This window comes from Cricetulus griseus, chromosome 7 (genome assembly GCF_003668045.3).
Source record: "Cricetulus griseus strain 17A/GY chromosome 7, alternate assembly CriGri-PICRH-1.0, whole genome shotgun sequence".
Lineage (NCBI taxonomy): Eukaryota > Metazoa > Chordata > Mammalia > Rodentia > Cricetidae > Cricetulus > Cricetulus griseus.
The window spans coordinates 77,074,693-77,142,119 of NC_048600.1; the positions used below are offsets into that span (position 1 = coordinate 77,074,693).

Below are 67,427 nucleotides of genomic sequence, written 5' to 3' on the forward strand. Positions count from 1 at the left end.
TGGGGAAGAATTCACTGCTGCCAGGTGAACCTCACCCATCTTCACCAAGCAGGGATTTTTCATTTTATCTAGGTTTGAACTGGGGAAATGACGTCTATCTAGAGAGTTTTACTTATAGTGTCTATAATTCCCAAATGATAAACTGGTTTTGTAATTATTTAGCTATGGGTCAAAGGACCCAAAAGCAGTTCTTACTATGTACCAGGTACCAGGTAGGAGGAGAGATGAAGGGAGGAAGAAAGGCACCTTTCCAGCTGCACCTGTATGCTAGTGAAGAAAATAACTCAATGGACTATGTAGAGACCAAGTCCTTAGTAAGTAAAATCCCCGCCATGAGGAAGGGGCTCCTTTCCTTGGGGGAGGTATTTGTTTCCCTCCCCCTTCTCTAGAACACGATCCATGAAGTCCTGGAATACTTTCACTGTAGAAGCCACAATCCGGGGCATCTACAATCTACTCTCTGGACTACATCTGTGTTCACTCCCACTGGCTGGAATTTTTTTATGGGAGTTCGGACAAAGGCCATTTTGTGGCTACTCCCTCTGCCCCCTGCCCAGAACTGGCTCTACCGGAATGCACTAATTGCTTCTGAACAAAAGGATGCCTTATGTCTCCCTCTGCCCCATGGCTGTGCATTGATTCTTTATGGCACAGGGATCAAAACTAACAGTGTTTCCTCTCACAGCAGTGGCAGAACACAGTGGCCTCCTGCACCCCTGAGGAAGTGCTTCTGAGGCTGGGGCATGTAAGAGGTGGCAGGTTTCATGTACCTAGCAGCCAGTGAGAAGGCACCTTCACAAGGGTTCTTTTTGCCTGGTTGGGAGCCTGCCACTGAGAATGGGTTGGTGGGTCCCACTCCAGAGTGGGGAATCACTCAGCACCATTCAGAAACACGCAATCCAGCAGCTGGGTGTAAAGCCACGGCAGCTCTTTAAAAGTCGTTATGAATAATGAGTGCAGGCCATGGTGAGTAGGCGGGTTGAATATTCAATAACAATGCCTGAAATAGTAAGTCTATAAACCCATTAAAAAGTATGATTGGGTACTGTCCATCAGTAAGCATGGAGGGCAGTCCCTGAAGATGAAGAAGCCGGAAGTGAAGACAATCCAGACAGGAAGAGGTCCCAGGGCAATGAGCCCTGCTGCTGCAGTGGTGGCAGGAGGCCTCAGCCAAGTGTTCAGATGAGCTCTGAGGCCCCGATGGCATTCCCGATTACTTAGAAGTCTGCACATAGGCTTTCTCCAACCTCAGGTTCTGCTAAATATCAGATGCAATGATGAAATGAGACAAGACACAACGGGAGCTTGTGCTCCAAGTAAAGTACCCCTGGGGGCACAGACGCCCCGCCCCCCCCGCCCGCCCGCCAGCCATCAGAAGATGCCTCCTCACCAAGAGCAGGATGCCAAGAAGACACGGGCATCCAAAACGCTGCAGAGGGAACCTTGCAGTGGAGGAAGTACAGGATCCTCAGACAACCCAGAAACCACAAGTGCAGAGAAAACACGCTTCCTTCTCTGTGCAAACATGGAAAACAGAAAATGCTTTGAAAATAAAGATCATTAATGCATTGTGATGAGTTATGAGGGGTCATCACAAAACAAGAAGAGCTGGCATAAAAGAGAATCAGGTAGGACATCCCTAAATTTGAAATAGGATGATCTAACTAAAAGTAAAAATTACATCCATCAGCCAGATGCAGTGGTGCACACCTTTAATCTCAAGAGACAGAGGCAGGGCTAGCTACATAGAGAGAGCCTGCCTCCCTCCTCCCAGTGAAACCAACGAGTCAGTTAATTTAAACTCTGATTTTTTTTAAAGTTTTAAAAAATTAAATCTGAGGATGAAAACATAGAAGCTTTGCTCTTGTCACCAATTCATTTATACAGTTCAGTGGCATCAAACCACACTTTGTGTCATTACCATCCATGCATAAAACTGTCTCCATCCAAAACCATCCATTAACTAATTTCCCTTCCCTTCTCCTGGCAACCACTATTCTGTTTCCTACCTTTCCAAACCTGACTACTGTACACCCCCAACTTCCCTGCAATCAGGATCACTCAGGGTTTGCACGTTTCTTATTGACTTTTTATTTTACTAAGTAGAATGTCCTCCAGTTGAGTCACATTGGCACTTACGGCAGTTTCTTTTTAATGCTGAGTAATAAATATTCCATTGTGTGCTTCTAGGAACTTAGTCCACATTCCATGTTTGTATGGGTTTGTTAGGTAATTCCAAAGTTCAAAATTGATCTTATCTTTCAACCGGACAGTTAAGTAAATTACACAACCAATAAAAAGGATGAGATGGGCTTTATATATACGGATAAGAACAAGCTTGTCAGTCTATGTGGGAATAGAAGCAAGGTATATGGTATACTAATATTTTGTAAAATGTGTAAACAAAGGCTTATCAATGTTTAGCTGTTATCTAGAAGGAGTGAAAGAACCAGTAAGATGTTCTTCAGCTAGCTCTGCCACTAGGTAGGGAAACAAGAGGTTTTGGATTTAGTGTTATTTGTACCCATATCAGTATAAGAGTCATTTTAGAACATTAAAAAGGAAAACACTTTTTCTTTCTTTCTTTCTTTCTTTTTTTTTTTCGGGAGGCTGAAGGCAGAGGAAGGATGGGAAGGAAGGACCGTGAAAGAACGCATGCACCACCTGAATTCCTGCAAGGAGAATAGAGTCATACTCTGCGACTTTAATTTACTATACACAAAAATTTCACAAGTCATATAACTGTGAAAGTGTCCCACAGCAGCCCGCTCAAGGCGTGACTGTGCTTGGTATGGTTTCATCTTCACTTGGTTTTAACTCATTTCCTTGGTGTTATTTCAAAGTGAGTGGATATTTCACCCGCCACCATTTTCAGCTGTGTGTAGTGTTTGTATGCTGGTCTCGTTTATGTGTGTGCATTGGGTGAATCTTTAGTTTTAGAATAAATCCTAGAAGCGTACCCTAGGTGCTCTAGTTTGCTTCCTATTGCTGTGGTAAATAATACCACAGCCAAAGTAATTCAGGAGGAAAGTGTTTATTTCAGCTTACAGTCCTTCATGAAGGGAAGTTGGAGCAGGAACTCAAGGCAGGAACCTGGAAGCAGGAACTGAAGCAGAAGCAGGGTGGTACTACAGCTCACTGCCTAGCTCTCCATGGCTTGCTCAGCCTGCAGCAAAGGCCTTTTTCTATTGAGAAAACAGTGCAAGAGGCCAAAGAAACACGAATTCAGGTCTTAGCACAATCACAAACTTAAGCTCTGGACAGTTAATTAGCTTTTAAAAATCTCAGTTTTCTCACCCGTAAAGTGGGGTTAAATTATAGTATGTTTTGAATAGGATGGTTGAGTTTCAATGACACAATACAAGTGAACCACACTTGACGGCGAGCAGGGGTGGTAGCAAAGTGACCCTCAACATACACATGCTCTTTGTCTAGGACAAACTCAAAACTGTATAGATGTGGAAAATGTCACAATATCTATGCAAGCAAAATAATTTGGGAAATGGGTGAAAACATGAAGTAGCAAACACTCATGGAGAGACCTCTGCATGCTGATTTCTGTTTGTGATAGTAGATTGAGAGATATACCAATCTATAGGTATAATAGTAAGTTATTAGGAATTGGTTTAATACTATGTCCATTTAGCAGAGTCATAGTAGTACATTCTCTCCTAGGGACCTGTCTGGCCACAGGTTCTTGACCAGATGGTGGTGCCAAGTTTCATTTTGTGAAGCTGGACTTAAATCCAACCAGAAAGTGATTGTTGATGCCCATGGAATTCATGCCACCATTGCACCAGTAGGCATGCTATGCCAGGCCATTCACTGTTGCGTCTTGCAAGGGTTCACAGTTGGGTAAGGTTGACGATTACTTTTCTCCTCCAATGATGAAGTGTCCAGGTTAGTACCAGCTTGATTCCCCATGTTCCATGACTCAAGTATTTCCCATATTTTTTTTGGGTGTGAAAGCTGAGATGATCGTGTAGCTTTTTATATTTGTTTTATTAATGTGTGGGTTTTTATGAACACAAGTTATATAGTATTTATTGATAATTGAGAAAATGAGAATAAACATCAGGTTAAAAAAACTATATCACATTCTGTAAAACTGCAAACAATAGGAATACAATGATAGGTATATGAAAACTATAATCAATAAGAGTTGAATATTCTGTTTCATAAAATATAATGTGTGGGTTTTTTAAAAAAATGTTGAGCCTTCCTTGAATATCTGTAATAAATCCTTGATCACTAAAGGATTAAAGATGTATAACTTTTCAATATGCTGTTGGATGTGTTTTTTAGTTTTTGTTGAGGTATTTTGTGTCCATATTTACTAAGACTATTCATCTGTAGTTTTGTTATGGTACGCACACACATTTTGCACACTTGAATGTTTGCACATACATATTTTTACACACACATGATTTACCAGTAATCCAAAGCTGCTTCATCTCACCTGAAATGGATTCAATTTAAGTAACATAAATGAGCCCTTGGGACCCATGAATAGGATCGGTGAAAGTTGGATCTACCTCCTCAAATACTAGAATTCAGATTTCCAAGTTTCACTGAACCTATGCACATCCTCCTGCATGCTTGAAATATCTCTAGGTTCCTTGTAATGCCAAATACAGAGCAAAAATAATGTAATTAATTATGATGGTGCATTTCTTAGGGTCCTGTGGCTTCTTTTTAAACTTTTACTTATTCATTTAAAAGTTTATCTTTGTGTGTACTTGCCTGAGTTTATGTCCACCTCACATATGAACTTGCGGAAGCTCTTGAGTTCAGTTCTCAGCATCCACATTAGGTGACTTATAACCTTCTATAACTCCAGCTCCAGGGATCCAGTGTCCTCTTCTGGACTCCAAAGGCACCTGAGCTTACATGTTCATATAACACAGACAGACACTCATACACACACACACACACACACACACACACACACGCACGCACGCACGCACACGCACACACACAGAGACAGAGAGAGAGAGAGAGAGAGAGAGAGAGAGAGAGAGAGAGAATAATATAGATCTTTTTTCATTCATTTATTTAGCTCATAAATAAAGTCATGCACAATTAGGATACAGAATACAGTATGTTCACAATGGCATGGCTAAATTAAACCAATTAACATGTTATATCACACATATTCATCATTTTTGTTTTGAGAACACTTAAAGTATACTATCTCACAACTTTTAAAATATAACATATTGTTATCAACCATGTTTATCATGCTCTCAGTAGACCTCAAGACTTCACAGAGTCCATGCTTCTTGTCCAACTGCAGTTTTATATCCTTAAACCAATCGTTTCCCCATTGTTAAAAGACCCACATTGAAGCCTAATAGCCACAATTCTGCTCTCTGTTCCCATAAGTTCATCATTTCTAGGTTACACATAAAATTGAAATTGTGTGACATTTGTCTTCCAATGTGTCACTTATTTTTTTTGGTGAGCATATAACTTTACTACTTACTAAAGATGAAATCAAATTTGCATGCACAGGTGAGCACTCACTGAAACACCTTGGATTCATCACATATTTGAGTTTCAATTATATATATATATATATATATATATATATATATATAGAGAGAGAGAGAGAGAGAGCAATAATGGCAATATGTTATGCATCAATAGCAGCAACAGATTTTCCAGGTTCTGCAGTCATTTGAACAAAATTGTAGAGACATCCAACACACTCCATTTTAAAAAAACAAAAAACAAACAACCACCACCAACAACAACAACAAAAAATAAAAAACAAAATCCCAGAAAATAGCACAGTTCTGTTACTCTTGTGGTACTTGGCACCATTTTTTTTAAATTAGTTTCTCAGTCATCATCTGGGAGGAAACCATTCTGAGCAACATCATTAAAAACAGCTCTGATAAAGCACGGTCACTACTATGTATCATAAAGCAGGTCCACATATGAGTGAGTACATATCATGTTTGTCATTTTGTGATTGGGTTACCTCACTCAGAATGGTTTCTTCGAGTTCCACCCATTTTCCTGCAAATTTCAAGATTCCATTGTTTTTTTTCTGCTGAGTAGTACTCCATTGTGTAAATGTACCACAATTTCTCTATCCATTCTTCGGTTGAGGGGCATCTAGGCTACTTCCAGTTTCTGGCTATTACAAATAATGCTGCTATGAACATGGTTGAACATATGTCCTTGTTATATGAATGTGCTTCTTTTGGGTATATGCCTAGGAGTGGAATTGCTGCATCTTGTGGTAGACTCATTCCCATTTTCTTGAGGAGTTGCCATACTGATTTCCAAAGTGGCTGTACAAGTTGGCACTCCCACCAACAGTGGAGGAGTGTTCCTCTTTCTCTGCATCCTCTCCAGCATAAACTGTCATTGGTATTTTTTATTTTGGCCATTCTGACAGGAGTAAGATGGTATTTCAGAGTTGTTAGAATAATATAGATCTTAAAAAGATAAATAAGCACATTCATTTCATTAGTATATAATTCCCTTTCATCGTTAATAAATGGTAAAATGGCAGATATATGCATATATATTACATACCAAAGTTGTTTTAAAATAAATTTATGACTATCATATACCTATTTCACATATTCATTCAAGGTCACATAATTTCTCAGGCAAAGAGAGGTTGTGAGTGAAAAAGTTTGAGACGTGCTGCTTACGGAATATGAGCAAGAAAAAGTCTGTGCCTGCTGAGTACAAGGGCAAAGTTTATTCAAATATTTTCAGTATTGGTTGACTACACCGATGTGGAACTCTTGGAGGCAGAGGGTTGACTCTATATTATTGTGACACCCTGTAAGGATGACAACCGAAGTCCACAGCAGTACTCTGATCCTTCCCTGCAGGGCTGTGCTAAAAGTGTGGTCTCATTTCCCTCAGTGGTGTTGCTGTTTCCCAGTAAAATTTCTGAAGAATGTTTTGGGCAGGTACCAGCTGCATCATGTCAATCCTGCAGAACAGTGCTGGGATGTCTGGTGTTTCTCAAACTCAGCGCTCCCGCAGCTCATCTGGACCTGCTGCCAACTCCTGAGTCTGTAAGGCTGTGTATCTTAGGAACTGCCAGGGCTGCTGAGCTATGAACCACACTTAGAGTAGCAAGAGGTATCCTTGGGACTGAGTGTGAGTCCAGTTTTGAAGACAGAGCAGGGGAACAGTTCGAAAAGCCAGGGTGTAAGCAGGTACCCCAAGAGGTTTCTACCACATCCGGGGAACCTCTGTTCTATTGCTTATGGCAAGATTAGAAGTCTTGAATTTCCTAGTGCTTTGATTACTGAATTACCCGTGAACAAAAGTCTCTAATCATAAAGAAAGGCAGCCATGGTAAAACAACAGTTCTTCAGAAGTCATGGGAAGAGCACACATATGCCTGTGCACTGTGCAAGGAAAGCACATGCTAAGTCATGTGCGTGTGATGCTGCCATGACCTCAGCATCACTCATCGTGTGCAGTTTCTATCTACTCATACCCATTTGGAGTCAGACATGCCAGTTCTCAGCAATGCAGCTGGCCAAGGTTTCCTCTAGCAGGGTTCGCTTCTGCTTTTGATGGCCTATTTTGGTCACTGAAGGCCCCTCCCTGACCTCCAGCCTATGACTTTCTGATCTCACATCATTGCATTAGCTTCAGTGTCTGCTTTCTAGCAGCTGTCCATCTTTACAGCACACCCAGGCCTGTTTCGTGTGAAGAGTTCCAGCCTGGACCCGTGTTTCTGTCACCAATCACACCAGTGATGGGATCAGTGAAAACAGCAGTGCAGTTGATCCTGAGGAGATCTTTTTCCCTGTGGCTTCAGAGACGGGGCAGGTTCATTTATAGATGCCAGGAACCTTGAGAATGGGTAGGGAGGAACATGTGTCTTGGGGCCTCCTCCTCCTTTCTCTCCTGTCTTCCCTTTTTTTCCAGACCGATTTTAGTAGGTGCCACTGCTTTTCTCCTGCAACAGAGCAGTGTCCCTTTTGCCTCAGATGTGATGAGTGTTGGGGAACTGCTGTTTCACCTAGCATCTGGACAGTGTTGTGATCCTTATCTAAAGGCAGGGCTTGGGCATGTCTGTTTGCTCACACTATCCCTATCCTTTGTAGAGAGATGCAGCCTCTTCTTTTGATTTCTTTGTTGCTGTGATGTCTAAAAGCAACCAGGGAAAGAAAGGGCTTATTTCATCTGACACTTCCACATCAGAGTCCATCACTGACAAAAGTCAGGGCAGAAACTCAAACAGGAGCCTGGAGGCAGGCGCTGAAGCAGAGACCATGGTGGAATGTTGCCTGCTGACTTACTCCCTATACATGGCTAAGTTTCTGTTTTTATCCAGTCCAGACCCATGTGCCCAGACTAGAGGGCACCACCCACGGTGGGCTGGGCCTTCAATTAAGAAAAGGCTGCCACCATCACCTGGCAGAAAAATGAGGGGTTTTGTTTGCTTGTTTGGTTTGGTTTGGTTTTTTGAGATAGAGTTTCTCTGTGTTGCCCTAGTTATTATGTTGGAACTCTTGCTGTAGACCAGACTGGCCTCGAACTCAGAGATCTGCCTGCCTGTGTCTCCCAAGGGCTTGGATTAAAGGCATGTGTCACCACTGCCCGGCAGAAAAATGAGTTTTAATAGGCAATACTGACATCATTCTTTGAATCAATATTCTTGTTCTGTTTTTCCCAGTGTATCTCAATTTCATATTTAGTCTTGAAAAATCTCCCATTGATCACCCTATTACATGTCTCTTCTGAATAAAACGTGAACATAAATGAAAAATTAAAAAGTTACTCTGTATATGGAATTTTAAATAAGAGCTTTTAAACAACGCCTGTTTAATAATTTACAATTTAAATGTCTTGGAGCTGGAGAGATGGCATAGCTCCGTGGTTAAGAGCACTTGCTGTTCTTGCAGAGGATCCAGAATCAGTTCCTAGCACCACATAGTGGCTCACAACCATCCATAACTCTAGTTGTAGGGGATCTAATAACCTCTTCTGATCTCCTTGGATACCAGGCATACAAGTGTACACACACAAACATTCAGGCAAACACCCACACACATAAAAGTTAAATTCAAATATTCAGTCTAAACATACATGCATAATTTTAAAGCACACTTAAACATAATAAAATAATTGTAAGAAAATGAGAAAATTTAAAATGAACATATTGCTTTATTAAAGTCCCTAGGCAAAATATTATTATTTGCATACTTTTTAATCAGATGGCTTAGACATTAATACATTTACTTACTGAACCATTTTTGCACATACCTGTAAACTACGGGTGATAGTCAGAGCCAGGTTTCAGTGTCAGTTCCATAAACTGCCTTCTGTTTTACAGAGGTGGGTTCTGAGAAACCGTGTTCAGAAGGTCAGTAAATGGGACTGAAATAGTACTCTTTATTCTTGACTTTCCATGAGCTATGAATTAAAATAACAAGATACCTTGCCATGAGACATTCTATAGACAGCTCTCTATCTTGTGTTCAATTTTTAGAAAACCAACCAGAAGACATTTGACCGGCCAGGACAGATGCATTTCCTTTGCAATTCTGGCTTGGATACTCCAAAAAGAGTACAGTCATGGAAAAAAAATGATGATTGTTGCTTCGTGAATATACTTTAGACAGACACAGAGTAATTAAACATTCATTGACTGCAAGGGCATGGTGGTAACCGAAATCTCCTATTAGCTATCTTGAAAAGTTCTAATACTTGTTCCCCAGTTGTGCTACTCAACATTAGCATATATTCCTCTGTGCAACTGCATCTCTCTGAGCAGCCACTGCCCTCTCTACCTCCCCTTTCTACGCCCTTCCCAGGCTCTGGCAACGACTATTCTCTTGAGTTCTTTAAAAATCAATATTAGCTTCCCCATATAAATGAGAATATGCAGTATTTATTTTTATCTTATTTTTTGAGATGGGGGTCTCTGGTCTTGGCTGACCTAGAACTTGCAATGTAGACCAGGCTGGCCTCAAACTCGCAGAGATCTGCCTGTCTCTGCCACTTAAGTGCTGGGATTAAAGGCCTGCACCATCATACCTAGCCTGAAACAGTTCTTCCTATGAAATCTTCCAGTTTTATCCACCTTGCTGCATAGTACAAAGTGTTTTGTCCTTATTAATGGTTGAGTAATATTCCATTATGTATTTGCCCCTGCTTTCTTTATCCATTTATTCACTGACATTGTCAGTAGTTCCAGATATCTGACATGTTGATTTCACATCCTTTGTCCTTGTATCCAGCAATGGGTTTGGTCAATCATATGGTAGTTCTATTTCGTGTTCCAAGGAACCTCCATAATATTTTCTTAATGGGGGTACAAACCTACATCCCTATTGACAGTATATGAGAGGCCCCCTTACTTCATGTTCTCCTGGGTGTACATATGCAAGGAATCAAGAATTACATTCCTATTGCTATTTCTGAGCTGCATGGCAGGAAGTGTGTGTAAACTAGAAGAGGTCAGCCACATGAGTCACAGTACGCCATGACCTAAATTAGACCCTGGGCCAGCCTGCCTTAAGTTGCGAGGTGGGAGAGGAAAACACTTTTTTAAAGTCACTTAAAAATAGTTGTCACCTTTCAGAAGCCCTTGTCTTTTTCTGTAAGAGCTGATGATGTCATCTGGCACTGCTGGAATAGCCCTGTGTAATTAGACTCTGACTTGTGGTGGTTCTGCTGAAAGACCATGTGGAGCGTCTGCTCCACTGCATGCTGTTGTGAGCCCTGGGAGACTGGGAGGAAACAGCTGATGCGAGTGGCTTTGCAAGTTCATAGATGTCCCCTCTAGTTCCATAGGAGCTGTGCTACACTGGGTGGGGAAAAAGAGAGCTGTGATCTCACCCGTGTCCTTCTGTTCTGTGCACGACCTGTGAGGCTGATGTCCATATGCTGACTTCATAGGAGATTTAAGCCTTGGAGAGGCCAGTGACTTCAGTGTGTTATAGGTAAGGGTTCAAGCCTAGGCTAGCTGCCAGCATCTACTTCTCTGCTGTATTACCTACTTCACCAAGTGCTGGGACCACACACTAGCCCAGAAGCAACTGAGGAAGGGTTTGAGAGTACACTCCATCATAGCTCTGATGGCAGGAGTGAGAAACATCTGGTCACATCTGTCCACAGTCAGGAAGCAGAGAGGGGTGAATGCTGGTACCCTACTTGTTTTCTTCTCCCCTTTTTCCTTTTTTATTCAGTCTGAGACCCTATTCAATGGGAAGGTTTTGCAGAAACACTTGGGATCTTGTCAAGCATTTTAGAGACATGTGAGGTGGGGGAGGGGAAGCAGGTTTGATTTCAGATAGGCATCCATGTCTAGTTTGAACGCTCTGGAAATGCCTTCACAGGCACTCCTATAGATATGTCTCCTAGGTGAGTCAAGATCCAATCAAGTGGACAGTGATGACTAAATGACTAACCATCACAATGACTAAGTCTGTAATCCTCCCAGCATTCCACAAAGGCTACCATAGATAGAAAAATACATGGGTCATTCCCTTGGCCGGAGCTCCCTCATGATGATGATGATAGGGGCTGGGGAAGCTGTTGTTATAGATAAATAACCACAGTCTCCGGGGCATGTGGTAGATGCATATTAGAATAGGTCCCTCTCAGTTCTTAGTGTTTCATGACACAGAAGGAAAAGGAAGGATTCTGGAAGAGCACAGGGCATGATGGTGACATGGCTGCTGAAGGGTTGAGGGCTCCACAAATTACCTGTGACCACCCACGGCCCTGTGCATGTGCCCATCCAATGTTGTCTTGCAAGAACAACCACAGTGTAATGTGGGCCTATGCAGGCCAGATGCCCTCCAGGGGAGGGACAATAGGCCAGCTCTTTGTATTCTTAGCAAGGGAACGACAACTATTTTCAGTGCACACGTGATGTCAATGGGCAGGTGAAAGAAGTATGTTTGTGACAGCTCTGAGTAAAGCCTCTCATCCCTGAGAGCAGGGAGATGACAGCAGAGTGCCCACATAGCCCAGTGTTGTTCATTGTGCTTGCTACATTTTTAACCAGATGCTGATCCAAAGGTTGTCTAGATGAGATAAGAAGAAATGATATAGTATACAGTTTGTAACTTTCACTTTGTACTCAGGAAAATAACTTGTAGGGAAGTAGAGAGCATATAGGCATATATTTCTATATATAAGTAAAAATATGTGTACATATATGAGCATAGTGCAAATACATCCACATAAATATAGAGAAGAAAATACATAGGTTATTATGCTATTTAGCATTCCATCACTGTGACAAAAATACTTAAGATAAGCAAGCTAAAAGAAAGATGTGTTTTTACTGTTGGTTTGAGAGGCTTCCTCAGTCCATGGTTGCTTGTCTCTGTTGTTGGGCCTCTGGCAGCACAATGCATCATGCTAGGAGCATTTGGTGGAGAAGGCCTGTCTGCTGTCTGGTAGCCAGAAAGCAAAGTCAGGAACAGGAAATATCTGGGATTCCAGTACTTCCTTCTCAGGGTACATCTTCATACTAGGCCGGCCTCCTAAAGGTTTTGTTACATCTCAGTGAGCTGAGGATGACCCCCTTCTTACAGAGATCTTTGGGAGACACTTCCACACTGCAGCCACAGTGTATCCATTCGCAACACATATGTGTAAACGAGCTCCAAAGACTGAGGTAACTGAGAGGATACTAGGGTATTTGGGGAGAAGATGAAGTGAACTTTCTGGGTGTTTTTGTTTTGTTTTGTTTTGTTTGTTTGTTTGTTTGTTTGTTTTGTCTGGAAATAGCTTTCTAAACATAGCCTCCAGTCAATGGTGGGTGAAACACCTACAGCTAGGATCTGATCAGGCAGAGAGTGGGTAAGAGCTCCAGGATGTGAAGTGTTTGCTAAAAATTAAGGCTTTGATGAAAATGCTCAGGCTAGGCTGCTAGTGTAGTGAAGAGAGACTGCCCCAGTTGTGTGGGTGAATTGAGTCAAGCCAATCTGTGGTCTTGTTTCCTCACCTTATACAGGAAAGTGAACTGGGGACCTGTGGAGCTCCTCATAGCCTTCACTTCATGTGATTCCACCCTCCTCAATTATCTGAAACTTATTTCTAGGGGCGTGTGCTCTATGGGAATCTTGAATCATTATCCTGGAGAGCTGAAGAGATCAAAAATTAAATTAAACCCATAAATAAGAATGAATAAAAAATCAGAAAACTCCATTTGCAAACGAATTCCTGGTAATTCTTTTCAATGGAGGTTAAGCATACACAAAAAATCACCCATCTCAAAGGAAACACAGGTGTGCTTTGTTGTCTTTGCAGAATCAAGTTAAGTGTAAGCAAAGTCCATCTGAACAAAATGTTCAGACCTGATAACATTGCTCAAATCCAAGAAAACATTTCCTACATCCCTATGGATTGGCAGCCAGCTTCCTGAATCTGGGGAGGACAGTGGATGTGCAGGGAGAGAGCTCTCTGGGAAATTCGGATGACTCATACACTGCACTTCGGAAATCAGCAGAGCAGAATGCCCGCATATTGTGACTCCCATGAGATAATTACTGGCTTGGGAGAAACACTTGGGACCTCAACGAGCCTTGAAGAGACCTGGGAGGTGGGGTGAGGGGGATAATGTTGATTCCAGGCAAATGAGCATCATAGTTGTTGACATTTGCTTGAGTCTATAAAATATTGACTTCAGTTTTAGTATAGAGGGGGGTATGATGCTGGTACTTTCTCTTCCCCAGCCTCCCCAATCTAAGTACCTGGAGGTTGTTCCACCTGGTCCTGTGATGCAATGCTCTTAGGGTCTAGCCTGTTCACACTCCAAGCCTTAACTTGGCTGCTGCAAGGGTTTGTGGGAGACAAAAGGGACCACAGCTGCCACTTCTGGGACATAGGGAACATACCAGTTCTCTCCCTCTCAGTGTCTTCACTGCTAATGTGAGAGCTCATTCTGTAGTCATCATCCAGTGTAACTGAATTCTCACTTGCCTCCACGTTGCCTCTATTCAAACTGTTATGGTCTACTTTGTAATTTTCAGACCCGTTTTCTAAAGAATTAAGCAATGACTAGCCAGATAATTGTGTCCATCAAGCAAGCGCTTCCAGCTATTTTAGGATTCATGAAAATGAAGGACAGCCCAATGACCTCGAGGAATGAAAGTCATGGAAAGGAAGGAGAGTTGGACCTAAGCACTCTGGATATGGGAGGGTACCTGGACAGTGGCAAGACTTTTAGGGCGTTGCAAAGTAGGTGCCTAGTGACAAGGTTATCTCGTGACTCCGATGGAACTTGTCTATGAATCTCTATGAGAGTTTTGCAACATCAAATGTAATGACTCAACCAGTCTCTCTGACTCACGTTCAATCCTCCCAAGAAAGGATCTGCCCATATTTGTTTTTGTGCTGGGCAACCTCCATGTGCTGGCCAGCCTGCCTTTGAACTACCCTGAGCCAGGTGCTCGACAATAGTGTGACTCAAGAGTGCTGGAAGTGGGCATTTGAAGCATGGACTTCAGGTTGGGCTTCCCAGAGCATATCCCATGGAGTCCTGTGAAAGTGATTCTTGTGGTGGGGAAAATGAAGAAATGAGGAAGTGGGCTCAGAGGGGAAGTTAGGAGAAGCAGGAGGTGACTTTGGATCCTTTCCAGGAAGAACTCTAGAAACACTGCCTGTCACATTCCTGAGTGGTGTCCATTCCTGAGCGGCGGAACTGGAGTATTTATGCCCTGAACTTGGTCATCTTTGGTCAAGGGTTGGCCTGAAGCACAAACTCCCAGGTGCTTTTAGCTTCCCTTGTGTCAGCAGAATAGGTTTTGGCATTTTAAGACCATCTTTCTTTCTGCTGACTCAGTGGCCAAATGTCAAGAGTGACACAGCTTTGGGAGCCTATGCTCTGGAAAAAGGCCCTCAGATCCCAGGGGAAGGGGGGCTGTGGAGCAATGACTGTGTTGATTACAGCCACCTGGAGACAGCTGGAATGGCTTCCTCCACCAAGAGCCACAGGCACGGCTGACACCTAAGCTAAGTAGTGCTCTCTATGTAACCTGACTAAGACAACAGCAAGCTTGGGTGACGCTTCAGTGCAGGCCGTAGAGAGTTTGGTCTGTTGGCGTTACCTTCATCTCACAGTCTGCAACTCAGAAAGGGCTGGCTGAAGCAAACGTAAGCCATCAAAGGCCACCACAAATCAGACTCAAGCTAGCATAAGCCAGTCCCTGGCTGTTCCCACTTTATAAACAATAGATAAATGATCTTAACAATGACATCAAGAGTCAGCTAACTTTCTCACTAAATCTCTGAGAATGGTCACGTCTAATGTTCCGTAAAAAAAAAAAAAAAAAAAGAAAAAGAAGAATGTGTCATACTCATCAATAACTGACTCCACTTTTGTTTCCAGGAACTCCTATCAACTTAAAAGACCTACAAGGTTTTGCCGCATAACCTGTAAATGAACAGTTTAGGACTCCTGGCCAGGGGTGATTTTCCACTTGTGAACTCCTGAGAGACTGAGTTGCATTCAGACATCTGTGTTCTCACAAGAGCCTACACTGTGCAGGTTTGCCTATTACTCACCATTGGGGAATCTCTAGGAACAGAGAAGGGATCCGCTCCCAGTGATGCAAAATTTGGTGCCTGTTGTAGAGGGGGCATGAATACACATGTACATTTATTATACACTAAAATTCTATGAATGATCCTATAGTATATAGTTTGTAAATAATAAAACATATCAATATCCCATATTATACATTCCATGTAGTGAATTGATTTGTGCAGACTACTCTTATTAGTTCTTGCTTATGTCACTGGTCAATGTGTAGTTGCAATTATGAACCAAAAAACTCCAACCATGAATGAACTGTTATACTCATTCATGGTAACAAGACAAAATGAAGGTGCATTTTGCAATGAATGGGTTTGAGTTGAAGTAGACATGTGATGAGATGCATGCTGGTATGGTATGAGTGTCTTCTTTACAGAATTAGATAACTCAAACATGGGAACTAACTCAATGGCTAAAGATATGAACTTAGGTTAATGTGTGTTCTCTCATTCTCTCTGTTTCTCTGTCTCTCTCTAACATCAGCAAGCAGGATAGAGTCTCTCTGTAGTCCAGCATGGCCTCAAACTTGTGATCCTCTTGTCTCAGAGTCTAAGCACTGGAATTACAGGTGTGAGCTCCTATGCTTTTCTGGTGGAGAAAAGTTTGATGTGCTTCCTAGTATAAATACTGCTGCCACAGTCAGTTCTGAGCTGCTAATGAAAACCACTGGATTCAGCATTGGGAGTATTAAGAAGGATACCATTGATGAAATGTCCATCATGAGGACTCAACAGATCGATGTCAGTTCAAGGATCAAATGAAATAATTAGGAAGAGAGGCATTTCAAGTATTCAACACCACTGATTCAATATAATTGATTAAATAATAAATTCATTTAGTTTGTCTTTGATAACAATTGCACTTCATAATCAACTTAGAAAATTCTACGGATTTAACAGGACCCTCTTTCAGCCATTCCAGGCCAGCTCCAGCACCCCATGCCTGGCTTTCATTGCCTCACATACTGCTGAGGGCTAAAAAATTGTTCAGTGATGTGGTCTGATGCTCTGTCTCCATCTTGCCAAATTTCCAGCATCCTCCCACCAGTAGCAAACACAGACACTAATTTTTCTAACTACTGAAGATCTTGTTGGCACATGTGGATGAGACACAGTGTATCTCTGATACCTTAGAACAACTGTCCCTCTGCTTGGAGACACATGTCCATTTACAGTTTCTACAGAAGCCTAGACAACAGATCACCCAGTGACCTTAGAACCATGATGTCACATAGCTGACATATCCTTCATCCGGTGTTTTATTTTTGATATATACTACAAAATCCAATCCAATCCTATCCATAATCAACATTTATCCCTTTATGACTTTTCACAACATTAAAATAAATCATTTCTCTTCCCCTCCCTAGGTATGTCCCTCTATCTCCTTCAGACTGTCAGGATTTCAGCTATAAGGCTTGAGATGAGTCATTTTTGGTTATTGTCACTGGTGAGTAATTTATGATATAGCACTATCAGCTATTATCAGGACTTTCAAAGATGAGATCTCAGGGCAGTCCTTGATCATACAAGCAAGTCTTCAGGCACAAAGACAGATTAATCACATTGCCATCTCAACTTCCGAGGCAATTGCTGATTGCTTCCTCATGCATCTTGCTTGATAACTTCAAATCTGGATTTCTTTTCCCCGGAGTTATATTTCTCCATGGAAAGAAGAGAAGCAAGCCCCACTGCAAGCTCTCCAGAAGTCTGTGCCATTCTCCTGGAGTTGCTCTTCATGGGCATTTGAAATTCTGGCTGTTTTTTAGTTCAGACTGTCAACAAAGCATTTTGTCAATTCTCTTCCCTTTGAGGGTGATAGCATGCCAGTAGCCATTAGCTCACCTGGGGGTTTTATCCCATAATATAGTATCAATAAATACCAAAAGAGATGATGGTCCCTCTTCTCCAAGTATTGTGCCCATTCATTGAATAGAAGTATGTTAGATGTCCACCATAAGGCAAACAGGAAGATGCTGAGGATAGCAGAAACATGTGTGGGGGTGCTGAAGATAACAGGAACAAGCATGGGGGTGCCGAGGATAACAAGAAGGATGTTTGAGTGGAGTGTGCAATATCAGATACAGAGGAAATATCACAGGTTTGGAGTTACATGGTCCTAGGTTATATCTCAGCTCAGCCATCTAATGTGATTTTGATCAAGTTACTTGACCTGTAAATCCATGTTATGGTTTACCATGAGAACTACAGGTGAGATGGTATGTGTGGAGGTGGAGCAATACGCATGACCTCCTAGTGGTTCTTGTGACTAAGGCTGAAACAACATTGTCTCTGTCTTCACAGGACCCAGTCTAATGGGAAAGGGAAAATGTGAACACAAATGACCAGCGGATAATGACAGGCACTGTGCGAGCTCACTACTTTCCACCTGATTGGAAGCAAAGCTGTGAGAGCACACCATCCCAAGTTCTTCCATCTGCCTGAAAGGGGCTTAGACGATACATTATCTTGACTGCATTTGCAGACTTACTACACTCACTAGAACTACCCCAATAGGGTGTGGCTTACAATGTCATGCTATGAGAAAGTCCACCCAATTGAAAAAGCTGACTGCCGTACACACCCTTACAAATAGCCTAGTAACATAAGCAAACACAGCAGTGACTGCTGATGTCGCCTTAGCACTATTGTAAATGATAAAAATTCCCAATGGATGCATCATACATCTAGTCAAGCTTCCTGCCAAATCCTCCACAAAGACCTTATCTGTGATCATTAGTATTCCAATCTGCATCTTACATCGATTTTGATCTCCTATGCAATTTCTAGATTGAATTTACTATTTGCAAAAATGTGTAGTTTTCTAATTCAGAAGCCATGGGAAATAAAGCCCCAGATGTTGATGGTATAGATTTGAATAAAATTCTTCAAATTTGTTTCTAAGAAATTTACTTATGGGAACAGAGGCAGTGAGTACATTTTTGAGAACTCATAATATTCTAAAATACAGATGACAAATATTTCCTTTGTCTCTTCCTCCATGTGGACGTTTCCAAGCCCCCTCTGTATAGAGAAACAAAATATGGAGCTTAGAGGCATTGGATGGCATAGGAAGCCAGACTTAGCTGGCTACATAGACAGTGTTTTCTATTTTCTCTGCTTAAACATTCCCTCTTCTCTCCAAAATACCCCATTACCTTTGCAGTTTTTCATTTTTTCTTCATTTTCCATGAACTGCACCACACACACATACACACTTAGCCCACATACCTAATGGTATAGCTATCCTCAAATCTCATATGAGAATGACAGTTATTTCTACATTGCTGTGGGAAAATTCAATGATTGGCTGAACATATTTTTGTTCTCTTTTTGACTGAAACATGTTCTTAGTTCTACACTGTGTTCAGAGTTGTAGTTCTGAACCATAGACTTGTTTCAGCAGGCTGAAAAGGGTTTCCCACAGTGCATTCCATGGAACACCAATGTCTCTGGAGATGTTAACAAGCATTCTAAATACTTAAATCTTCAGAGTTAGAGTGCTATGGGGAAATACACTGGCCTATTAAAGATTCTAAGAACACTGCCATTAAAGAAACCTGTTTAACTCTCCCTGTGCTAGAAACACACATATCTGTTAAGGTAGAGGACTCTTACTGATTGACTGGTTGGTTGGTTGGTTGGTTGGTTGATATTGGTTGATTTTGTGGTGCCAGGGAAAATGTGTTTCATCAACATGAATTATTTTTTCCTTCTGTTGAAGAAGTAAAGGAAGGGATTCTGATCCTATTCCAGCCTCTTAGGGCTTCCCTTCATGATAGAGAAAATGCTGCCACAGGCTCCCTGCTCACATCTTCATCCACACTCACGCTTAACAAATATTCCACTGTTATGAACACTGGCCCTGTTCTCCTTCCTTTTCCCCAGAGTTATATTTCTCCATGGGAAAAAAGATAAGCAAGCCTCACAGCAAGCTCTCCAGAAGTCTGTGCCATTCTCTTGGAGTTGCTCTATACAGGTGTCTGAACTTCCAAATGTTTTAGGCAAGACTATCAACAGAGTATCTGGTCAATTCTCTTCCCTTTGGGGTAATAACATGCCACTTGCCCTGTGCTCTAGCTCACCTGGGAGTGATCTGGGGTTTATCCCATAATATAGTGCTAGCAAGTGCCAAAGGAGATGCTGGTCCCTCTCCTCCATTTATTGTGTCCATTCATTGAGTAGACATATGCTTGATGTCCACCATTAGCCAAGCATGGGGATGCTGAGGGTAATAGGAACAAGCATGGGGTTGCTGAGGATAACATGAAGGATGTTTGAGTGAAGTGTACAGCATCAGATACAGAGGAAATATCACAGGTTTGGATTTACATGATCCTAGGTTACATTCCAACTCAGTCATCTAATGTGATTTTTGGTCAAGTTACTTGACCTGTAAATGCATGTTATGAGTTTTCGTGGGAAGTAGAGGTGAGATGGTGTACATGGAACTGGAGCAATACATGTTTTCTGTTCTTCCTCTATCACCAAGGAGGAACAGAAGTTCATCCACTAACTTACTAAAATCTGGTAGATCTTTAACTCTCACAACATAGCAGTGGACCACCTTCAGTCATCTAAACCCATGCACTTTCACTTATATCCAACTTTGTGCTAAGAGCAGACATGACTCTGGGGAAGTCCAATCCTATATCCTTGGGGAGGTTTGTTTAAACTCTTTTGGACCAGCCATTGGGCCTCTGTATAAGCTTCCCATTATTGAAACCAATAACCCACGCCAAAGAGGGGAGTATTTAATTTTGGCTCGTAATTGCATTAGTTGCCTCTTGCTTTTGACCCAGGGAGGGGCAAGATAGCATGGTAAGAGTAAGTGGAAGAGCAATTCTGCTCATTTTGTGGTTGATGAGAGACAAAGGCAGCAAGAAGAGGCCAGAGTCCCAGCATCCTCTTCATTGGTAGCACTCAGTGATCAAACTTCCTCTTGCAAGGTCTAACAGGTTAGATATTCCATCACATCTCAGGAGTAAGATAGGCTGGACCCACCTTTTGATACATGTGCCATCAAAAGACACTTTAGATCAAGGTACAGTACCTGCTCTATGGGCTCACCCCTTCTCATTTTGAGGACTTGGTTACCAAGACTGCCCTATTGAAGGGGATTATCCTAACTAAAGTTGCCCCCAAAACCTTTTCCCAGGGAACCTTTGCCCAAGAATCAGCCTGAACTGATCTCATTAGTCTCAGGTAAGCTAATTCAACAGACTTGCAGCCCTTACTGAGTGTTGGCACATGCCATCCTTCCCCTAAAGGATGTGACTAGAATCAGAGGATTCACTAGTGTGAAGGGCATGACAAAATCTACATGTTGACTCTGGATTTCCAATTTATCATCGTTTTAAGTTTATTCATTCACTCAGAGAGTAGAGATGAAGATCACTGACGTCAGAGCCAGTCCTGGTTCTTTCGGTCTGGATAGTCTTGTCCAAGTCACCACCCTCCAAGCCTTCATTGTACCATCTGGAAAATGAACATAGTAGAATCATCCATTAAGAGCACTACAAAGAGTGGGTGTGGTGGTGCAAGACCAGGCCATGTGGGGAGACCCTGTCTCCAAAAGATCTATATCATTGCCAACCCCCAGGCAGGAGACATGGTGGCTTCAATGCTGATGACAGTCCAGGATACTGACAGATACGGATACATTTAGGCAGCACTGGCAGGAGTCAGAGATGGAAGGATTCATGCATGACGGAGGGAAGGGAATTAATGAACTCACGTGGTTTTCTTTGAGCAGTGGGCTCCGTTTCCAAGGGGGGGGGGTGCAGCTTGAAGCAAGGACAGGCTGGTGCTTCCCTTTGCAGGGAAAGTATCATTAACTCTGAGGCACATAGACTGCTAACAGGTAAATTCCTATAGAGTTGGAGAGCCAAGTCTTCACCCAAGAAATCTATAGCCAGACCTATGATGAAGACTATTAGAGAAAGACAAGGATAGCTGGGGAGAATGTGGGGGAAAGGAGGAACCTTGGTGTGGGGTGGGCAGAAATATAATTTAGTATAACCACCATGGAAAACTGAATGGTGGCTGCTTAGAAACTAAAGTTAGAATAACCATATATAATCCCAAATCTCACTCACGTATACACTCAAAGGATCTGAAATCAGGGTGTCATGGAACCATTTGTACTTCATATTTATTGCAGCTCTAAACACAATAGCCAAGTTGTTAAAGCAACCCAAGTGATTGTCCCATCTGCTTGCTGCTGCAATAACACACTGTGAGGAGAGGGCTTATCCTATCTTATCCTTTCAGGTGGCAGTCCATCACTGAAGGAAGTTGGGGCAGGAACTCAGAGGCAGGAACTGATGCAGAGGTCATAGAAGAATGCTCCTCATTGGCTTGCCTCCATGTCTTGCTCTGCCACTTTTTTATACAACCCAGCACCACCCATGTTGGGTAGAGCCCCCCCCCCATCAATAATGAATCAAGAAAATGCCCCACACAGACATTCCCATAAGAAGGCAGTTCCTCAATTGAAGTTCCCTCTTCCTAGGTGATATTCATTTGTGCCAAGTTGACAAAAAGTAACCAGTGTGGTGTCTGTCACCGAGGGAATGGACACAAAACGGGTGGTCCAGTTACACAACTGGAATGCCATTCCACAACATACACATATTTCAAAACATGTTGTAGACCATAAATGCATAAAACTGTTTTCAATTAAATGTTGTTTTAGAAGAGAAATTGAAAACCAAACCCAAAGCCTCAAATATTTTCTTTACCAAATTTCTGCCAAAGTTTCCACTCTGAGGGCCTCTGCCACTATTAGAATACCCCTCCCCACTCAATTTTTATTTTCTCCTACTGCAAAAAGACTTGATTGGTGCTGTTCTCAATGCACCCCAAACAACACTTTCCCCAGGAGCAGAAACAGCTGGGCTCACCTGAGAACTTCCTGGGATCGTAGATCCTACATACGTCACTTGTCTTCTCCAGGTCCTAAAACATCTCTAATAAATGGTGGCTGTACTGGTGAACACGCACAGTCTGTGACTTTATCTTGGCTGGGAGCAAGAAAGCAGAGGACAGAAAACTTTACTGCTTTGTTCTGAAAATTGGGTCCTTGCCACATGAAAGAAGATGGGAAGTGGATATGGTTTGTCTGGCTAGGGAGCTTACAGCCTAAGATAGTCATTATACAGGGCTGTAGAGGCAGTAGATTATCCTTTACAGAGCATTGTGCTAGATGAGACACCAGGCCAGAGACTCGGACACAGGAACTAACAACAGGAACTAACCCCTGAGTTAGAGGGGTTGTCATGACATTAGGCAGGAATCCATGGTGAGATCAGGAACAGATGTCCCTTAGTAAGATGTAACAGGGAAGGGAAGGTCAATACCTTGGAGAAGCAGATGAAGAAGCAGGTTTAATGGGAATGGATGGCACCGGCTAACAGTGAAAGGAAGGTCCCTAGGGACAGAGAAGAGGGAGTGGCAAGACAGCAGAGGGGTTACTTCAGGCATCTCGATGTTGGGAGCACTGTGCTTCCAAGTAAACGTTGGTGAGAAAATCTTTTTTTTGTGGAAAGATCATGGACAAGGGAAGTGGGCATGCTAAGATTTGGAGGTAATTTTGCTCAGTAGAAGCTAAATGTTGTTCTCACAGAGAGGTGTGTAACAGGAGTTTTGGAGGGTTCTTAGCAAGGCATACAGAGCTAAGCTGAGATTTCCAAAGAGTAGCCCAAGTGAGAGAACAGCCCATGCCCACAGAGAGACACTTCTGTTTGGGAAAGCAAGGAGGAGGCATGAGTGAGCCTCTAGGGTAGCTGGCGTAGGAGGAGCCACTCAGGACCTCAGCAGACAAAGCTGCCCCTGGTTTCTGATGAGGAAGTGCAGCTAGGAGGCTTCTGGATAAAGACTGTTGACTGTGTGATAGGAAGCCCCAGAGTGACAAGAAAGGAAGTCTGGTGACAGTAGGGCAGAGGAAGGAAGTTATATAGTTGGCTTCAAGCTGCGTGCTTTTCAAGCAAAGTAGTGAAGTTGTCTCAGTCAATTGCCTCTCTGTGTCCAAACCTCTGGTAAGTCTTCTCCACTATGCATCACACTCATGCTTCCAGATCACAAATATTGGCCTCCTTTGTGGCAAGCAGGATAAGGTTCGAGGATGATCAATACTTTTTACTTCTAGCAAACATTTGACAATTGTGCAAAGGGTATCTATCTGACTTAGGGATTTTTGTTTTTGTTTTTGTTTTGTTTTTTGGTTTTTTCAAGACAGGGTTTCTCTGTGTAGCTTTGGAGCCTATCCTGGCACTCGCTCTGTAGACCAGGCTGGCTTTGAACTCACAGAGATCCACCTGCCTCTGCCTCCCGAGTGCTGGGATTAAAGGCATGCACCACCAACGCCCGGCTCTGATTTAGGTTTTTAAAAATCTTTTTTTTCTTCTTGTGAATAGGGTTGACCAATTTAACCCAGGAAGTTTTTGTTTGTTTATTTTGTTTTGTTTTTCAAGACAGGGTTTCTCTGTGTAGCTTTGGAGCTTGTCCTGGAACTACCTCTTGTAGACCAGGCTGATCTTGAACTCACAGAGATCTGCCTGCCTCTGCCTCCTGAGTGCTGGGATTAAAGGCATGCACCACCACTGCCCAGCCTTAACCCAGGAAGTTTATGACATTCGTATACATATTCCTGAGACCTACTGGAGAAGGTGCAATACCAAGCGTAAACACTGTCCCATCTTCAATAGATCTCAGTTAAATCTGGTTTGGAAATCTCTGGCTTTCTGGCCTCAAGAATCAACATACGTGCCGGGCATTGGTGGAGATTGCCTTTAACCCAGCACTTGGGAGGCAGAGGCAAGTGGATCTCTGTGAGTTCGAGACCAGCCTGGTCTACAAGAGCTAGTTCCAGGACAGCCTCCAAAAGCCACAGAGAAAACCCTGTCTCAAAAAACAAACAAACAAACAAACAAACAAACAAAATCAACATACTTGTCTGTGGCAGCTTGGCAGCAGCTTGGCCCATCCTCAGTCCTGAGAATCAGGGATGCTGACTACATCTTGAGAGAAACAGAATGAAGATGGTAGATTCAAGAAAGGCGTCTGGAGTTACCTGTAGGGAGGGAGAACTGGGAAAAGAGGAGGCTAGTCTTGCAGTTCTGAGTGGGATACAGAACCAGGAGGGGGGCTCCATGTGGTTAAGCACTGGACCTTCAGTTGTTCTTTGTACCCCCCCCATACACACACGCTTGAGGAGAACATTCTGGGCTCAAATCCATTGTCAGAAAGCTGGAGTCACTTAATGTGCACCCTGCTGGTGTCATTCAGGTTCTTAGGAGCTCATTTGGCCTGAGCCTCTGATACAACCAAGTTTCTGATCGGACAAAGCTGAGGATCCCCTGGCCCCCCGGAATGCCTAGTGTCATGTCATAAGGTCTCTTGGGTGAGCTGCCTCATCCTGGGAGTGTGCACAAGAAACACCAAGAGTGATTAATCAGGGTCTCTGTTTTCTTTCATGTTAACAGTTACTAGTGTGAGTTATTGGGGCTGGCACAGCTGGGATGCCACCTCAGGGAGTATTAAACCCGCTAGGTCTGCATTTTATGGCTAGTTCTGCCAGTGGGAGTGACTGCTAGGCCAATGAACATCTACAGCCTCAGTCCCCCCACTTGTTAAAAGGAACTCTATTAGGGCTTGGAAGGAGGTGGCAGCGATGGCCATGCAAGTAAAACACGTGGCTGGTGCCTGTAGAAATACTGTGTTTACTGAAAACTTAACAGAGGGAAGACCCCCAAAGGCAGCTGGTGTGCTTTGGTGTGGACCCTGAGTTACAGCTTCTCCTGGACCCTCCAGTCTCTCTGCACCACTAACCCAGCACGGTTACTATGCGCGTGAGCGTCCATAGCAACCGCTTAGGGCGGGGCTTCCCTGCTGGTGCCCAATCCGCTCCCTGCGGTGGAACCCTGGCTGCCGTTGAGTGGTCCACGGTTTGATGTCACAGGGGGCAGTGCAAGCCGACCTTTAGGGTGGCTGAAGGTGGAAGGCGCGCACAGGTGAGTGGTCTAGGAAGAGTTCACTGGGCAGCAGGGCTGTGGCACCTGCCTAGAGTCCTAGTTGTCTCACCCTTCGTCCCCAGGCATCCCTGGCCCCCTGCTACGCCCAGAGGGGTATCCATTCTGTTTCTCACCTGCTTCTACAGGGTGTAGCTTGTGTCCTCAACCTATTTCTTTCTCCTGGTGCTTTATCAGTCCAGGCTTCCAAGAGACCCAGGGAGGACATGTATCTGAAACTCAAACCAAAGCTGGTGTCTTTGGCACTCCTTGTCTCGAGGCCACTTTCGGGTTAAATCTTTCCTACATTTTGGTGGTTAAAACCAAGCCCCCTCAATACCATTCCTGGTGCTTATGGTGTAATAAGCAAACACTTGAGAAACGGGACATTCTTGGCTTGGTTATTGCTGACAGGAAGCTGTTTTATTGACAGGCAAAGTATTTGAGGAATCTTGTCAAATAGTATATTCCTTTTGTAAATAAAACACTTCACACAATAATTCAATAAACAGCATCGGTATGCCACGTCACACCGCCCATCCCTTAAACTGTTATAAGCACAATCCCTTCCTTCCCCAGGACACTCGCCTACCAGAATTTAGTGTTTCCTTATACTCGGAATATTTTATATTTTTATCATAATGTGTCTATGTAGATGCCAACACGTGGTGTTGCTTCAAGTTTATGTATTGATATGTAACAGACACTCTGTATCAAGTGTGCTATGAATGTACCTCACATCACCTACACATTTTCCTGCTCACTGGCTTTCAGTGCACCCTTAAAAATACTTGAGAGGGATTCTTGGACATTCTATTTGTTTCTGTATATGGGTGTCTCTGGCATACAATAAAAGTAACTGGGGATGTTGGTTCTAGATCCTACTACTGACAAGAATTATTTTGCATTTTTTGTTTGCTTGCAGATAATTAAGGCTTTCTTCTATTTTTTCTTCTTTTTAATTTAAATTAGAAACAAGTTTGTTTTCCATGTCAAACCCAGTTCCCTCTCCCTCCCCTTCTCTTTTGCCCTGCACCAACCCCCAACCCATCCCCCTTCTGCTCCCCAGGGAGGGTGAGGCCTTCCATGGGGGAATCTTAAAAGTCTGTCATATCATTTGGAGCAGGGCCTAGGCCTTCCCTAGTGTGTCTAGGCTGAGAGACTATTCAACTTTCTTCTATTTTTATTTAAAATTGAAGTTGTAATGTTTCATATGGAAATACAAGGCATTGCTTCTAATTTTGGTGTTTAAAAGGTGAAAGATTTATAGGATCTGAAGAGAAGCCCTCATTGATTGTGGTATTATGTATTTCTGGTCCTATGTGACACTGTGTTAGCTCCTATTGGATCTGAGGGTCTGTGTGGGAAGCTTTCAAGCCCATGCCTGCTGCTGATCGGAGGCCGGGTTTGGAGCAAAGCAAAACAGTCCCTGCATGTAGACCTTCTGGAGAAGATGCTCTATAGGCTTATGTTTTAAATATTTATGATCCTGAAGTCTTGACTAAAATGTGCTGATAAAACACATCCATTCAAGTCAAGCACGTCTTCTAAATTGTAAAAGGATATTTCCAGTACTTATATTCTCTGTGGGGTTGTGTCTATCTTTAGCAAATTGCTATTTATAGACGACCACTATAACATTTTCAGTATGTCAGTATCTGTTGATCACACAGTAAATGAATAAAGTCCAACATGGTTTGATATTGTAGCACATCTCATTTCCTCAAATGCTCTTTGGTAGTGACAAAATAGAATTATTTCTCTATTTATTTAAGCACTGGCTGTCCTGGAACTTGATATGTAGACCAGGCTGGTCTCGAATTCATAGAGATCCACCTGCCTCTGATTCCTGGGTGCTGAAATTAAAAACATATCCAGCATATCTGGCCAAAATTTAATTTAAAAGGAAAAAAACCAATTGTATGGTCTAGGGATAATTTCCATAGCTACTTTCAGCCATTTTCCCAAAGAACTCCTCATTGAATATCCTTGCAGATATGAGATAAGTACAGTGTTAACAATCTTAGTAAGTGTTGTATATACATAGAGAATGACCGAGATAGAATTTGGAGAGCTAATACCACAAAAGACACAATCAGCAAATTCATTCAGAGTCTTTTTAAAGCTCAGGGGCTACTTCTTCCTTAAAAGTTTGATAGAGGCAGGGCATGGCTGTCTCCATACTTCTAGCACTCAAGAGTATGAGGCAGGAGAATCATGAGTTTCAGACCAGACTTTGTTTTTTAAAAATCTCAAATTAAAGTTTGGTACATGCCATGAATCTTCTTGTGTCTGTGACCTAATACCTGGCTAGAGGCAACTCAAGGGGGGAAAAGTTGATTTGGGCTGCACTTTGAGGAGAAGTTACCCATCATGGCAGGAAGAAATAGCAGCAGAGCCAGCTGGTCACATTGCACTTGTATGCATTTCAGGAAGCAATGCCCACTGGAAATGGAGTGGGGTCAACTCTCCAGTGACTCACTTCCTTAAGAAGGGCCCACCACCTTAAATGTTTCACCATCTTCCAAAACAGCGCCGCCAGCTGTGAACTAAGGGTCAAACGGGAGCCTCCAGGGGACATTTCAATCCAAACTATAACAGATTTCAGCAGTGACACTGTCTGGGACTGAAATTTTCTTTGTAAATTATACATTTCATTTGATTACCGTAGGGCTTTGTGGGTTGTCAGTCTCTTCTTCAGTCAGTTTTGGTAATTTGTGTCTTTCAAAAACTTTGCTTGGGCTGAAGAGGTGGCTTAGTGGAGTAAGTACCTCGCATGAGGATCCGAGTTTGGATCCCTAGAACCCACACAAAGGCCGAGCATTTGTAGTGGTTCTTACAGTACTGGGGGAGTGGGGGTGTGGAGACAGAGGATCCTGGCTAGCTGGCTATCTAGATTAGCTGGTATTGGAGAATATATCTTTCTTATGATTTAACTGACAGAAAGGTGTTAGATATCCATTTGTAGTTGTGTATTTGCCTGTGCCTTAATCTTAACAATCTTGTTATGAATTTATGTCAATGATCACATAGACATTTAAGATTGCTATATTTCTTAAAATGTTATTTTCATGTCTTATTATTATATGTGCTGGTGGGCATGCACAGAGGTCAGAAGACAAGCCCTAGGAGTAAGTTCTCTCCTTTGATATTTATATGAATCCCAGAAATGGACCTCAGGTCTCCAGGCTTGGGCAGCAAGGCAGCACTACCCACTGAGCCATCTTGCCTGCCTTGACATCTCTCTTTGAAAGACCCTTTTATTCATTGTTACATTTTGTCTTGAGGTTTACTTGGCTTGATAGTAATACAGCATACTCAATTTTTTATGTTGTATGTTTTCCTATACTTTTATTTTCAAATTATATACTTTACATTTAAAATGTTTTTCTAGATAATATACAATTAATATTACTGTTTAAAATCATTCAGTTGATGTGTCTGTCATCTTCACAATTTTGCTTCTCATCATCCTATTTTTATCCCTCTTTTAAATCATGTCTTTGCTTTCCCTTCTCCTCCTTCCCCTCCTTCTTCATTTTGACTTATTAGGTGGAACTCTTTTTTAAATTATTTTCTTTTAGAGATTACTTCAGGACATCGATTTTTAAAATGTCTTAGTGTTTGATCCAGATCTCTTTTTACAAAGTCCAGACATGGATGACTTCAGATATGCAGATGGGCACACCATTCATATTCAAATATTATTGGATAAAATTATGGTGTGAATCAAAATAAAATGTATTGATAAGAGTGTTGCTGTGTTATCATTGTGACATGTTTCTTTAATTCCTAGTTTGCTGTTTCGTTCGCTCTGTTGTAATGCCACATGTGACATCACACCTGGAAACTTCATGGTACTTATGAGATCATAGGGCTAAAGAAGATGACTGTCCCTGAGGATTTGCTACAAAAATAATGTTGGTGTTTTTGGGGCTGAAAAGCACTTAGGCACGCCTGTTGGTCCTTAGTTACCTTTTGAGAATGACAGTTCTGAAGTGTGCAGTGCATATGTTAATATATCACAGGCTATGTTTAAATTCTATCATTCATTTCAACCATACAATCCTTAAAATAGGATACTTCCCCCAAACTCTCCATCTGTGCTCTTATTATCACATAATTTACTTCTATTTGATAAGTTATACAATAATTTTGTCATTTTTACTGTAAGCAACTATCCTTTAAGGAAACCTGAAGTTAGAAAGAGTTTTAATAGTGCTAGCACACGTCCTTGCCATTTCTGACATTCTTCATTCTTTGTGTTGGATCCAAGGCTCCATCTGGGATAATTCCCTTTGCCCAAAGAATTTCCTCTGCAAGCCTGTTGCTGATGAATCCTTTTGACTTTTGTTTGGAGATCTTGTATTTTGCCTTACTTTTTGGAGGGCTGTGTCGGTTAGGTTTTGTTTGTTTTTGTCAGTTTGACATAAGTGTGGGTCGTCTGGGAAGAGGAAACCTTGAGGAAATGCCTCCGTCAGATTGGCCCGTAGGCAAGGCTTGATTATTGATTGAAGTGAGATGGTCCAGCCCACTGTGGGCATTTTCAGCCCTGAGCAGATGGTCCAGAGCTGTGTGGAAAAGCAAGCTGAGTCAGTCATGGATTGCAAACCAGCAAGCAGCATTCCTCTGTGGTTCCTGCTTCTGCTTCTGCTTGAGTTCCTACCCCAACTTTCCGCATGACAGATTATAATCAGGATGTAGAAGCCTTTTCCTCTCCAAGTTGCCTTTGGTCATGGTGTTATCACAGCAATGAAAAACAAACTAGAATGGGAGACATTTCACTTGCTAGAGAATTTATGCCTCATACTTTCTTCCAGCCTTCTAATGACCCTGTTCATGGCTGGCATGCAGCTCAGCTGGTAGAATGCTTGCCTAGCATAGGAAAGGCTACAGGTTTGATGCCAGGCTCCATAAAAGAAACATTAGGGAGAAACTATTGTCTGGCCAGAGTAGTTTCTGACAATCCTACGTTCCTTCCTATACCTATTCTCTCTTTTTATTATGTTGTTGTTTTCTCTGTTTCTAAGCTTTTTTCTCTAGGCCTGGCTTCCAGGAATTCCATTTGGATGAGTCTCAGGGTGGCACTAGGGTATGTGTATGATTGTGTGTGTGTTTGTTTATCTTTTACAGTTTGTGGGATTTCTGTACTTTTATAGCCATCTAGAGACTATGATAGTTTCCTTCATTGTGGAATATATTCAGTTATTTCTTCCAACATTTGGTCCTGCTCCTTATAATGTCACAAAGGCACAGTTCCTGTGCCCATATGCTGCCACTTTGGTTTTCATTTTTACTTTCAGTTGAATACAACCTCTGTTTCCTATTTATAAGGTTTATGTGTACTAGTATCTATTTCTCCGGTGTCTAATCTTCTGTCTGTCTCATATACTAGGTTGAGAACATGTTGTCTGCATTTGTCCTGCCTATTTTATTGCTGGAGTCCCATCTGACTCTTCCTACTGTCATTCTTGCCCCATTGTTCTTCCCATTTCCAGACTTGCTTCTACTGACTGGTTCTCCTTAATTATGGGCCATATTTTTCTGCCTCCTAGTATATAGGCAAATTTTGCCTGGATGCTAGGCACTTATGATGAGTCATGGTTGAGTGTCTTGATGTTGTCAGGCAACCAAGTTACTGGTGGGCCAATGTGCTCACCGAGAGACCTGTTCTCAGGTTTTGCCCATGCAAGTCCTTGGTATGCTATTCTTGCCTTTGCATTACTATTGAAAACTACCAGAAAAGAACTAATTAAGGAGAGAAGATTAATTTTGGCTCGTGTATTCAGAAGGCGATTGCTTGGCCCTATGTGCAGTTGGTAGCAAGAGAGTGTGGTTCGAGAGGGCTACAGCATAGTTGGTTCTTATGGAACTCATCACCACACATGAATTCTACATCCTGTGCATCAGTCCAGATCCTTGGCCATCCCTTCCCTAAAACAAAGTTCTCTGTGTGTGGCTTTTTCTCAGTCCATGTGTCTCATATGGCATATGAACCTGCATTTACATGGCTGTGTGATTTCATTTTTGACAATTTTGGATTGAGATATCTAAAAATGCCAACATCGCAGGTGTTAGAAATATCCACGTGGCATGCCATCCTTCAAATCCCACTGTCAGAGTAGCAAGTGACCCTCTGGATTTGGGATCCTTTATTGCCAAGCTTTAACCAAAGCCAAATAGAAACTTTTTTTTCTAGAAGAAAACTATGTCATTTCTGGATTTGACAAGGGGAATGGGTTAGAAGGAAGGCAGCCTTAGGTCCCCAGTACCTCAAGTGACTTTGAACTTGTTTTAAGAAAAGCAATATTTAAGGCTTCAAACTGAAGTAAAGAGTTTCCAGTATAAAGTGATTAGGAGCAAATGGACAGAAGGATTCAGCAAACAGGAGGGAGAAGTGTTACCTAGGCCATTTTGGTATGGGCAACTATTCTATGATGTGGTCTGGGTAGATTTTAACTTGAACACAAATCAGCAAATCAGCTATTCTGTGCTTTTGGTCAAAAGGCATTGGTATATAGCTATTTAATCTTAAAGGGACTTATTCTTTTTATCTGCATAGTACATCAAATTGACTATGACTTGATTCTTTTCTTTTTATCAACAGGTCTATAGCTAGACATTACTTCCCCTGTAGAATTATACTTATGTTCCAAAAAGTGTGTCATAGTCTCTGGTGTCCTTGTCTTCTTAGGAGGTCCTAGATATATATTTAACTAAAACAAACAAACAAACAAACAAAAAAAATGATATGATGTGATTGGGATAACTCAGTAACTCAGTGTTTCCTGTTTGAAAAGCTCTGCACATGTAAGTGGCACATAGGTAGATATCTATAGTATATAAATAACATATATATCTACATGTGAGTTGAATAATTTGAAAAGTTATAATCAATAATGAGCTATTCACAGTGACTCCTTCTGAGTAGCTAGCGGACTTTTAAGGGAGAAAGGAGATTTACTTTGACATCGTTTACTCCTTTCAACTAGTAATTTAAAAGTTAACATTTATTGGCCCAATGCTGTCCCAATGGTCCCAATGCTTAGCATTGCCACAGTCACATGGCTGCTCAACAATGTCTATATCAGAGGCTCTTAGAGGGAGTGTCTAATACTTTCATTGGAATATATGCACACCAGCCACCACACTGCCACCAAGATCACGTGATTATTAATAGAGTGTGATGGGGCAGGGGAGTGCTGCTAAGGAAATGCTTCCTGCAAAGAAGAGAGTGTGGTATTGATCCCTTGGACTTGTAGATGGGGTAGCAGAAGGTTCAGTAATTTGCCCTGTCGTTATATAGCAGGGGCAAGATTTGAATCTGTTAAGTGCATAGTTATCTGTTTAAGCACAAAGCCACACTCTCGATTTGAGTTTGCACTCAACAATGTTTTAATTTAAAACATTTGAATTTCAAATGGACAATAGGAAAACATATTACCTTCATATATTTTAGAGACACAGGGATGAAAATGTTTTGACATTATCACCAAGAAGTACTGATAACATATGAGAACAGATATCTAATGAGCACGGAATCACCAAAGCTGGTACTATGTCTAATGTAACCTTTTATGTGTATGTTATATAAGATTAATTTATATGATATTCTTTCCTTCCTTTGTTCATTCCCGCCTTCCCTCCCTCCTTCCTTCCTTCTTTCCATCCCTCCTTTGCAGGAAAGATTTGCAAATTTTGTTGGGGCACCATGGAGCTTTTAGGTTCTATGTTAACGGCTACTTATGACCGCCCTCAACCAGCATCAACCAGTTTTCTACCAGCCATTAGTACCCTAACATCCAGCTATCGGGACCGCTTTCCCCACTATAATTTGACACACAACTTGAGCCTTCCATGGAGACCAAGCACATACTACAAAACGGCCTCCAACTACCCAACTTTGGGCCCATACAGCTCGAGAGCTCAGAGAGTGTGTGAGAGCACTATGCTCCCCTTCGTGTCCAACAGAACCACCCTCTTCACAAGGTATACTGCTGATGATTGGTATCGGTCTAGTTTAGTCAGCCTCCAAGAATCTAACAGCTCACGGCATAATTCCGAGAGACTTCGAGTGGACACATCTCGCCTCATTCAAGACAAATACCAGCAAATCCGGAAAACCCAGGCTGACTCTACCCAAAATTTGGGAGAACGAGTCAATGACATAGCATTCTGGAAATCTGAAATTATACATGAGTTGGATGAAATGATTGGAGAGACAAATGCACTTACTGATACTAAGAAAAGGCTGGAGAGGGCTTTGATAGAGGCTGAAGCCCCTCTGCAGGTAAGGATGAGAGTTGGGGTAAAAGGCACCTCAGCTTAGTTATTTTAGAAATACACTCATCCATAAATTTATAAGTGGTATCGGTAATGGCTAAACCATTGCCATTTTACACATATCACACATAGTGAGTTTCTGAGCAAATTCTAAAAGCAAAGCAGACTAAAGAAACACCATTAGTCTATATAATGTTTTCATTTAATCGTGGCATCTTGTTAGCTCTTAAAAGGCTGGCCTGGTCTCTGTAGGTTCTAGATTATACTGAAAATTTAAAAAAACAGTTGTCTGAGAAAATTTTAATTTCATGGGAGCTGGGCAGATTGCTCAGCTGGTGACTCCTTTGTCTTGCAAGTAGGAGGACCTGAGTTTGATCTCCAGAACCCATATGGGACATCAGGGCATGGTGGTGTGCACTGGCAATTCCAGCACTAGGGAGGTGGAGACAGGGGATCACTGGGATCATTGGCCAGCCAGCCTACCCTAATCAGTGAGTTCCAGCCCAATGAGAAACTGTTTCAGAATGAGGTTGATGATATCTGAGGAAGCACAAGGTCACTCAAGGTTGACCTTGGTCTTGACATTTACACACACACACACACACACACACACACACACACACACACACACGTACCTATACAAAGTTTCTTAAAAAGAAAATTTTAAAAATTCAGTCTATCGTGAAGTGTAAGTTCATTGTTGATGTGATTGCCTTTCAGGGCATAGATGATCAAATGGGATCCCACTAGGAATCTGTTTAGGATTCTTTTATTAAATAGATAAATGAGGCTGAATGTAGGCCAGTTATCATAGTCATACAGGCAGCACTCAATTGGTTGCTGGTATCTGATTAGGCTTTGAGTGGGTTCCAGTCACCTACGACTCTTGTACTACACTATGGGCTCTCCAACCCCTTATGCCCACTACCACAGAAAGAAGACATTCCATGCCTAAAGCTGGGGGAAGCATATAAAGTAGTATATATCTCAGCCAATGCAGCCAACACCAGTTGTCTCCATATGGAACACTCGCAGATCACATGGCATTTGTAGTATAAGGCTGAGGACCAAGGGGCTGCAAGTCTAGTGATCTGAGGAGTCTATTGGGAGTCAATGTCCAGTGTCTCTTCTGTCCCACTCTCTCCACAAACTACAAATACATAAATACACACAAGTCCCAGAGGCCTCAAAGAGATTGGGGGCGCTCACATAGGAACTTTTTGGATTAATTCACCCTGGGTTGTTAAGACTCAGAAGGCTTCCAGTCCCTGGGACCTAGGTCAGGGATTGAAAATAGCCTGAAAACCATGGCCACATATTGTATTATTTAATTGCTTTCCTCACTCCCCCTTCACGAGGACTGAACCCCTGACTTGGCTCTAATGTGAGCTTTCTCCTATGGTTTCTGCCTGAGTGTTCATGTGGGTCACAACACAGACTGTCAAAATGGAGTCAGAAGGCCCTGATTACAATCGGTGTTATGTGGAAATAAACTTCAGAAGAGAAAGTGCAAACAACCACTTAGTAGGAGGAAGACTGTTAAAATTTAATAACACAACTGTGATTAAGTAAATAAGGTGGCCATTTCTAGCTTGTGACATCTGAAGTAACGGACACTTGTAACATCTAGCACAGAACATGTGCACTTTGATGTGTCATTAGTGAGGCTGTGGCCTGGAAGGAGAGTCCTGAAAAGCAGTGTGATGATATCCATTTAAATACTGAGTTCCCACAGTCCACTAGTTCCTCATTCAGTTAACATAAGTTATACTAATAAAAAGTAGAAAGTTGCTCAGTTAAGTTTCAATAATGTATTCCAATATGGCTCACATTTTATGTTTATAAAAGCTTAACATCATACAGTATTCTATGTCATGAGAAAAGTTCTGGAAAAAGCATTTTAGCTACATAATGACCTCCCCGACATAATTCATGGTTAACAACTTATGCTATTTTCCATTGTCATCATTAACATTCTCTGCCTCAAAGAACATTTTGAAACTTCAGTCTAATACTTAATTGAATCTTAAAAAAATAGTACAAAATTGTAAGGACATTGTGGCCTCCATTTATTAAAACCAATCAAAGATTAGAATAGTGATGGGCACGGGCTAGATCATATTTCCTATATTTTAATTATTAATAGGTAAAAGCATATTATTTTTATATTAGGAAAATGTTAGATAATTTTAAAGTTAATGATTCATATGCTTGAATACAACAGTATTTTAATATTTTGAAAATGAATCATTAATTCTACTTCTTTTCCAGCAGAAAATATTTAGGAACGATCCCTCAAACTCCTTGTTTCATGTAACCAAACTGTTTCTCTTCAATAAACTGATGCCCAGTATTTAAGTTAGTTGCTAGCTGGTAAGGATTCATTTTGTCTGTTTCCCAAATTAGGATTTTTTTTTTCAATTTTTTTCGATAGTTTCTCGAGAAGACACCAGCCTTTCAGTAGCAGCAAAGATTTCTTCCCATCATGCTCTTTCTTATGCTAGGCTCTTCCGGATTGGTTTGAGAAATCCAACTAGGGAATCCCTGTTGACTTACTTTAAACAAGTGACTAGACCTTCTTGTCCCCAGCTGTGACCAGTTGGTAGTGACATGTTCTATGCTCTGTGCATCTGTAGATTACCCGAGAATGTCTCTTTCACCGGGAGAAGAGAGTGGGAATCGACCTAGTTCATGATGAAGCTGAAAAAGAACTAATGACGGTAAACATGGGGCTGGGAGGCTTTAATAATGAGAAGCCTTTTGCTGCAAGTGGGTGTTAAAGTGAAGAAATTGGAGCCACGGTGTTGTCTACAGTTATTTATAAGTAAATTGATAGAGCCTAGCAAAGGTCCATGCTCTTGGTTTTCAAAGTAATATGTGTTGACTGAGAATTTTAAAAGTAGAGGAAAAAATAAAGGTTAAGTGTTTGCAGTCCCATTGGGTGCAAATCAGTGTCAATTTTGGGATATTTCAGTCATCCTGTCAAACATGTTTAGATAGACACCACTGGATCACACAGTACCCACATGCACAAGTCTCCAAGATTGCTCTCACACTTTATTTGTGGATGAGAAAATGCCTTCATTTATTTAAAAAGGCACTGAGGTCATTTTCCTTGTCACTGCATTTTCCTGTAGGACACAGCTTTGACTATCCAATTCTCTGTGTTCACAATGTGAAGATGCCACCACTTGACACAACTCAGTCTTCCCTTATTGAATAGTTTGATAGCTTCCCTATCCCACATACTACTTGGCAGTGTGTGCGCCATCCCCAAGGAAGGCACAGACTCTGGTCCCTGTAATTTGATGCCACCATAGTGTCAAAGGGTCACAGTGCATAAACATTTGGGGAGGTTTTGGTCCACTACCAAGCTGCCACCCTAGAGCTGATGTGTCCACGCTACTCTGAAGATTCCCCCAGGCTCTCTTGAACTTTCCACCTGCTATATCTGATTTACTTCTCAATTCTCTCACCCTTCTGCACTACCCACAGTAACATCTCTGCAGCCTGTTAAGGTTTCAGCCCTCCTGTGCTTGAGGCTACTTCCAGTCTCATTCTTTGGTTAAGACATTGAATTAAACATTAGTTCTTCACCTCAAGTGTTCTGCCAAACAGCTTTTAAGTTTTTGATTAACAACAACAACAACAACAACAACAATAAGGATCACTTATGCACTGGCCAAATCCTCATCTGCTTACCCTTCCTCCAAACTCACTTCCCAGCCTGTCCTACCCCATCACCCCCCTCTTTCTACTGATGGTAGAATGGTCCTGGCTGCAGCCATTGCCTCCTTGAACCTCCCTGTCAGCCTTAGCTCTTTCTCTGAAAGCTGAGTCCTCCCAATTCCTATATAGTCTCCTACCCCAGGTTTTACTTTGATGTACACTGTCACCAGTTCTTTCCTTCTTCTGAGAAATATCCCCAACTGGATAACGCCCAGAGGATGGAAGTCCACTGGGACCTTCCACTGTGCCTCCCTCTAATTTCTCGGCCTGCTTCCCTCTCAGGATTACAGAATTTCTGCTGTGATGAACCCATCTTCTCTGTCCCCAAACCAGATTTTTAGGGTCCCACTGCTTTTTCTTTGCTTTGTTGATCCCTGGGGGGAAAAGGGTCCTTGTGGAGACATTATTTTGAGCTTGTTAGGTCATTGGAGTAATTTTATCCTAACCTCCCTCAGCGTCTGTCTTTAATGTTAATTTTGACCTTCTACAGAGGCTTAGTGAATCTCTTAACTTCCAGGAGCCTGGAGCCTTGCAAGTATTGTTTACATCTTGGGTTTTATGCGCTTCCCTCCTCAGTCCAGGAAGGAATGTTTAGGTTTGGAGAAAATAGCTGCTAGAAGACCTACTGCCTCCTCAATACTATCTGCTAAGTATGGGCTTCTTTCACTGTGGGTTGCAATCCACTCTGGGGTTGGGTAACAGAATGTATGGAGTTCTTAAACAGTTGACAACAGTGCAAGAGTTCTAAATATTCAAAGTCAAAAATTAACTCAAAATCAAACTTGCAATGATCCCCAGGTCTCTGGCAGTGCACATCCATTTTGAACCACCCGACTTCACTGCAGCCTTGGTTCTGAATACCCAATCCGTACACTTGGCACTGCATGCCATATATGCATGCTACACCACAGGAATGCTGCCTAAAGCACCTCGTCTTAGACTTGAGACTAGTGTATGCTATGAATTGCATTGTTTTTCCATACATAATTTTCTGCTGTTAGTGACACATGATGGTTGAATTACAGGGCACAGAGACATTAAGTATTCCCTAACATCATCCCTCAGGACACAAGAACAAAACTAGCGTGCCTTCACATCATATAGTTAGAATGTCTGCTTTTAAAAATTGCTGACTTTATCTTCATAAAAATATTTTAACTGGCTGGGCAGTGGTGGCTCACGCCTTTAATCCCAGCACTCGGGAGGCAGAGGCAGGAGGATCTCTGTGAGTTTGAGACCAGCCTGGTCTACAAGAACTAGTTCCAGAACAGCCTCAAAAGCCACAGGGAAACCCTGTCTCAAAAAACAAACAAACAAAAAACCAAAAATTAAAAAAAATCTTAATTGTTAAATGAATTTTAGCTGGGATTAAGACAGAATTCCCAACAGCTCCACTGCAGTTAAGAGTGCAGATGGACAGGTGAGCTCACACTGGGGACAGCCTCACAGGTCCCATTTCTAGTCTTTCTTTGCTCAGGTAAATTCCTCTTTCTTTAACCATCTGCTCTTCTCCATCTGACTTTATTTGAATTCACAAATAAAAACTACTGTTTAAAGATAAAAAAGTTAAGTATTAAATGCATTTTCCCACTGGAAATCCCAGGTATTTTCACAGCACATACTGTAAAGTGCTCTCATGACGCTCTCTAGGCAGGATTCCATGCATCATCCTTTTTGATCCTCCCCTCCTCCCTCCTCCCTCCCACCCTCCCTCCCTTTCCTTTCTCCTCTGCCCCTCCTAACCATGTGATTGAGACAGATGAAAATTAAACAATATAAAGTCTAAGACTATCCCTATTATAGCCCCTAATAGTATCCCATGACTATTTGTAAGAACAGGCAGAGCTTTGCTACATACAACATGGAAGCAGAGGAAACTCTTAGTCGATTCCATTGATCCTGAGCAACTAAGAATCAGACAGCAGCCTAAACATTTTAGGCATATTCAATACTGTCTAAACACATATGTAGCATGTTCATATGTGTGTGGGAGTGCACGTTTGTGTAGTGCATGCATGTAAAGGGCAGAAAAACAACATCTGTAGATGGAGTTTCTCGGTGTCCTGGAAGCCAGTTCCCAAATAATGACTCTAAGACTTAACATTAGTTATAAATGCTTGGCTGATAGCTTATGCTTGTTATTAACTAGCTCTTACAACTAAATTAACCCATATTTATTGTCTACCCTCTGCCATGTGGCAGTACCTTTTGCTTTTCCTCAAGACTCTCAGACTCTGCCCTTCTTCTTCCCAGAATTCTCTCTGCCCAGAAAATCCTGCCTATCCAACCACCAGTCAGCTCTTTATTAACCAATTAGAATAATACATATTCACAGTGAACAAAAGGATTATTCCACAGCAAACATCGCCTGTCTTTCTCTGGATTGCTATTTATTCTTTGGAGTCAGGGCCTTTCATTGGCCCAGAGTTCATCAATTAGGTCAGACTAACTGTCCACTTCGACGATCTACTGATCATAGCTCCCAAAGTCCTCATGTCTGGTGTCTTTGTATGGGTTTTGGGAATCAAACTCAGGTCCTTGTGCTTACAAATGAATTTCTTTACTTCATGAGCTACCCACTCTCTATAGTTGCTCGCTCAATACTTTTACATTAAACAATAAAGGAAAGGAAGAAGCTAACTAGCATATAAGTCATACTATCAGAGTGAAGAAAATATCACAATCAAATTAACAAAAACAGAAACCAAAAAATTGATTGATAGATTTTTAGCCATCATATAAATTATGTCAACATAAAAAATACCATGCACAATATATAAAAACACCATGCCTATATAAAAAACATCATGCATAAAATTATATCACATATGATGGAAAATAATTGATTCTTTTTTGTTTTGCAATGGGGGTCTCCTACTCTGCAACACAGGCTAGTCTTAGACTTAAACTCCTCAGCATCTCAGCCTTCCTTGTGTCTGAGACTACTGGTGCTTACCACTACATGGGGCTAAGGATTGCATTTTAAATATGTTAAGAACATCAAATACATCCTTATATTAGCCTACAAACACAGGCAGGTTAGCTATTTGTCTTGGGGCATGTTCTGTCACATTGGCAAGAACTGGAAGCTAGTTGGCTACCCGGTGTGCCCAAGAAAGGCAGGCCCATTAGTCATCTTAAACAAATGCAACTTTGCAGAAGGGAATTTTGCTTTTAATTGCCAAACCTTGAAAACAGGGCATGACCCTTGACAGTGTCTACTTGTTTACACTGATTATTCACACAGCATTGTTTAATGTCATGGGAAAGCATCCAAGTTTAAAATGCCACAAACCAAATGTTAAGGATGACCACTTTTTACTTGAGAAAATGGTAAAAGTGATTATGTACATTTACAAAAATGTGTGAAAGATATTATTTGAGCTTGCAAATTTTCTAATACTAACATTGGCTTCAGAGGGAAATTAATATTTATATGCTATAGAATAGTGCATATATCATTGTAGCCTCAAAATGCCACACATTTGGTCAAGTGAGTGGCATGGCTAACACAGGTGTTGGTTCAAGTGTAGGGCCTGAGCTACAGGGCACAGCATGGCATCAGGTGGTTGAGCTCCAGTGTGGAAGTCAATTTCCATGTTTGAAACACAGAGCTGGACCTGCTAGTGTTGTTTGTACAGCCACAGGGACACTCTCAGGGCTCGGTCTTCACTGGTTTTCTTTGCTTTTGAAGAAAAGCTGTTACAGAAAAAGGTTATCAGTTAAGTTCAATATTTCACATCACCAGAATTCTAGGGGTTTTGTTGTTCTTGTAGTTTTGTTTTAATTAAAGACAAAGGTAGAGTAGAAACAAAACACTAAAATTTTAACCCTGTTCCAGCTTGGTCCATATTAGTTTCCCTATAGGCCTACAAAGAAAGACTGGCTTGTATTATCATGGGGCCATGCAGGTAAATAAGTAGGTGTAAAAAATATTTTTAATGCTTAATGTCACAGATTTTCAACAAATAAAAATTTCTTTTATTGGTGGATTTGGATATTGATGACTTTGGATGATACACTCAATAAAAACATTAATGTGTAGTTTTGCTTTGCAATTGAGTAGGAAATTGACGTCATTCTGTGTGGTCAAGAAAGAATGAGGCGGTATCTGGACAAGGCAATTGCCCAACTCGCGTAAGCATTTCCTCTCTATGCAGTTTAAAGCCCAGTGTTGAACTGTGCTTCTTCTACCTCCTGTCCACATTTCTCTTAATGTCTTATGAGAGTGTGCATGCGTGTGCACATACACACACACATACACACACACACACACATACACACACAGATACATGCATGCACATGCACACACAGGCATTCGGGCACACACATGTACACATGGGTACCTGGCCCACACCATGCACATTCCCACATACACACACACACTGTGCACACTCTCACACATGCATACACTAGCACACATGGGCGCGCACACACACACAAACTTATATGGGCACACAGGCACACACACATATACATTTTTATTCAGAGGTTAGGATGAATGCTTAGAATTTTGTCTTTGATTTTTATTTTAAAATTAATTTGGGGATGCTGTGAGAAGGATAACCAATGTTTCCCTTAATTCAAGACTTTACTTTGAGGCCTGTATTTCATCCTGGCATTTGGAAAGGCAGCAGGTTGTGTCCTCCTTTTATTTTCATATTTCCATAAAGACCCACCTTTCCTGATTACATGATCAAAGCATTCACTGGGCCCAATGTGCTGTTGTTATTCACTGTTCCTGTTCTCTGCATGAATACAACTCCCTCAAGGGTGGGTTTTCAGGCACTTTATGGCAAGGGTGGGAGGAGAACGGGAAACAAAAATGTCAAGAACCTTGGATGCCATGTTAGTGCCCAAGGAGGTTCCATTTTCAGCTAAAGTACAGTCTGAGAGTGTGACAGTCACATCCAAAACAAGTGGATTAGAGCACCCTTGTTTCTTTTATAATCTCTGGAGAGAGAAGAGTGGAAAAGCCACCCAGATCTCTAGCAGTCAGAACAGCAACAGAATGATCTAGTTAAATGGCAAGTCAGCAGTCTCCACTTTCACTTATGAGAAAACCCAGGCTTTTGCAACGGCCAGTGTCCAACATGTGTGACCTGGTTGTCCTTATGCCAGGGCTCAGTGTCATCTGATGAAGCCCTCCTGACTACTCTGTATAAAATCACAGCACCTACTCAGGGGTTCCTGCTTCCTGTTTGGTGTTTACCTGGTTCTAGCCACACCAGCTGCCCATGTAGCGTGTGTATTGCCTGTGTGCCCATGGTAGGACAAACACCTCAGAGAAGAGTTTCTGCTGTGTTCACTATTTCTCAGTCTCACACAACAATTGCTTGTCACATGAATAGTGAACATGAATGAAGACATGTTTCACCTATCACCCATGCCAACCTCTCACCCAGGGCTAGTCTCTGGGCATGAATTGTGGATCCTCTCTCTCCCTGGAATTCAGGCAAGACTGTGTCTCTGAGATTATCAAGGTCTCTTCTCTCCCAGTAGCTGGGCTGCTGGGGCAGAGTGCAGGGATGAACTGCCCCCTCCCTGACCTTACTTCAAGCACTGTTGGAAGTTGAGTCGGACTCTTAGTTTATATCTCCTGGGAAACACCTGAGCCATAACATGGCCACAAACTGAGGTCGCCAATGGGTCGAGGGAGGCTTTGTTGCACATGTCTCATGAGTTCTTGGGGGAAATTATATTCAAAGCATAGAGAAAGGGGTGAGAATATAGAAGCTGAACAGGAAGGAAGAGCGGAAGGCACAGATGGACATATGACTGCAAACCAGTGTCTTGCCTGGAACAGTTGGTGAGCGTTAGGATATATGATTCTCCCTCCACCTTCTCTCCCCACTTCCTTACACCCCATGGACAGGAAACATGGCCAGGGTGGGGAGGCATGGGGTGGGGCCGGTCTGGGTGGGGTCCACATGACTTACATGCATTACCATCTCCACAGATGCTCCTTTGGAGTGGAGGTTGATTGTTTTGCTGGAGGAGAGTTGTGAACAGTCCCACCTTAGAGGGGCAATGCCTGGTTGCTTGAGAAGTAGTTGCCTGACTGGAATCTTGTTTCTCTCCCCTCTCCCCTCTCCCCTCTCCCCTTCCCCTCTCTCCCTCTCCCCTCTCTCTCCCTCTCCCTCTCCCCTCTCCCCTCTCCCCCTCCCCTCTCCCCTCTCCCCTCTCCCCTCTCGCCTCTCCCCTGCTCCTCCCCTCTCCTCCCCTCTTTCCTCCCCTCTCCTCTGCCCTCTCCTCCCCTCTCCTCCCCTCTCCTCCCCTCTCTCCCTCTCCTCCCCTCTCCTCTCCCCTCCTCCCCTCTCCTCCTCTCTCCCCTCTCCTCCCCTCTCCTCCCCTCTCCTCCCCTCTCTCCCTCTCCTCCCCTCTCCTCCCGCCTCCTCCCTCTCTCCTCCTTCTCTCCTCCCTCTCCTCCCTCTCTCCCTCTCCCTCTCTCCCTCTCCCCTCTCCCTCTCTCCCTCTCTCCTCTCTCTCCTCTCCCTCTCTCTCTCCCTCTCCCTCTTCCCTCTCTCCCTCTCCCTCTCTCTCCTCTCCCTCTCCCTCTCTCCCTCTTCCCTCTCCCTTCTCCCTCTCTCCCTCTCTCCTTCTCCCTCTCCCTCTCTCCTCTTCCTCTCCCTCTCTCCCTCTCCCTCTCTCCCTCTCCCTCTCCCCTCTCTCTCCCTCCTCCTCTCTCTCTCTCCTCTCTCTCTCCCTCTCCTCTCCTCTCTCCCTCTCTCTCCCTCTCTCCTCTCCTCTCTCCCCTCTCTCTCTCCCTCCTCTCCTCTCCTCTCCCTCTCTCTCTCCTCCCTCTCTCCCTCTCTCCCTCTCTCCTCTCCCCCTCTTCCCTCTCTCTCTCTCCCTCTCTCCTCTCTTCCCTCTCTCCCTCTCTCCTCTCCTCTCCCTCTCCTCTTCTCTCTCCCTCTCTCCCTCTCTCCCCTCTCTCCCTCTCTCCCTCTCTCTCTCCCTCCCTCCTCCTCTCTCTCTCCCTCTCCCCTCTCTCTCCTCCTCTCCCTCTCTCCCTCTCTCCCTCTCTCCCTCTCTCCCTCTCCTCCCTCTCTCCCTCTCTCCTCTCTCCCTCTCTCCCTCTCCTCCCTCTCCCTCCTCTCCCTCTCTCCCTCTCTCTCCTCTCTCCTCTCTCCTCTCTCCCTCTCTCCCCTCTCCCTCTCTCTCCCTCTCTCCCTCTCTCCCTCTCTCTCTCCCTCTCCCTCTCCCTCTCCCTCTCCCTCTCCCTCTCCTCTGTGTATTGTAGCTCAGACAGAGCTGCACAGCATGAGCTAGAGAGGGACTTGAGTGACAAACAGACAGCCTTTCGGATTGATGATAAATGCAAGGACCTGCGGAACACTTCGGAGGGTGTCAGCTACTTCCGGGGAGTGGAGAAAGTTGATGCAACGTAAGCTGGCACAAGCCATTCTGTGATTATAATGTCATCTGTTCTCCCTGCTTTTGTAACGATGCAGCATACAGGTTATCTTAATCCACTTTTGTATTTTACAATGATCACAGAATCTCTAAGACGTGGTGATTACAAGGAACATAAGTTTCTTAGGTTCCTGGTTTTGGAGTCTTGAACATCCATGGTGACAATTTCTCGTAAGAGTTCTTATGCTAAAGAAATAGAAGGGCAAAGGAATATTTGCAAAAGTGAAAGGCAAACTCACTTTCATTATAGCCTACTCTGAGAAACTAACTCCAGTGATAATGAATTCATTTTCTCCAGGCAGGCATGAATGCAGGCAGGGATGTGACTTAGTAGGGGGGTATGTCTGCCCACATTTGTCCCTAGCACCTCAAGGTAAAGAGTGTTTTTAAAGGCACTGATGCTTCTTAATGATCCACTCATTACTTAAAGCGGTGGTTCTCAAACCTTCCTAATGCTCCACCCTTTAATACAGTTCCTCATGTTGTGGTAACCCCCAACCATAAAATGATTGCTACTTCCTAACTAGGTTTGCTAGTTAAGAATCATAATGTAAATATATATATATATATATATATATATATATATATATATATATGAGGTAGAGGTTTGCCACAGGTGGTCATGACCCACAGGTTGAGAACCAGTCACTTCAAGGCTGTCCTTGCCAACAGTGCACTGGTGGCAATATGAGTTAGAATGGAGGGTGTATGTAAAGCAGGGCTAGGTGCCCAAAGATGAGAGATATACTTGGCCTTGACCAGTTTTCAATGAGGTTTCATTCTTCTAGAGTCGGGTCTTGAGAATTAAACCATCTTGTTTTTTTTTTTCTAACATGAAAATGGCACCTTCTTGTGCAGAAAACCTAGAAAAACACAGACAAAAAGGAAACCAGCTGTTGTCAGTTCCTAGATATCCTGGACCCCGGGGGCCCAGGCTGGAAACCATGCATGCCATTCTCACCACTGCTTGTTACATTTGCTTTTCTGGTAGTTTCTTGCCCTGGATACCATTTTTGGGCAGGGCGTATAGTTTGAGCCTACCATTTTCTTAGAACAAAAACAAAAACAAAAAAACAAGTTGGATGGAGTGACGTTTACATAGAAGAAAATGGCCGAACTGCATGTGCATGTCAGTAGATCTGTCATATTTGAATGTCCGTGTAACTACAGCTACACATAATATGGAGATCATTCGTCACTTTGTTAAGATCGTCACAGTTTCCCCCACACCTGTGTCTACATACTCTACCCCTAAAGTGACTCCAAAACTGATTCTGTCCTGGGGGTGCCTTGTCCCACAAAGTAGCTCCCTTTCTTGAGATCTACAATATGAGTTCCCACTCAGGCTTTTACTGTTCAGGTGTGGGTAAGACCCAGCCCCTGTGTTCTGTGTAGTCCCACATGACGCCTTACTTGACTCGAGGTGAACAGAGAGCTTCTTTTCTGCCTCCCTGGAGGAAGAGTGGTGACCTGGGACCCTTTGAAAGTTTGTTTCTAACCTTTCTAAGCTTTATATAAACACTGTTGAAATGAGTGCCCTTCCATATCCATCTTTGGGAATACCATTTTCTTGGGACAGTGAAACTTCTGAGTTACAAACATTTAAAGCGGTAAATTCTTAGTCTGTGTTGCCCCCCTATTGTCCAGCAAGATCAAACCAGCTCAACATTCTCGGCTTCAAGACAGCAGATATTCCTAAACACATCACCAGTTGCAAGTTAATGTTTTTCTTTTTACTTTCCTGTAAAGGTGTCTCGGTGCCGTTATTTTCATTGGCACATCTTTTGGCTGCTCCCAAGGTTGACAGTTTTGCTTCTGTTTCCTGGGGTGGTCGAGACACAGTTATAAAGACTGTACATGCTCTTGCTCTTCGTAATCCATATCCAGTCTGGCAGAAGAATTACTTTATGCCTACTAATAAGGATTGGTTAATAGTAAAATAAGGAACAATTGAGAAAAATTCCAAATTGGTTTTCTTCTGTTTCTGTTTCATGCAACATGTCTAGGATAGGTGGCACTGGGGCCTTTCTCTTGCAGGATGAACAGTCCCTGCAGACCATCAGGGCTGACGTATCACTGTTGCCATTGTCTCTCTTTCCGTTTCCAGGGTGTCAGTGCCCGAGTCATGGGCCAAGTTTACAGATGACAATATTCTCCGCTCCCAGAGTGAGAGGGCAGCCTCCAGGAAGCTGAGAGATGACACTGAGAACCTTCTGGTGGTGACAGCCAATGAGATGTGGAATCAGTTCAACAAAGTGAACTTGGCTTTCACCAATCGCATTGCAGAGACTGCAGACGCAAAGAATAAGATCCACATTCACTTATCAAAGGTAAGGACCTAGCTTAGTCTTGGAACTATAAACAGGGCTGGGGCGGGGATGGGGTTCAGAGGTAAAGAGGTTGCTTGGCACATGCAAGGCTTGTGACTGCACCGCAGGACTGGGAAATAAAATGAAAAACCAAATCAATCATTTGCTCCCCATCATTGCCATGGGCAAGGCAGGGCACTCTGAGACCACAAATCTCTCACCACCTCCAGAAAAGCACCATAAGTTGCACCGCTTCCTGGCCATCCAGACTGAGGAAAATTAAAAGCAGTACAAAGCATGCCATTTATTTCAGTCTGTAGTCAGGTGTCAAAATGAAGCGGGGACTCACCGGGCTTTGGAACACAAAGAATGCACTATACAGGGAAAGACTCTTAGTATTTGAATGGAAACAAAAATATTATCCTAAAGTTTAATGAATCACTGTATATAACCGGGAAGTGAATTTAGCAGACCATATGGTGCGGAGGGAGTTCGCTTGGGTCAGTCGTCTCAGATCCCTTTTCTGGATGACAGGGCCAAGTACAGGAAGCAGAGAGGTAGTGTTGGGTATTCCTGAGTTTGTGAGGTGCTCTGTGCACGAGTATAGGAACTTTACAAAGACAATGAAACAAAAGGTTGATGCAGAAGTCACACTCCAAGACAAACAAGGGCGGCTGCCTCTTCTCTCAACTACTATGGAATGTGTTTCTCATCATTTGTCACTATTCTTCTTTTAAAAATACTTACTTTTATTTTCTACACATTTTATATATGAGTATTTTGCCTGCATGTGAATGCAGTGATAATAGAAGCCAGAAAAGGGCGTCAGATACCTTCTAGGACTGGGGTTACAGGCTGTGAGCTGCTACGGGGATGCTGGGAATTGAACCTGGGTCCTCTGGAAGAGCAGCCCAAGCTCTTAACCTCCGAGTTATCTCTCCAGCCTGTCTTCCTGTTTAAAGATCTTGTACTGTTGCTCTAAGGTAGTATTTCACAATGAAGGGCACCACGTTTCCCCAGGCAGCAGCAATTTCCCTTTTCTTCTCATGATGTCTGACTTAAGCAGTAAGCAACAGTTGAGCCAGGTGGTGTGCTACTCTGTGAAAGGCAGGGAAAAGTATGAAATGTGGTTTTTGTTCCAGAGCAGATAGCAATAACAGTAGGAGATCATGCGCTATGATTGCCCATGACAAATTTGTATTTAGGGGTTACAAGGAGAAGAGTGTTCCAATGGTGCAACCCCTCAACCAGAGCCCAGGAGGCAGTGACTAAGAGGCCGAGTTCAGGGCTAAAGAGGCTGGTGAGACTGGTGTGGATGGTGTGCCCTAGGAGGGAAGCTTGGGAAGAGGGCTGTAGCCACACTGCAGAAGTTGCTGGGGTGGGGGATGGGGGTAGTGAGTAGGAAGGTGGTGGTCAGGGCAGTAGGGCTTCATCATGAAAGCCCTTAGAAAGGTGTTGTGACAGAGTTCCTTTGCTCATTGGTGGATTGGTGGTGGGCTTTTGTTTGTTTGTTTGTTTGTTTGTTTGTTTGGCTTATTGTTTTTAACCACCTTGTAAGTTTGCCAGGGCTGTGGCCACATAAAGTGTTCACTGTCTGAGTGGCTAGAAGTCTGAGTTCCAGATGCCACAAGGTTGCTTGTTCTGAGGCCCCCTTCCTTATATTCTCTTATAGCTTCTTCTCTGGATGCAACTGTGTCACATGTGTGTATCTGTGTCTGTATTAGTCAGGGTTCTCTAGAAGGACAGAACTTAGAGAATGAATCCCTCTCGGTACACACACACACACACACACACACACACACACACACACACACACACACACACACAGCCTACAGGCTGTGTTCTAGCTAGTCCAACAGTGGCTGTCTCTGAAAGGAAGGTTCAGAATCCAGTAGTTTTTCAGTCCAAAGGCTGGATGTCTCTGCTGATTTTCAGTATATGCCAGAATCCCAAAGAAGGAGGCTCTAATGCTAGTGAAGGAATGGACTGAAGGCAAGCAGGCAAACGGAACAAGCTTCCTTCTTCCATGTCCTTTATACAGGCTACCAGCAGAAGGTGTGGCCCACATTATAGGTGGATCTTCCCACCTCAAAAGATAGGGATTAAAAGTGGAGCTTCCTGCTTCAAATAATTTAATAATAGTAAAAAAGCCCCTTACAGGTGTGCCTAACTATTTGGGTTTTAGTTAATTTCAGATGTAGTCAAGTTGACAACCAGGAATAGCCATTACAGTTTCCAAGATTCCTCCATTTATAAGACTTGGACCCACTCTCTTGACTTCATTTTAACCTGACCTCTACAGAGACTCAATCTCCCAATATGGTCACATTCTGGGGTCCTGATGATGGAAACCTCAAGATATGAACATTTAGGGGAAGGACACACAATTCAACCCAAAATAGGTATATTCTAATTTCCACTTAGGCATGTTGGGATGTTGACACATGGATGGCACGCTGATCCTGCTGTCTCATGTCTTAGGGAGACAACACACACACACACACACACACACACACACACACACACACACACCATAGAAAATGGGTAGTCTGTTGGGAAGGCACAGAAACAACCACTTGGAACCAGACAGATGTTTAGCAGAAGAAAGCATTGTCTCTTGTGGCAATCAGGAATGGCTATTTTTGACAGGTTGGTAAAAGCATGGGAGAGGGCTTAAAGCCTGAGTGGCAAATTCAGGAGTACCTGGGTTACATGGATATTAAATAAGTGTGGTTTTGCAAGGTCTATGTAAGAGATAGAGGATGTAATAGCAAATTTGCCCAGGATAAACCTTTGGCAGTGGGATGAAGAACAGTTAGAAAGCCAGGAATTTGGCTGGCAGCTGACTAAGAGAACAAGTTGAGGTAGGGTTTCAGCGAGTGGGAAGGATCCAAGAGGCTCTGATGTTGACCTTGAGAGGCATTTTCATAAGAGCAGTAAGTACTAGAGACAGAATTCAGGAACCTCTGGAATACAGAGTAGGTGGGAGGCAGAGGGAATGGGCAGGGAACACGGGTTTGGAGAAGACCCCACTGGAATTAGATGGGATCATGGCAGAAAAGATAGCAGGTTTGGAAAATGCTCTGGTTATTAACCAAGCTGTCTCCAGGCCATAGGAAAGGGGCCATACAAAAAAACCCGAAATGGAGAGGATTTGGAACTGTGGAGCGGTGGAGACGCGGGTCATAGAAGGTGGGTGTTCCGAGCACAAGAGGAGGAGAATGCGGAACGAACAAGGTTCTCAGTGAATCTGCTTCCTCCTCCCAGAGGTCGAGGAGGCCCATGGGACAGAGGTGGAGGAGGCCCATGGGACAGAGGTGGCAGTGTCACAGGTTGTTCAGGGACCAGCAACAGGATGTCAGCAGTTGCTTCTCATTGCCACAGACCCTGCAGGAGATCTTCCAGACTGAAATGTCCATAGAATCCATCAGAAAGGCCATCAAGGAAAAGTCTGCCTTCCTAAAGGTGGCTCAGACCCGGCTGGATGAGCGGACAAGAAGACCGAACATAGAGCTGTGCAGGGACATGGCTCAGTTACGGTAAGGGTGCAGAGGGGGAGTGTTGGCGAGGGGGGGGGTACTTCCTGGATGCAGCTGGGCTCTGATTAAGGATGTTCTCTGATGACAAACACAAACACAAAGACATCTTCTTTAAAAGTGTTACTACTAATGGGAGCTGTTAAATGGGTAAGGGATTCAATTTGGGAAGATGGAGAAAAGTCTTGAGATGAGTGGTAATGGTTGTCTGACAGTGTGAATGTATTTAATGTCATTGAACTGAACACAGTGGCTAAAGTGTGCTGCGCATATCACACCGTATATTTGTTAAAAATTAAAATGACAGCAACACATCACATAATATTAGCATTTACTTCATTCAGAGCATTCAGGGTGGTAGTTGGGTTTCTGAGCACTTCCTTAGGTTGCTAGTCCAGGCCACAAGACACTCCTTGTGAAAGTGAATCAAATCGGTAGCAATGGGACGGATACTGGGGACACTCCATGAGCCCTCTCTTTTATTTGATTCTGTGGTAGAGTCTTTTCATCTTGCAGGATTTATTCTAAAGATGAACCTACCAAACTTGGGCACTACCAAGGAAAGCAGTGGTGGTCCAAAATGATAGTTTTTCAGAGAGAAAGTAAAGGGAGACTCTTTGTAAGGCCAGTTGTCATCCATGATGATAATGACTACAATGATGATGACAATGGCAATGATGATGATGATGATGAAAACATGATGTAAATAGCTTCCACCATTCCTTGATCTTGCTCCATGTGTGGCCCTAGCCTATGTACTTTACAGTATTTCATACTTTACCTTCATTTTGCAAATGAGGAAAAGGAGGCAGAAACAGGTTATATAGTATCTTAGGTAGGGTTACTATTCCTGTGATGAAAATACCCTGACCAAAGGCAACTTCAAGAGGAAAGATTTTATTTTGCTTACACTTCCAAATCACTGTTCATCATCAAAGGAAGCCAGGACAGGAACTCAAACAGGGCAGGAGCTTGGAGACAGGAGCTGATGCAAAGGCCATGAGCATGAGTGGTACTGCTTACTAACCTGTTCTTCTTGGCTTACTCAGGCTGCTTTCTTATAGGATTCAGGACCACCAGTCCAGAATTATCCCTACCCACAATTGGCTGGACCCTCCCTCATTGATCACTAATTGAGAAAATGCCCTACAGGTTTGCCTGCCTGCAGCCTGATCTTATGGAGGCATTTTCTGAATTGAGATTCCCTCCTCTTAGGTGACTCTAGCTTGGGTCAAGTTGACATACAAACTAGCTGGCACACATGGCTTCACTGAGATCACACCTGGCAGTGACAGACAGCTGGAGCTTGAATTCTTGTCTGTGTCATGGCAGATGAGGTATGTGGCTAAGCAGGAACTGGGCAGGCTTGGCATGCCTGATCACCAGCTCAATTCAATCAAACTACGTGCTTCTGTTTCCTCCATCTTTTCCATTCCCCTGCCAAACACCTGATCTCTCTGGACCTTCTTAATGTCAGTATGAGATGAGTTGATGAAGCAGTGTTCTATCCTTCTCTTTCTCACACAGGACACAGAGCCCAGAGCCCTAGGGATCATTACAGTAGTCACCCTCCATGTATAGTATGGAGGGTGTTTGAGACACACACTAGAATACACAGTCTCTGATTTAATATTTTTTAATTCGTGGTGGCATAAACTGTGTCCATTCCCACGTTGCTCTTGGCTTTCAATGCAGTGCTCAGTGGGTGACAGCAGATGTTCAGCATACTATTTTGAAATAGGCTTTGTACTGGAAGCTTGATGATTTTGCTACCATAAATGTCCTCTGTCTGTTTAAGGCAGGCGAGATGATCAATGGGTTAGATGTACTAAATACATTTTGCATTTCCAGCTTACCATGGGGTCATTGGGATATGACCCATCAAAAGGTCAGGCAGCATCCACACACACACAAATAACTTTCTCAGATTAGCCGTGTGTCAAGTAGTGTAGCATTTTTCTAGGCTTCTGATACGCAGCTGCTCACCCAGGCTGCATGCTCCTCAGAATGGACTCTTCCCACCCAGTCCGTTATTTGGAATAAGTTGCCCTCCACTCTAGAGGCAAGACAGATCTCTGGGTAGCCAGCTGAAGTATGTCTCCTGCAGTCAGAGAATGGGCACTGCCAATTAGATTGTGAGTGGTGGCATTTTGCAAATATGTGTGTTGGAGGTTAGGGTGTCCACACATAGAAGCAGAGATTTGCCCACTTGTATATTTGTGGGGGCCAAAGGCTGGTAGTATATCTCCTGTTGCTCTCTTCCTTTCTTTTTGAGATGAGGTTTCCCACTGAAGCTGGAGCTGACCATTCAGGGCTGGTTGTCTAGACAGTGACCCTCCAGGGATCTGCCTGTCTCCACCTCCCAGCCCTGGGGTATCAGGAGTGCACAGCTACATCCAGCTTTTTACAGGAGGTTCTGGAGATCAGAACTCAAGCTTTCGCGCTTGTGCACCAAGCACTTCGCCTGCTGAGCCGAGCCTTCTCCCCAGCCCTCTTTATGCAAATATTATTAGAAGAAGCCCAGTTGAAGTTTCATGGTCCAAAACCATTTCTGCAGAGTCATCAAAAATAGAGATGGGAAAAATTCTACAGACTGCTATTAGATAAACACAGGGTTTTGGTTTTGTTTGTTTTGGATGCTGGGGTCGGAACCTGGGGCCTTTGGGAATGTTGTATCACACCCCAATCATAAAAGTTTCTTTTTCTAAATGTGTGCATGAGAGAGAGAGAGAGAGAGAGAGAGAGAGAGAGAGAGAGAGGCAGAGAGAGAGACAGAGAGAGAGACAGAGAGAGGAGAGTGTGTTTGTGACCTATTGTATTGCATGTTTGTGGATGTGTATGTGTGTGGGTGTGATACCTGGACTCATCTTCAATCATTCTTCTACCTTATTCATTGAGGCAAGGTCTCTCAATCAAACCCAGAGCATGCCAATATGGCATATTTCTGAGGATCCCCCATTTTCTGTCTTCCTGGATTGAAATTATAGGCAAGCATCCATGCCTCCTACCTGGCATTTATGTGAGTTCTGGCCATCTAAACTTTGTTCCTCATGCTTGCAGGGCAAACACTTCGATCACTGAGCCATCTCCCCAGAACATAAAATGTGGTGATCCAGTGTCACTCTGGAATCACCAAGCAAGGAGAGGTGCTCAGCTCCCTCAGAGAGGCTGAGAGACCCCCACTCTTTAGAATTCCTCCCTTCCTAGCCAATGTGCAGGTCTGTTTCTCTTGCTTCTCCATCAGCCCTCTGGTGTGTCTGTTTCCTCGGCTTCTGTTTTGACTTTAGGACAGAACCTGCTTTTGTTTCTTGTTAGAAAAGCCTCGACAGAGGTATTTAGGGCTACTATGATTTGGGGAAAACAATTTTCCCCTCAAAATTGATCACTTCGAAAGCAACCCTTGGGGCTGTCTAGATTGAGAAAGATCAAACTCAGGGTTAGCGGTTGGGGGGATGGAAAAAAATGCTGTTTTCATCTCAAAACTTTGTTTTCACTTAAAATATTCTAAGTGGGATCTTTCAAGAGTTCTGTTTTGTCTTCTTTGGTAGAAATCCAGAGGAGGCTCTGCCTGACTTAAATGTTGATTCTAAGACAAAACAAATAAACCCTGTGGCAGACACATTTGTATCTGAAGCAAAATGATTTTCAAGTCTGTAATTTAAACAACAACAACAACAACAAATCAGGACGCCTTCAGCAAAATAGTTTTCCAAGATCAGCTAAGACCACGGGGAAGGTGGAAGTGATGTGTGCCCTTGACAGTGCAGTCAATTTCTGATGGCTGCAGTTGGGGGAAGGTTGTCTCCTTCTGTGCACTCAGAGCTGCAAGAAAGTGGACTCTGCGCAGCCTTCTTCACATCTTACATGTTTTGTTTTGACATTGACACTTAAAGGTGTTATTTTCACAGTTCCTTACGTGTAAGCTTCCAGAGAGGAGCATTTGGCTCCTGGGGTTAAGGACACATTTGGGTTCAGGATTCCTTTTGGAGTCAGGGAGGACTGGGAGAGGAGAGGCAGTCCTAAGTCCCACCTCCAGCCCTCGCCAGCAGCTGCCAGGGAGCTGGTGACATTTTAGACCTTAGGATCTTAAACAAACAAACAATAACTTTCTTTTTGCTAAACAGCCAAATATGCCTTTTCAGATGAGTTCTCACACTATTTGCTCATCACCCCCTGATCCCCAAATGTTGGGTGCAAATGGTAGGGAGAACAGTATGGTCTCTTGGTGAAGGGGGATTGAGATGTTAATATGTTTCTCTGAGCTGCTGTGGGTCTTTTTTTTCTGCAGCGATAGAGATAAGAGTTCAGAGAGTTGCACATGCAACTCCAATATGCTCTACCGCTGAGTTCCAGCTCAGTGCTGAGGTATTTTTTAGTTCACTGTGTATCCCAGGCTGGCCTCAAACTCAGAATCCTTCTGCCTCTGGCTCCAGAGGGCTGGAATTACAGGTGTGGACCCCACATGCCTGCTGCAAAACACCCTTTACTGGGGTCTTCCCTGTCTCAGATTGGATGCAGATCAGTTGAAAGTAGGTTCCATCATTTCCTTCCTGCCTGAGCCCTTTTTGCCGTGGGTCTGGGTTTTACTCTTGGTGCATCCCTTGGATTTAGAACTTGATGCAGGTCCCTGACTCCCAAGGCTGCCTCCTCCACCTAGAGCAGTGGTTCTCAACCTTCCTAAAGCTGTGACCCTTTAATACAGTCCCTCAAGCTGTGGTGTAACCATAATTTTGCTACTGTTATGAACCATAATGTAAGTATCTAATATGCAGGATATCTGATATGGGACCCCTGTGAAAAGGTTGGTTGGCTCCCAAAGGGGTCACTCCCCACAGGTTGAGAACCACCCACCTAGATTATAGAAATTGGTCCTCACCCAAGGCATCCTTTTGACCGTCTTTTAGCTGTGGGAGAGACTACAGGATGCAACTGTAAATAAGACTGTTTTGGGTGAATGACATTGCTTCCTGATATCTGAAGGGAAGATATCCCAAGTGCCCAAGGCCACAGAAGGGTTGGCCTCTTGACATGTGTAACATAACCATTGGGCAGCAAACTAGTCCTAAGGACTGGAAGTGTGTCTTCCCCTAGTATTGGAAGTTGGTATTCATTAGAGAGCTCAAGAGGCAGAAGAAAGTTACACTGGCTGAAAAGACAGAAAAGGAATGCCCCGAGGTCAGAGACTGTAGGATTTCGCTGGAGGGCAGGTCTGCAGAGGAGTGGGGGGTGGGGGTGGGGGTGAGCAGCAGGAGGAGTTGTATGGAAGATTAGATGGCTAGTTTTCATGACTGAGGGCCATGAAGTCAGGAGGAATGAGTAAGTCAGTCAGAAGTTTTTAGTCTAGCACCCTAAAGGATAGCTTTACCTGAGATGGGTCACATGATGACCCAGGGTGCTGCCATTGTAACTTTCACATGCACTACCTCTGCCAGCCTCAGAGCCTTGTGCCCAGCCCAGTGTATGCATGTGGGAGGGGGAACTCAGAAGTTGGCTGTGGTGGGATTTACCTTGAGCAACTGTAAGACTATCTTCATTTGAAATGGAGATGTTTGTGGCAGTATTGCATCCATCATCCAGGCCCATTCAGGTCACCCCCCTAAAACAAAGAGAGTAGAAAAAAATCTCTCCTAATTGCAGGCCCATGATATTTTGGAATATTAGCTCTAGGACCCCCCTCAGAGATGTCCAAATCCATGGGTGCTCAAGTCCTATATATTAAATGGTATGGTATTTGCCATGAGCACTTCCTTCTACACTCATGAAGTCATCTGTAGATTAGCATAATCCAACGTAAATACTACTAAAATAAATAGCTGCTATACAGTTCTGTTCAGGGATTAAGGTCAAGAAAGTGAGTGTGAATGTTCAGTAAGATGCAAATAAAAAAAAAAAAAACACACACACACACAACACTTTCTGTCTGAGGTTAGCTGAATCTATTGATAAAGAATCCACCAATAGTCATTGGTGGTGGTGCACGCCTTTAATCCCAGCACCTGTAAGGCAGAGGTAGGTGGATCTCTGAGTTTGAGGCCAGCCTGGTCTACAAACTGAGTTCCAGGACAACCAGGGCTACCCAGAGAAACCCTGTCTCAAAAAAAAAAAAAAAAAAAAAAAGAAAGAAAAAGAAAAAAAATGAACTGACTGATTCTCTCTGGTTTTAGGAGGCAAAAGTTGTGGGATTTTGTTTGTTTGTTTTTAATTTTGTTTTCGTTGTTGACCTGAAGAATAGTATTTACCATATTCATAGTAGAAATCGGAATAGTACAGAAAGTAAAACTGTAAACAGTAAGCACATAGCTTCCACCCACCAACCTCTCTAGGAGAAACTCACATAAGGGCACTCTGCTGTGTCTGCCCCCATCACACAACACTGCAGGAGAGGTCTAGACTGTGGCCTTCTCAAGCAGCAGCACATTGTAGGGGGGGGTCTTCAAAAGTTGAGAACTTCATACATGAGTACTGTATCTGCATAACCCCCACCTCAAACTCCTCCCGGGTGCCCCCAGATTTATGGGATCTTCTTTAACTACTATTTTACATGTATATACATGTGCACATATGTATACACAGCCTACTGAGTCCATTTAGCTTTACTCATATGTACATGTGTTCAGGGCTGAGCAACTGGGCTTGGATATCCTACTCAAGACCTTGTCCCTGGAGGAAACTAACCCCCTCTCAGCAGCTATTGATCACCCTGTTTTATCAGCCACAGACTGCCAGGAGTTCCTTATCTGGGGTGGAACCATGTGGAATTTTTCCAGTCTTTATTGGCGTGTCAACTGGTGTTGTCCATTGCTGGTCTTGTTCAAGAAATCATATTGTTAAGATCTCATGGGTGCATTTTCCCTACAATGCCTAGGGGACACTGCCTGGCAACACACCAGAATTCTGGGTTTCTTGTTCTTGGGAGCTTTCTCCCTTTTCTGAGCCAGAAATGTAGAGGACTCATTAGGGATGTAGTAGTTGGTCCCTTATTGCCTGCATTTTGATCAGTTGTGGGTCTCTGTAATGATCTCCATCTGGGTGGAGGGTGAAGGCAGCTACACGTTGTAAATGTACTTAATGTCCCTGAGCTACACATGGATATGCTTCACAATCTGTGGTCAACTTCACAATCTGTGTATTGTGTGCCAGGACTGAAAAAATACTTGGCACTAAAAACCACTTGTTTATTTGACATTAAAGTCCAACTGGGCAGGCACCCTGTGTATTGTCTGCAGGGATTACAAATAAAAGAGATAGTGACATGGGTCATCTCAAAGGAACCCTGTGTCCTGAGGCCACCCTTCTGGGTCTCTCCTTCTATTACGAGGAATAGAGAGGGTGGGGACAGGAAATGGGACCCTGTTCCTTAGTAGAGCCACCCGGGCTCTATATTTCCTTCCCATTCCAGGATGGCCTGCCATTGCTTGTAAACACATGTGGGCTGTGTGTCTGTGGACAGGCCAGCTCATCAATTCACTGGGCTCAACCTCCTCATCTGTAAAACAAGGGACCTGGTCTTGACAACCCCTGATGTTCCCTTTCCAGTTGCAAAGCACTGTGAAGCTATCCCGTTAAACTGTGTCCTGCTGTTCATGTGGTTTGGAGATGTTTCTGTCACGGTGAAATCTTTTCCCCCTCCAGGGATGCCTATCTCCCTATTTGGTCATAGGCACTGTTCTATTCAGAACAGTTTCTGATATACATTTTAAATAAATCTACACCCCTTTAATCTGCTAGCAAGAGAAACTTGGAAGAAAACACAGTTTCGTCTTTGCATCACCAATGGGGATTTGATGTACACCCACCAGGATCCCTGGGGCATGATATCCCTTGGATATCAAAATCCACAAACATGAAATCCCTTCTATAAAATGCAGCAACATTTGCACATGACCTGTGTACTTTCCATTAATGGATAATTTACTTATAACGCCTATGCAATGTAAATGGTTGTGACAGTGTAGTGAGCGTTTAGGGAATAAGTAGAAGATAAAGTATGTGTTTAGCATGGATACATTTTTTTCCTGAATATTTTAAATCTGTGACTTACTGAATGCACATGCAGTCTCAGGGATACAGGGGGATGACTGTATTTTGATTTATGTTTTCAACTGGCTGGAATCAGAGGCGAGTAATTAAAAGTGACTGCTAGGCGGCTCCCAATGTCTCCATTTGCTCACATGAGAGTGGGGACTCTTCTGGTGTCTGGATGGTAGTATCCTTAGGAAGAGCAAGCTGGTTGACCTGGTATGACACTCAGAACAGCACATACACGAAGAGCAGTCACTGATGAGTTGCAATAGTGGCTATTGCCCTTTTTATAACCTATGCCCACTTTTACCCTCAAGTGACACAGAGGCACATCCTTGAGATACCATTGGTCAAACCAGTGAATAATTGCTCTTGGGAAGAAGAAAAAAACTTTCTAAATATAAACATGGTAGGAGAAATCCCAAGGGGGTGGGATGGAGAAAATGGCTCACTAAACACTGAAATCTTATGTACAGCAAAACGTAACATAGCAAACATACTGTAAACAAAACGAGAACGCAAACAGTTACTTAGGGATGATGTTTCCCACAATCAAATGACAAAAAAGCCCGCACAGCTACTATTTCCAGAAGCATGTCTAATAGTTGTGTTTATTTATGCAAATGACTTCGATAAGTAGTAGCACTCCAGCAGGGTGATGAGCAAAGAGGCAGGCAGCTTGGAGACCAGATGTTAAATGATGCACAGGCATTTAGGAAAGATCCTGGAACAATATAAGACCATGAAGACCAAGACCCTACTGACTCCATCAGTGAGAGGGAGCTACTCTGTTTTGTGAATGTGCTGTATTTTTTTCTTTCTGCCCTCATGACTACTTTCATCAGAAAGAGTGTTTGCGACAGTTTCAGGGTCACAGTTTACAACAGTTACAAAGCCACATACCATCATCTCCATGTTGCATTAAGGCTTGGAAAATTACAATATGCTGACTTTAGATCCATGAGGTTTTTACCTGGGGCCTTGATATGACATTGTAATTTGGAAAATGCCCCCTATTGAGATATGGTAACAGGTTGGTCAGAATTCTAAATAGTAAAGGCTCTCTCTCCTCAACTCTGAAAGTAATTTTCAAGACTAGTCCCAGATAAGTTTTGAAGATCCCCCCTCTGTATTGGCTTTTTACGAAATGATCAGTGTTTATATAATTCTCTTTCTTTTAGAATACTGTAGTTGATATACATTTATGTGTGTGCATATGTGTATGTATGTTGGAGTACAGAGGGGAGTGTGTTGTGCGTGCGTGTGTATGTGTGAGTATGTTAACTCAGGTATACCTTTAGCTTGTCATTTGGGTTATGGTCTACAGGGTGTAGGCAATGGGGGCGATTCTGGCATGATAACAGAATCATGCATAGATGCCATTTCCCTTGCTATCTAAAGTGTTTCTCATGGGGTTGCTGCACCAGATACCTCTCCAGTGCACAAGCCTTTAATGCAGCTGATGGCAGGCTGTGGGAGTGTGCCCACCTAGCTGACCATGCTTTCCCTTCTGCAGCCTTGTTAACGAGATCTATGAGGTGGACGAAACCATCCAGACTCTACAGAAGCGCTTGAGGGATTCGGAGGACACCCTGCAGGCCTTGGTCCATTGCAAAGCTACCCTGGAGCATGAATTGGCTGTGAAAGCCAACACCCTGTACATAGACCAGGAAAAATGCATGAGCATGCGCAAAAGCTACCCCAACACCCTCCGGCTGGTTGGCTTCTGTTAGGGCCCCCGGAAGTGTGGTTTTCTAACTTCTAAAAAATGGTAGGAGCAAAGATACCCCAGCATCTAAATGAGTGTTAATATAGTCACTATTAAAGGATTGTGTTGACAGAAACACACCACACCTTTGTCTTGGACGGCCTTTCATTTGTGTCAAGACCTTAATTTTCCGTGTACTGGGTTTCTGGATTATGCAAAGGAAATAAGGAAATGTAGTCAATCTACTGGAGAAGGTAAATAGGAGGGTTTGAATGGTTCTCATGGTTGTGTATATAATATGAATGAACTGACAACGAAGACTGTTTTATTCTTGAAGTGACCAGATCACGAGTCATAATGCTGTAGTCAATGCTGAATGCTCCCTAAAGATCTATGTGTTTGTCTTTGTCCTCAAGACAATGCAGATGGGACATGGTGGGACATTTAGAATGTGAAGCCGTGGAGTGCATTGTGGAGCCTTAGAGCATGGGGGTACAATTTGGAAAATGCCTGTAGAATGACATCCTCATCCTGTATCTTTTCCTTCTTGTCCATTCCTCAGCATTGACGCTCTCTGAAATGGGAGACTATAGCAGGGAGAGGCCTTTTCTCATTTCTCACTTTCTCCTCTTTCTCGTGGTGTGTCCAAGTGTGCATGCCCTGCTTTCCCATTGTCCATTAACTCCACAATGTGTGGCCTCCCCTTACTTCTGTGTTTTCTGTCTTACTCCATGCTCTCTCTCCTTATATTGGTTAGTCAATTTTGCAAAACATTTTCGAATGCCAGAAGGGTTGATGTACGCATGATAAGCTTGTGCCCTGGCTATTTTTGTGGTCTCAAATTATCATTTTAGAATCAAATTATAGGTTCGGTTTTGTTCCCTTTACTTCTGATGGAACCAGATATCTCAATGCCACTAAATCATCTCACAGTGAGAGCTAAACAAAATGCCATAATTTTATGAGTTTTACAACCCTCCTATTTACAAACTTAAACTTATATGTCTCTTAGTTGTTATAAGCTTGTGGGAAATATTTCTTTTTCCATGATGCTTTTAATTTGAAGAATACAGACTTAACACCATTCTTTTACTTAGGTCTATATTCCTGGCATTACGAGAATGTGACGGAAAGAAAAACGATGTAGTTCAGACAGAAAAGGCCTAGTTTTCTTATTTTGGTAAACTGTGGGCAAGGCTAAATTCTGTAAATAAACATTTGGTTTTTAGTCTGAAGCATAGTAGCTACTTCATGATCATAGCTACTGCGGTGCTGAATTCTACAAGCAGCTTAGACTCACAGTGTACTTTCATGTTTAAGAATCTCGGGGCTAGAGTGTATACATCACATGTCCTGGCTTGACTTTTTCTGCTTAAACTGTCTTTAAGATGGTGTGACTCTGGGAGGGTCACTGGGCTGCCAAAGGCATCCACTTACCCGGGCATCATTCAAATTTAGAATGTCTGTAACTGCCCCTAAATAGCCAAGCTGCCTATAATTTTAGTAATTTCCACTTATGTCCCTGGAGAATGTTGTTATGGACACCTCTCACCTGGCACTTCTGCCTCCTGAGTTCATGCTATAAATAGGTGAACAGTGGGGGCTGATTTTAAGTTAGATTGTGTGTGTGTGTGTGTGTGTGTGTGTGTGTGTGTGTGTGTGTATGTGTGTGTGCACGCGCGCGCGTGTGTGTGTGCGCGTGTGTGTGTGTGTGTGTGTGTGTGTGTGTGTGTGTGTGTGTGTGTGTGTGTGTTGAGAGCAGGGATGGACTCCTTCCCTGTGTGTACAGACTCATCTAGAGCACTGAAACTGCTGTTTGTCTTGTGATTCCATTCTTCCAGCCTCCTCTCCTAACCTGGTCCTTACTGGACCTTACTGGTCCCTAGCAGGGGTGCATGTACCACTGCCTCCCACTAGCCACTATTGCCTAGTGCTGATGGTGAATTCAGAAACCTAGCCTGACAATTATTCACACACTCATGGGGAAGAGAGATACTGCTCAAGCTCATCACCAGACACTGCAAATTGACTTCGCTTTGGGGATCAGCCCTGGCCTGTCGGCAATGATTCTGTGGGGTGTTGAACTGAAAAAGATCTTGAGGCCATGTAAGAACTCAGGCCCTTATGAATCTAGAGGTCCTAATGAGAGTGCCATCTGCAGGGGGTCCCTAAGGGTGGAGTGTCCATGCTGTTACCTCCTTCTCCAAATGGCTCAGAATTCTTCCTCTGGTCAGGTCCTTATTTATCAACTGCAGAGGATTCTGTTGTGAGATGGATGATCCATCCCTTGGGACCTTGCTGTTGAGTTTGCTAGGAGCTGACAGGAGACTCTTCCTGTGGCCCACTTTTTCCTTCTATAAAAAAAAGTCCTTTAACTACATCATCATAAATCAAAAAATCAATGCAGCTGGCATTGTGGGTTAGTGGAAAGGAGCCTGGTGGGGACCAACAGAACTTCACCACTAGTCCCAGGAAATCCTCCTGTACCCTCCCCTACCCCGTGTGTGTGTGTGTGTGTGTGTGTGTGTGTGTGTGTGTGTGTGTGTGTGCGCGCGCGCGCGTGTATGTGTGTGTGTGTACTAAGAACCTCAAGGAAAACCATTTTCAACCATTTCCCCTCCCAGTAATGTGAAGGCCAACTTTTCAGTGATACATCTTTGTACTAGGATTGAAAGCTCTCATGACATCTTAGCCTTGTGGTCACTCAGACATAGGGCATCCATCTGACTTCCACAAAGTGAGGCCCTGCTTGCATGAGAGCCTGCTCTTGAGAGAAGCCTATATACTTCATAATTTTAAAAGTCTCTGTTTTTGAGGACTATCCATGGAGCCATTACTAGTCAGTTGTCCTCATTTGCTGACCCTAGCACATCCCAAAGACAGAATCTCAAACTTAAGAGAAAGAAGCCGAGAGAGACTTATCTCTCAAGACCCAAGTGCATCTCATGCATGACGTTGTGAGAGATGAAAGCATCTTATACCTGATGCTGTGAGAAGTTAAAGCATCTCATACTTGATACTGTGAGAGATTAAAGTGTAGATGTTACATAACACAGCTGGGTGGAGTGGGCAACCTTTTCTGATCCCTAACTTGAGGTGTGGAGATGTTGGCCAAGCTCTTGAGGGAAAACAGCCATACCCACATCCTTGTAAAGTCCCTCGATGAAGGACTGACTCTGAACACCTGACCCACAAGGCAATAACTTTGCTGAATCTGGATCTGAGCCTTGAGAAAGCCTGGGAACCTCTGATTTTGTACCTTTGGAAACTTATTAACACTTGAGAAATCCCAGATCACTGTGATGTGACAATCTTCCTTTTTTGGCCACATAGAAAAGCTCACATGGAGGACACTCCATCTGTGGCCAACAGCCCCAGGTGAGTTCTCAGCTTGAGTAAGATCATTTGAGATCTGTGTCATCTTTTAATACCTCACCTGATGCCAGGTAATGTTAAAGAATTAACTATGACCTTGTTGTGCCCAGTGTTGATGTTAAACCTCACACCATTATCTGCTTCCTAATTAACTCAGTCCCAAATTCAAGCCTCTCCCAAGTGCAACCTATGAATGAAATCTAACTCACATTATCTGAATCATTTGAAGCCTCTGAGACTCTATGACATAGTACAACAACTTTTCAGAAAGTTTAAGACATGATTGGGGTAACCAAGTTATACCATCTTCCTGGAATCATCAAAGTCCATGCCTACCACGAGCCTGGACTTAGCTAATTGATCATGGTGAGGGATTTAGACTTGCTTATTTTTGGTGGGGGGAGAGAACACAGAAACTTCTAATGAGTTAATGCAGTGGTTAAATAAGAAATTACTAGCCTTGTTCAGAAAGGAAGCCATGGAGGGAGACATGCTAGTTACGCAGCATCTCCTTTCACGTGCCATCAACGGGTGTTTACACTCTATAAAGAAATTACTGGTAGAAGCGATGTAGTTCCTGGTCCTCAGAAGAGAAGACAGTCACCCACTGGGCTTGTGCTACTTAGCTACACTGAAGATGGTGATTTGATAGTTTTTCAGTCTACTTAAGTGGGGTGTTTGAATAAAAGATAAATGACTGAGTTTTCATAGGAAAGCATTGGAGCACAGATCAGGCTCAGGCTCAAATTCAAGCCTCTCCCAAGTGCAATCTAATGAGTGAAATCTACAAAATGCCTCAGTATTTGTAGAGACTGGTTGGAGGGCTTTCTGCAGTTACCAGTTTATGGATGCTCAGGTCAATTTTCTGAAGTGGCATCACATTTACATATAACCCATCCTTCCACATACTGTCATCTCTAGAGAGGTGCAACGCCCAGTACATTGTAAAGACTGTGTAAACAGCTGCTGTGCTGCATTGTTTACGGAATAAGGACAGGAAAGTATGCTTAGTGTACCTGCGGTTTTTTAAATATTTTCAATCCATGGTTGATTGATTTTACGGATAAAGAGCTCACAAGCACAGGATGTGGGCCTTATCTGTAAAATATAAAACAACTTTTAGCTAAGAAGGCCTACATTTACAGTACAGAGATGTGGTGATCACATATCCATTCTAGGAAAAGAATTGAGGACATATTAAAAATTTGCCAACTGGGACCAATTGTGGCAGTCATTAGTACTCCATATCAAGTTATTCCCAACATTCCATCTTCCTGTTCCCTCGTGGGTAAGTAGATGTGACTGGACAGAAAGAACATGAATTGATTTTAAGATCACATATTCAATTGCCAGCATTAGACCCTCCAAAATTCTATTCCTTTTGGAATGGGAACAGGAAACTTCAAGATAATATCTTGAGTAACCACGGTAAGCTGACTTTACCAGCTGATCCTCTGTGTCTGTGTAACACAATTAGGCAACATATCTACATTTTTAAGCACCTGACTCTTTTGAGCTATTTGTTACTACATCCGAACTTAACCTATCCTGACTAATACAGAAGTCACAAATACAAACAAACCAAACCATAGCTGAATGAAGGTACTGAAGGGTGAATTATCATTTTAGACTATGAATTTTAAACTTTACTTCCCCCAATTTAGGCTGTACTGGTGACTAAACAATTGAGCCTTTGCCCATTCTAGCCTTTGCAATAATAGACTAAGACTAAACCTTTTGCACTTATTTAGCGCATAAAGCAAGTTAAGACCATCAAAGCACAGAGCACCTACCCCAGGAATATGGGTATTTTGCAGTGTGAGAGCCCAAACAACTTAAGATACTTGACTGTCAAGACTCTTCAAGGCTGAAGAGTTGGGACTGAAAACTCATAATGCCTACCAGCCAGGGGACATAAACACAATTATTTAACTCCCCAAATATAACCTACTGTACTGAAAACAATCAATCATGAAGAAATAACAGTAGATGAAAGCCAGCTTCTGAGCCAGGGGAGCATTCTAGAGAGGGCTGGGGAGCAGAAAGCAGGCTTAGAATAAACAGAAGTGTCTGCCCACACTGAAAGAGGTTATAGTTACTTGGCCTTGGCCAGCTACTGCCATTCAGGAATGTGTTGCAGTGCAGCTCAGACATCAGTACCCTGCTGTCGAGGTTATTTAAGCTCTAGTAGTGTCAGGGGACTCAAGGGGAGATGGGAGGGCAAGACTGAACTACTGCTATGATCGTTTTAGAGACTTATTTTACAAAGCCACTTAAGCATAACAGTGGGAACAAGTTTAGATCTGCTTCTTAGGTTTGTTATATCCACACTTCAAATTGTAGCACTCATGGCCAAATTGGGCCTGAAATGCAAGAATGTACCCATTGGGAAAGGTAATACGATGCAGTCTTAATTCAATATACTACTAGAGTAGTTCACTGGATAACAGGGAATTGGATCACTTAGGAGAACTGAACTTATAAAAATAACTTTTAACGTATATGGATCTTGGAAATCAAGAAATGTGACTTAACGTGCAGCACCACACACATACATTTACATCAACAGGAATGACTTGATAGTAGTTCAGTTCTATGTATAGAGAAGAAAGAAGCTTGACACTCTATCACACAAATGTCCAGGTGGCAATAGAGTGCAAGGGCCAGTGGGCTGCAGTCCTGGGATATCCATGGTGGTTGAAGGACTCTGTCCAGGTCTTATAAAAAATAACATGATGGAAATATCTAGAAGAGGACACTGGAAAATTGGGGGAGGCATGGATATTCATCTAATAAAGTATCTTGATTAGGACAAACTGTACTGTCTTACATACTTCCTCCTATCCTCTGAGCTAAATATCACTCCCTCCATTTTGCCTTTTCAGCACAGAGATCTGAAAGCTACCCATTAATATTATGCCCCAAGATATCTTTTGGAATTGCTTCCTATCTTTTAACCTTAGAGGCTCCTGCATCAAAAGGGGCTACTTTTTCATGGTAAATTTCCCATCTTCCTTCTTATCAACCATGGGCCGAGTTGGCTGCAGTGAGATGCTTCAGTTATTTGTCTGCATCCCACTAATCTAATTTCACAGGCACACTGGAGCACATCCCAGAGGAGCTTGGCTGTCTCCTTCACTTACTTTAGTCGAATCTCTATTGTCGGTGAGGCTTCTGTTCTGTGCATTTCCCATAAACACTGTTCAATGATGTCATTGGCAGCTGCAGAGTCCTTCTTGTGGTGTTTTGTTTTCTTGCACTCTCCATCAGTTTTCTGCATTAATGGTAATGTTCTGTATCTTCTCTGTCTAGAATGGTGGCCACTACGTGAGTAGCTATTGAACATAACAGGGTTCCATCTGGAAGTTTAAAGTACCAAAGCTCAGCCAAGCTGAGCAGTTGTTCAAAGTCATGGAACCCAAATAGGGCAGCTCCTAAATGACCCTAGACCCACTGCTTCCTGGTGATCTCTGTACAACAAATAGGACTCATA

The 67,427-nt window shown here is 43.0% G+C and overlaps 1 protein-coding gene across 1 annotated transcript; it reads left to right on the top strand.

The window, feature by feature from the left end:
- Positions 1 to 33,267: 33,267 nt before the first annotated feature.
- On the top strand, positions 33,268 to 60,639 carry Tekt3 (tektin 3). The gene is made up of 7 exons (XM_027426197.2): positions 33,268 to 33,846; positions 36,476 to 36,559; positions 41,635 to 41,705; positions 44,812 to 44,955; positions 47,092 to 47,314; positions 50,678 to 50,832; positions 60,368 to 60,639. Exons 1-7 carry the CDS (start codon positions 33,268 to 33,270, stop codon positions 60,582 to 60,584), a joined length of 1,473 nt encoding a protein of 490 aa, XP_027281998.1. The 3' UTR covers positions 60,585 to 60,639.
- Positions 60,640 to 67,427: the final 6,788 nt, after the last annotated feature.

What these genes read in the sequence shown, in the direction of transcription:
- Tekt3 (XM_027426197.2), top strand. Translation starts at nt 33,268, where the DNA reads ATGGAGCTTTTAGGTTCTATGTTAACGGCTACTTATGACCGCCCTCAA. An exon ending in AGGCTGAAGCCCCTCTGCAG is followed by an intron (nt 33,847 to 36,475) that starts GTAAGGATGAGA and finishes GTGCATCTGTAG; the next exon opens with ATTACCCGAGAATGTCTCTT. An exon ending in AGGGACATGGCTCAGTTACG is followed by an intron (nt 50,833 to 60,367) that starts GTAAGGGTGCAG and finishes TCCCTTCTGCAG; the next exon opens with CCTTGTTAACGAGATCTATG.